Source organism: Delphinapterus leucas, chromosome X (assembly GCF_059928025.1).
Source record: "Delphinapterus leucas isolate spDelLeu-1000000601 "Yukka" chromosome X, BTC_Dleu_Yukka2, whole genome shotgun sequence".
Taxonomy (NCBI): domain Eukaryota; kingdom Metazoa; phylum Chordata; class Mammalia; order Artiodactyla; family Monodontidae; genus Delphinapterus; species Delphinapterus leucas.
In genome coordinates, this window is record NC_143150.1 from 77,245,429 (window position 1) to 77,317,517 (window position 72,089).

General features: G+C 37.0%; 1 protein-coding gene and 1 non-coding gene across 2 annotated transcripts; both read right to left on the bottom strand.

Moving 5' to 3' along the window:
• Positions 1-13,171: 13,171 nt before the first annotated feature.
• TRNAK-CUU (transfer RNA lysine (anticodon CUU)) lies at positions 13,172-13,244 on the bottom strand. The gene has a single exon. It is a non-coding gene; the product is annotated as a tRNA-Lys (tRNA).
• Positions 13,245-28,851: 15,607 nt separating this feature from the next.
• Positions 28,852-29,449, bottom strand: LOC111169704 (histone H3.3A-like). Its single transcript, XM_022564084.3, has one exon. The coding sequence runs from the start codon at positions 29,432-29,434 to the stop codon at positions 29,024-29,026; it is 411 nt and encodes a 136-aa protein (XP_022419792.1). The 5' UTR covers positions 29,435-29,449; the 3' UTR covers positions 28,852-29,023.
• Positions 29,450-72,089: the final 42,640 nt, after the last annotated feature.

The following is a 72,089-nucleotide window of genomic DNA, read 5'->3' on the forward strand; positions in this document are numbered from 1 at the left end:
CCTGATTCAATCTTGGCAGGTTATGCATTTCTCAGAATTTGTCCATTTCTCCCAGGTTGTCTATTTTATTGGCATAGAGTTGCTTGCAGTAATCTCTCATGATCTTTTCTATTTCTGCAGTGTCAGTTGTTACTTCTCCTTTTTCATTGCTAATTCTATTGATTTGAGTCTTCTCGCTTTCTTTCCTGACGAGTCTGCCTAATAGTTTATCAATTTTGTTTATATTCTCAAGGAACCAGCTTTTAGTTATATTGATCTTTGCTATCATTTCCTTCGTTTCTTTTTCATTTATTTCTGATCTGATTTTTATGATTTCTTTCCCTCTGCTAACTTTGGGGTTTTTTTGTTCTTCTTTCTCTAATTTCTTTAGGAGGAAGGTTAGGTTGTTCATTTGAGATGTATCCTGTTCCTTAAGGTAGGATTGTATTACTATAAACTTCCCTCTTGTAACTGCTTTTGCTGCATCCCATAGGTTTTGGGTTGTCTTGTCTCCATTGTCATTTGTTTCTATGTATTTTTTTATTTCCTTTTTCTTTTCTTCAGCGATCACTTCGTTATTAGGTAGTGTATTGTTTAGCCTCCATGTGATTGTTTTTTTTACACATCTTTTCCTGTAATTGATATGTAGTCTCATAGAATTGTGGTCGTAAAAGATACTTGATACAATTTCAATTTTCTTAAATTTACCAAGGCTTGATTTGTGACCCAAGATATGATCTATCCTGGAGAATGTTCCATGAGCCCTTGAGAAAAATGTTGTTTTTGGATGGAATGTCATATAAATATCAATTATGTCTATCTTGTTTAATTTATCATTTAAAGCTTGTGTTTCCTTATTTATTTTCATTTTGGATGATCTATTCATTGGTGAAAGTGGGGTGTTAAAGTCCCCTACTATGAATGTGTTACTGTCGATTTCCCCTTTTATTGCTGTTAGTATTTGCCTTATGTATTGAGGTGCTCCTATGTTGGGTGTGTAAATATTTACAATTGATTTATCTTCTTCTTGGATTGATCCCTTGATCATTATGTAGTGTCCTTCTTTGTCTCTTCTAATAGTCTTATTTTAAAGTCTATTTTGTCTGATATGAGAATTGCTACTCCAGCTTTCTTTTGGTTTCAATTTGCATGGAATATCTTTTTCCATCCCCTAACTTTCAGTCTGTATCTGTCTCTAGGTCTGAAGTGAGTCTCTTGTAGACAGCGTGTATATGGGTCTTGTTTTTATATCCATTCAGCCAATCTGTGTCTTTTGGTGGGAGCATTTGTTCCATTTACCTTTAAGGTAATTATCGATATGTATGTTCCTATTCCCATTTTCTTAGTTGTTTTGTGTTCGGGTTCGTTATTGTATGTCTTTTCCTTCTTTTGTGTTTCGTGCCTGGAGAAGTTCCTTAACATTTTTTGTAAAGCTGCATTGGTGGTGCTGAACTCTCTCAGCATTTGCTTGTCTGTAAAAGTATTAGTTTCTCCATCAAATCTGAATGAGATCCTTGCTGGGTAGAGTAATCTTGGTTCCAGGTTTTTCTCATTCATCACCTTAAATATGTCCTGCTAGTCCCTGTGCTCCTGTCTTGCTATTTTTTTGGCATAGGGTGTCCAGCACTGTAGCTTGCTGGTCATTGAGTGAAGCTGGGTGCTGGTGTTGAGATAGAGATCTCTGGGAGGTTTTCGCCATTTGATATTATGTGGAGCTGGGAGGTCTCTTGTGGACCAGTGTCCTGAAATTGGCTCTCCCACCTCAGAGACACAGCACTGACTCCTGGCTGCAGCACCAAGAGTGTTTCATCCACACGGCTCAGAATAAAATTGAGAAAAATTAGAAAGAATTAAAGAAAGAAAGAAAGAGAGAAAGAAAGAATGAATGAATGAAAGAAAGGAAGAAAGAAAGAAAGAAGGGAGGAAGGGAGGGAAGGAGGCTGGAAGGAAGAAAGGAGGAAAGGAAGGAAAGAAAGAAAGAAAGAAAGAAAGAAAGAAAGAAAGAAAGAAAGAAAGAAAGAAAGAAAAAAGATAAAATAAAGTTATTAAAATAAAAAATAATTATTAAGAAAAAAATTTTTTAAGAAAAAAACAACAACAAAAAATGGATGGATAGAACCCTAGGAGAAATGGTGGAAGGAAAGCTATAAAGACAAAATCTCACACAGAATCATACACATTCACACTAAAAAAAAGGAAAAGTGGAAAAAATCATAAATCTTGCTCTCAACGTCCACCTCCTCAATTTGGGATGATTTGTTGTCTATTCATGTATTCCACAGATGCAGCGTACATCAAGCTGATTGTGGAGCCTTCATCCGCTGTTTCTGAGACTTCTGGGAGGGATTTCCCTTTCTCTTCTTTGTTCTAACAGCTCCTGGGGCTCAGCTTTGTATTTGGCCCCGCCTCTGCATGTAGATCTCTGGAGGGCATCTGTTCTTTGCCCAGACAGGACAGGGTTAAAGGAACAGCTGCTTCGGGGACTCTGGCTCACTCAGGCTAGGGGGAGGGAGGGGTATGGTGTGCGCAGCAAGCCTGCAGTGGCAGAGGCCGGTGTTATGTTGCACCAGCCTGAGACGCGCTGTGGGTTCTCCCAGGGAAGTTGTCCCTGGATCCCGGGACCCTGGCAGTGGTGGGCTGCACAGCCTCCCCGGAAGGGAGGTGTAGATAGTGATCTGTCCTCACACACAGGTTTCTTGGTGGCAGCATCAGCAGCCTTAGCATCTGTTGCCCATCTCTGTGGTCTCTGATTTTAGCCGTGACTTGCGCCTGTCTCCGGAGCTACTTTAAGCAGCACTCTTAATCCCCTCTCCTCGTGCACCAGGAGGCAAAGAGGGAAGAAAACGTCTCTTGCCTCTTCAGCAGGTCCAGAATTTTCCCCGGAGTCCCTCCCGGCTAGCCGTGGTGCACTAACACCCTGCAGGCTGTGTTCACGCTGCCAACCCCAGTCCTCTCCCTTCACTCTGACCAAAGCCCGAGCCTCAGCTCCCAGCCCCGCCTGCCCCAGTGGGTGATCAGACAAGCCTCTCGGGCTGGTGAGTGCCTGTTGGCACTGATCCTCTTTGCGGGAATCTCTCCACTTTGCCCTCTGTACCCCTGTTGCTGTGCTCTCCTGTGCAGCTCCGAAGCTCACCCCCCTTCCGCCACCCACAGTCTCCCCCCGTGAACGGCCTTCCTCGTGTGTGGAAACCTTTCCTCCTTCACAGCTCTCTCCCACTGGTGCAGGTCCCGTCCCTATGCTTTTGTCTCTGTTTATTCTTTTTTTTTTGCCCTACCCAGGTACGTGGGGAATTTCTTGCCTTTTGGGAGGTCTGAGGTCTTCTGCCTGCGTTCAGTAGGTGTTCTGTAGGAGATGTTCCACGTGTAGATGTATTTCTGCTGTATCTGTGGGGAGGAAGGTGATCACTGCTTCTTACTCTTCTGCCATGTTCCCCAATCTCCCCTCGTATCCTTTCTTATTTATGAAAGCTAGTCAATTTTGGAAAAAGCATAAACTGAGCTGCATTTTGGGGATTCTGGTCCCACAATAATTTAATTTGTTTCATAAGCAGTCCCAAGGGCTCTTGAAAGGCAAAGTCAATGAAAGGCAACTCCTTCCCCAAGCACGCATGCGTGTGTACACGCACGCACACACACACACACACACACACAGTACTTCATTAATAGTGTTAGGTATTCTGAGGAAATTACTGATAGCAGTTTTTTTCTAAATCTTAATCCAAGTGGATGATTAAATTTAAGAAAAATAGTACTGACTTTATTTTGTTATAATTTCATTAAAACTATTAAATTTATAATTTAAGAAATAAAGTGATATATATATATGTATGTATATGTATTTTATCACCTTTTTAAAAAAACTTTAAAACATCCAAGTAATATATATTTGTAGAAATTTTAGAAGGTAAAAAGTAAGCACAAAATATTAAATCTCTTATACCACCAACCAGTGTTAACCACTGGTAAAATTTACAGTATGTTACTTTTTGTATGTGGGTATACTTTTTATAAAATTATGTATTTTATTTTATACTGTTTAGAAATTTGCTTTTTTCACTTAGATAAATATCATGGATCTTTCCATTTAATTAAATATTCTTCTACAGCTTCTTTTTGATGAATGTAAAACATTCATTTGCATTCATGTGCATTTATGTTGTTTCCAATTTTTGAACATTATGTTCAACTATTTAAGTAATAGATTGTAACTAAATCTTTACATATATCCATGATTATTTCCTGTACATTCTATAATTGAAATTTCTAAGTCAAAGACTGAATATTTTACGTCTTTAAATACATATCATTAGAGATTTTAAGACAATTTTAATTTCCATTAATGATATATGGTTGTCTGTTTATCTGAACTCTTGCCAACTTGTCAATACTAGATATTAACAGTTTTAAATAAATCTGTACCAATTTCACAGTCAAAGCATTTTATTTCATTGACATTTTAATTTCTATTTTGTACTGTTTTTTCAAACCTTAATTGTCTAATTTTAAAAATTACCTCTTCAAATCTTTGTCCAATTTTTTTCTAATGGAGTTCTTATCTTTCAATAATTTATGAGAGCTCAATATATGCTAATAAGAGTAGTTTCTAGTTGTATATTCTGAAAGTATATATTTTCCCCATTTTGTATTTGCCTTTTCATTTTATTTATTTTTTTTACCTTTTTAAATTATGGAAGTTTATGTTTATATTTTCATTTTTATTGGTCAAATCCATTATATTTTTCTTTATGCTTTCTCTCTTTAGAGTTATATGTTTTTTTGTTGGAGAATATTTTGGTAATAACTTTTGGCTTTATATTTTCTCAAGCCTTTTAAGTTTTTGATTCTCGATGCATTGTTGAATTGTTGCTTTGCTGAAACTTCATTTCTTGGTGAATGACTATTTTTTGGTTTTCCCTTATTTCTAGAAATGTTCAGAGCTTTTGCACTGTGAATGAGCAAACATTTTCTAAAGAACTACTTCTCAAATACTTCAAACATAACAATATATCGAGCTTCATACAACAGCTTAATGTGTATAAGTATGATTTTTTCATTTCTGCAAGCATTATTAGAATTGGGATATCACAGAAAAGTTAACTCTTTTATTTAAAACATATGAATACCACTCTGTGTTGGGTAAGGACGTTTAATACAGTCTATCAGTAAGACTTTACTAGTTTATTTTACTGATTGTGGTTTCAAACATAACAATTTCCTTTCTGGAAAGCCCTGCTTTAATCTTTGTGAGTTATAGACTCTTAGAAGTGAACATTGCATAAAAGTTTATCAAGTTCAAACCTATTACATTATAGCTAAGGAATGGAACTTAAAGAGATGAAGTGGATTTGCCTCATATCATACAGCTAGTCAACTCAGGTCTGGACACCATTACTTTGATTAAAAATAGATATTTTTACTCTCTCTAATCTTTAGAAATCAATGTCTGAAATAGCAGAGATGTGAGCCATACTGCTGCCTTAAAGCCTCTTTTTTCTACAGAAATATTTGTGTAACCATTATGAAAAAGTTGAGAAATACATAAAACTATTTATATATATATATATATATATATACACTCTTTTGTAAAATTTGTTTGTTGCATATTTTAACCTAGCGTTGTGTCATAAATGTTTCCTCACACTTAGCATAATATTTTTTTATGTTATGTAATACCATGATCATTATTAAGGCCACTCTTATTTTTACATGCTTTTAAAAATGTACTTCTGTTATTCTGTTTTTCCTTATTTTAGCTAAATGTTCATAATGAACATGTATTTTTATAGTAAAAAGGAAACATTATTTATACAAAATATCTTTGAAATAATACTTTCAGGGCCTCAAAGTGGTGGTGAGATTGTACAATGAACTGCTTTAAATCATTCAGGTTTAGAAGCACAGAAGATTTTAAAATTTATTAACAACATAAAATAGTTTAATTTTAAATATCTGAGATATACCAACCAAAGTCATATTTATTCCTATATGTTTAGTTAAAGGATTTATTCATGAACTCTTAAGTTTAGTTAGTTTTTCCCATTCTTCCTCTTTTAGTCTTCCACTTTATCCCTTTACTATTGAATCTATCTCTTGATCATGTCTAGAGACATGATCTGTTTACCTAATTGCTTTGAAGAATAGAAAGCTATCTGTCCACTTTCCCATACCATCCCAATTTTGGCTTTTTAGCACTTTAGGGTTTTTTTAGATTTAATTAAACATTCTACAATGTGATTGGCATATATCCAATTAATAGGAATTTCCAATAGAAAAAGTTCATTGAATTATTGCTTTTCAATAATATTTCATATTTCTAAACTGAGTTTTAAATTTAGTGTTTATTATTGTGGGTTATAAGCAGGAAAATAATATTCTTTACTAGTGTTAGAATGAGAAATTACAGTAAATTATTCTTGGCCCATTGTAGGAAAGCAGTCACGCAAGACAAAATAATTATAGTTTAGCCATAAAACCTGGGCAAGAAATTAAAGAACCCTAATAAATACACTGATGCTCTCATAAAAGTTTACCAAATGTTTGTCTCCCTATCAAAATGGAAAGAAAATTCTCTAATAAAGATGTCACAGAATATAACTACTCATGACATGTATCACTGCTTATTTTAAGTCTACTGCTAAAAGTACATGTATAAATTTTGGTGGCAATATGGTATAATTGATAAAATGTGTAGCTTATATGTTTCTCCATCAGCATACCTCTGTCCTTATTTGTTATGTCTGATTAGTAAGTAGGCAAATATATATAAACACAAAAAGAAACCTAGCACCAAGGGACATGGAGGACCCAGGACAGGAAGCAACCACCCTGGCATGAAGGGACAAATATTTTGAACCTAAATGCTTTCTATCAAAAGATAGAAAGGGAAAAATGATGGAGGAAATTTTCGCATATTGAGGTATGACAAGTCATTCTGGCTTATACATGATTTAACTTAAACCAGAATAGCAAATTTCATGGCCTATTAAACATATATTATACACCTGCTTTAACCTTAAAGAAAAGAATACATTAAAAAATCAAAATGGAGTAACTGTGGTTCAGGCACACAAAATAAACTAGGTAGCCATTGTGGGCATGATATTAGACATGTTCCTGTATTACTGAGAACTTGACTTTTCTGAACTGTATCAAAATTAAGGACACCACCAGCTGTTCTCAAAACAATATCTACTAACAACTGCCAACTACAATCTTATGGTCTCAAGGTCTCCTCTTATAACTATGAAACCTTTCTCTTAGTTTAGGAATAGTAGTCAGAAATGAGACAGCTCAAGCAGTAGCCTCCCAGAAGAAGGCACTAGATTCTTTAGCCAGAATAATTCTAGACAATAAAATGGCGTTAAATTATATTTTAGCTGAAAAAAAAATGGAGACATATGCAAAGTGGTCAATAGCTCCTGTTATGTATGTTAACATCCCTGGAAAAGTTGAAACCAAAATAAATAGAATAATTCAAAAGGTGATTTGATTAGAGAATGTACATAAAGAGGACCCACTCCAAAATTTATTTTTCTGGTTGCCATTTGGAATAGGAGGACTCTTTCAGGGAATACTACAAGGGTACATTTTAATCATTATCATCATTGTAATATGTCTACTAATTTTCAAATGTTTGTCCAGGTGCTATGATGAAGCAATCAAAGTGAGAGGTAATGTTTTCATAATTGACAATATTAATGGTAAACCTGGGACTCAGAATTCTTTAAAATGAAAGTCAATGACTTTCTCTTTTCTAATCCTCATGTACTGTTGGTGTGAATGTAAATTGGTGCAACCACTAATGAAAACAGTATCACGATTCCTCAGAAAGTTAAAAATAGAAGTACCATATGATCCAGAAATTTCACTCCTGGGTATTTATATGAAGAAAATGAAAACAATAATTATAAAAGATACATGTACCCCTGTGTTCATTACAGAATTATTTACAATAGCCAAGATATCTATGGAAGCAACCTAAGTATCCATCAACAGATGAATTGTAAAAAAAACCCCACAGCTACAAACACACATCCTGTACTATATTAATTTAAAAAAATATCCTATGAGAAACTGTATGTTTTTAAAGGTTATTAAATGTATTCAGAAGTTTCCCAATCAGAAAATGCTGGTATGACAAACAGTGCATACTATGATAATAATTATTTATAAAAACATTACATTTCCTAATGGTTGAATAATTTTCTGTTTTATAGTCAATTTATAAACAAATTATTCAGCTGATGTTATAGACAAGTTTCAGAAATCTCTACTTTAGAAATGCATTTGGTGAGCAGCATTTATTTCTCACAGTTTTGTTTCCTGATAATTCACAGTTGTTAAGGAAAACTGCATCTGCTTATGATCAGCTCTCAACTGACTTAGCTTTTTCTTTAGATATTCTTTTTCATTTTCGGTGTTCAACATGTCAATAGGGTTTTTAAAAGTAAGGCAATATATATTGTATTTATCAAATGTCCTAATGTAGGTTTTCTTCTTCTGGAATTCTATGGGAGCATTTTTATTCCCATGGCAGTTTCGTTTCCTAGACAGACAAGTCTGAATTTCCTTGTTTTGTTTTTTCTAAAGACCCTTCATATAATCCCACCCACCCTGAGAATAAGTCATTGTTCCCTACGACATGCTCCCAAGCACTTGTCCATGCCATTATTCTGGTATTCAGCCTTGTTGTATTAGTTATGAATTTATTTTCCCTCCATGCTAAATTGTTAGCTTCTTACAGACAGAAATTTCATCTTATTGGCCTGTATCTTCTTCATCAATCTTAGCCAACTACCTGAGATGGAGTGAGTGTTCCATAAATGTTGGTTAAGTAGATGAATAATAGGAAAAGTAAAAATTTTAAAGAGGAGTGGCCTTTGGGGTACATGAGCTTGTTTGATTCTGAATATATTCTAAGTAAGAAGTAAATACATCTTTCTTTTAAAAATATGAGTTCTCAACCTACAAATGGCCAACAGGTACATGAAAAGATGTTCAAGGTCACTCATCTGCAGCAAAATGCAAATCAAAACCACAATGAGATATTGTCTCACACCTGTTAGAATGGCCATTATCAAAAAGACAAGAGATGTCAAGTGTTGGTGAGGATGTGGAGAAAAGGGACCCCTTTGTACAATGTTGATGGAAATGTAAATTAGAGCAACCACTTTGGAAAACAGTATGGTTGTTCCTCAAAAAATTAAAAATATAACTACCACATGATCCAGCAATCCTAGGTCTGGGTATATACCCAAAGAAAATGAAAACAGTATCTCAAAGAGATATCTGAACTCCTATTTGTACATAGGAGTGCAGCATTATTCACAAGAGCCAAAATATGGAAGAAAAACCCGTGTCCCTCAATGATGAATGAATAAAAAAGATGTTACTTATATATATATATATATGTTATATGTTTTATATATATATATATATATATATATATATATATATATATATATATATCTCATGAGAAAGAAAGACATCCTGCACAACATGGACAGACTTTGAAGGCATTATGATAAGTGAAATAAGTCAGATATAGAAAGACAAATAGTTGCATATCACTTACATGAGAAATCTAAAAAAGCCAAACTCATAGAAACAGAGATTAGAATGGGGGCTACCAGGGGCTGGGGGATAAGGGAAAATGGAAGATGTTGATCAAAGAGTACAAACTTCCAGTTATAAGATGAATAGTTCTGGGGATCTAATGTATAGCATAGTGATTATAGTTAATAATACCGTATTATACACTTGAATGTTGCTAAGAGAGTAAATCTTAAAAGTTCTCATACAAAAAAATAGTAATTATGTGACGTGATGGGAGTCTTAGCTAACATTATGGTGGTAATCATTTTGCAATATGTGTTTCAAATCAACACGATGTACACATTAAACTTACACAGTGTTATATGTCAATTATATCTCAATAGAGTTGGAAAAAATAAAAATATGGGTTCTCAATGTGAAAAATAAGAACCCCAAGTTATTAATTTTTATGCTATCCATTCCAGTAGAGGGTGCTATAATTGGAAATGAAATGTTAAATTTCTCATCACATGATGGAGAACTTATTTCAGAAAGTAATTCCTGAAATATGTCTCTCTTTAAAATACATTCTGACAACGCCCCCCTATTAATTGGATATAGACTTGCAGCTCCCCATGTTTAACCCCTTTCCTCCTAAAATAGGAGGTCAGGTTCAGTTTACCTTAATTATATTTTTTGCTTTGGATATATATGCCAAGAAAACCTCAGGGATGGTTCTCATTTCAAAGCTAATGGTGATTTTCCTATACCAGAAAATTATCATTAAATTTATTATTTATCTTAGTAAACACCAGCAGGGTCCCTGGACTATGAATACATGCCTTGCATGGAGGACAGATACCATCTAGAAAATGCCCTTTGGGTATTAGTCAGGAAAATATACTTAGGTAGGCTATGCATATAATCATAAAAGGAAAAGTGTAAGGTCTACTCAAGAGGGTCCTGACTACCCTTTAGAAGGATAGGATGCAAAAGAAAGGAGACTATAATATGTCTTTTTTTCCATGGCAAAATGTTTTCTTTTTGGAAGGTGTGGAAAATTCAAGATTTTAAAAGCTTTGATGAGTGCCGAGAAGATAGTGGGGCCCATGGTTAAGGGTAAAAAGAGGGAAACCACTAAAAAGTGGGGAAAATATAGTGATCAGCACCTAAAAAATGATAAGGGAAAAGATTCTGTTTTCTTCCCATATCCAATTTAAGTCAGTAAAGGGATTTGAAGATGGTATAATATGGTCTATTTTCTAGCTTTTTTATAGGAAGAAGACTTTATTGTTCCAGGTTAACCAAGAAATAGAAGCTGATTAAGTCCCAGAAGACAGTTGCCACTACTCAGATGAATTGACATGTGAATGTTCAAAGTCTAATATTCCAAAGAAAGTATTATAAAAATGAGGTTGCTTTTCATTAAAATACAGCTGTAGTTTTTTCCTAGCAATGTAAGAAATTCTGAAAGCTAGGAAGATGACACAAAAGCCTAAATATCAGTCATTCTTCAGAATTGTGTTTCAGTATAGGATAAGAAGTTCCCTTATGCTACCTAACAAAACAGTGATGAGTGATATTTTAAGCCCAAGAAGAGGCTTACTATATACCAAGTATTGCTGCTAGACTACAATGATGTAAGGGATGAGCTTCACATCCCAATCAGGGCGTTTAAAAGCAGTGTTCATAAACAGAAATAAGACAGAATCTCTCTCGATGTCTTTGGAAACAACTACCTTCCCGAGGGAAGATACAAAAGGAAAACTAAGCTTCTTAACACATGAGGAAACAGAAATGCTTCAGAAATAGCATTTTTATATATACATATTGTAGCTGGCAACTATGGGTATACTTTTATCCTTTACTTGCTTAGTTTCTGTGAACTAAAAATCTGTTTGTGTTCGTGAATCCAGATTCCTACATGAGCTTAAAGAAATAGGATTGGTAAACCATATATATTTTCCACAAATAATTCAATACCCCACATTATACTCCTATTGCCATCTTTTTCTGACTCCCTATTGATCAGTATGCTAGACTGCATCTGGAAAGTAGCATTTCTGTTCTTTTCAAATAGTGTATGTTACTGATTGTTATTTTGGCACCTCTGAATTAGTTATACAGTAACAGTTGTGATTTTTCTTACATTAAAAATACATACATAGACATAATACATCCAATTCTTGATTATTCAGGAGGAGATGATCTAGTTGGCCATATCTCAAAGTCCCTTTGTTTCTCTTTCTTTCCCATACTGCTTGCCTCAAAGTCTTTTCCAGAGTTAGCAGGACACGAAAAGGAGATGAAACTCAAATCAGTTAATTTTACTCCCACTCAATAATCCTCAGAAAAGATATAGTGGATATAGAAGAAATCTGAAATTATTGGTTAAAGGCTTGAGGATTATATATAGATTTAAATTGTCCATGCTTTCCCACTTGTACCCTAGAGTAACTTATAAGTTCTATAAAAATACAGTAAAATAAGCTATTGAGATCTAAGTTCCCAAATTTGAAGATTAGGCTATTATTATCCACCAATTTAATACTTTGTAGCAGTCAAATATTTTGCTTTATTGCTTATTTATTCTGGTGATTTTCAACTCTCTTGTCAGAGGTTATTTTAATACATTTGGGGCTTTTGGTCTTGCTTTGCTTTTTTTTTTTTCTTGAGTTTTTATTTTCTAATAGATGGTCTCTGAAAGGTGATTGCATTGGAGAATGGGATGACTGACCAGGAGAAGAAAGTATGGAATTTCAACATTCATTCTTCAGCAAGGGGTAAGCCAACCTTCTGGAAAATATTAAGCACAAGGTATGGGAACTGTTACCACAAGTTTTTATAGGATTTTGAACTACAAGAAGTCTTTCCTTGATCTACACATTTTACAATTGTTATAAGTTTTAGGGGTCAAGTTTGTTTAGGGGGCACTTCGGATTGGCCATCTGGAAAACTCATTTGCTAGGTACTTATTCTAGTTATCTGGAAAGATGACTTTTTGATATCAATTTATCCAAAGACTTATGACCACCCTACCTGAGACATATTTTATTATCTTTGCTAATTTTACCTTGCAGATGAGGATATAACATTTTAGGAAGTGGATAGAAGAGATAGGATACATTATGAAGTAACGAATGTATTTTGATATTTTTCTTAATGAGCAAAATATCTTCTGAACCTGACTGTTCACACCCAGAGCTGTTGATTAGTCAAGAAAGAACATAAAAGAGTAACACAGTTTTTCACTTATGAGACATCTATTTACTTTGATATTTTGCATGAACCTTATATACAGATGAAGTCTGTGTTCTGGAACTTCAAGACAAAAGGCAAAATCAAGAAGATTTGGAATATTATTTAGACCAAAGCATGTTTTAGTTCTCAAAGCATGATTTGTGAACCCCCTAGGAGTCTCCAAAACATTTTCAGGGGAACTGTGAGATCAGAACTATTTTCATAATAACACCAAGCATTATTATTATTTTAAATATTTATTTATTTATTTGGCTGTGCTGGGTCTTAGTTGTGGCATGCAGGATCTTTGTTGCCGCGTGCGGGATCTTTTAGTTGCATCATGCATGTTCCTTTAGTTGTGGCATGCAGGCTCTTAGTAGCAGCATATGGGCTCTTAGTTGTGGCATGCAGGATCTAGTTCCCTGACCAGGGATCAAACCTGGGTGCCCTGGATTAAGAGTGCAGAGTCTTAACCACTGGACCACCAGGGAAGTCCCCCAAGACATTATTAATAGCCGTTTTTACTCTCATTCTCTCATAAGCACAGTGGAATTTTCCCAAAGATACATGATGTCTGATGATGTCATCATTCTAATTTAATATATAATAGGTATATAATTGTAATTTGTAAAACAATTTATAAATATTTAATATGTTAGTTTTAAACTGTTATATAGTAAATACTGATAGATATAACCCACATAGACAAAAGCTCTTTGGGATCTATAATTTTTTAAAAGTGTAAAATTGTACTAAGTCTAAAGAGTTTGAGAAGCACTGACATAGACCAAACTTGATTCACAAAGCATTATTTTTCATAATACAAAAACACCATGGTCTTTATTTTAGCTGTGATGACCATGGAATGGCCTTCTCCATTATGTGAGATAGGAGAACGAAGAAGAAAGCTAAACTAAGATGAACCAGTATCCAATGCCATTGAAAAAAGAGCCATGCACAGATACATCTGAGTCTACTTTAAATCTTGTTTGGCTCATTCAGAGTAATATTCAGAGTAGTATTTAGACATATGAACTGACCAATATTTACTTTGAATTTTCAGCTTCCACATAGATAATAATGGCTCTTATATCCTGTTAGTATAAGTGATGATCTTAGTAGTTTAAAGGGGATATCATATTTTTCTTCTAATTTTTAGGGAAGAAAACAAAATCTTCAGCTGCTTTTTCTACTATGGTGTCACCTTTTTAGTTTTGCATCCATTGGCTCAGCAAACATTAAGGAAAATGGTACATACCACCAATAAAAGAAATGACCAGATCTGGTTTAAAAGATGACAGACAATTTCGTCATTATCACAGAATCAAAATAGGCATCTGGCTTATTCCAAATGTGATTGATCCCTCTTCTGGATCCTGATACAATTTATTTTCTCTGCTGCTCATTTGTGATTTATAACATACTGCTTTTCAGAGCTAGTTATTTTTTTAAATATATAAATATTTAAACTTCTCTCCTGATCTGTTAACCACATGAGGGATTTTTGACAGATAGTTCATTCTTTAAGCACTTTTAGAGAAGATGAAAACAAGTTGGAAGTCCCAATTTCCATTTCTCAAATTTCAATTTGAGTGACATAAAATCTGTAGTTCCTTGCTTGCTAGAACCAAAGTTTATTCACTTTAGTGACACTACATAAAGCATCAATTTAGAGTCACTGATAATGTGGTGTGTTGCTTTTTCTCTTATCTGTGTTACATTTTTAATTAAAGGTTTTACTGTGAGATTCTGAGAGAATAACTCATTTTTTTAGATCTATTAAATATAGTGGTAATGGACCTTAAAGTCATGCCCAAACGATGCATATCCAAATAATTAAAGCCAGTTTAGTCACCAACTATGAAAATAATTACAACATTGCTTTTATTTACATTTTTTGGTCTTTGTCTTTTTAAATTTTTTTATTGAAATATAATTGATTTGCAATATTATATTAGTTTTGGGTGCACAGCACAGCAATTCAGTATTTTTACAGATTATACTCTATTAAAAGTAAGTAAAAGATAATGGCTATAATTCCCTGTGCTATATGATATATCCTTGTTAATTACATATTTTATACAGCTCTTAATCCCATATCCCTAACTTGACCATCCCCCTTTCCATCTCCCATCTGCTAACAACTAGTTTGTTTTCTATAAATGTGAATCTGTTTCTTGCTTTCTATATACATTTTTTTGTATTATTTTTAAAATTCCATATGTAAGTGATATTATACAGTATTTCTCTATCTGACTTATGACACTGAACATAATATTCTCTACATCCATCCATGTTGATGCAAATGACAGAATTTCATTGTTTTTTATGGCTGAGTGATATTCCATTGTGTATATACACCATATTTCCTTTATCCATTAATTTGCTGATGGAAATTGTGTTGCTTCCATATGTTTCCAATTGTAAATCAACTTTGGGGTGCATGTATGTTTTTGAATTAGTGTTTTCATTTCTTTTGAATCCATACACAGGAGTGAAATTTCTGGATCATATGATAGACAGGAGTGAAACTTCTGGATCATATGATAGTTCTATTTTTAGTTTTTTGAGAAATTTCCATACTGTTCTCCATAGTGGCTGCACCAACTTACATTCTCACCAATGGTGTACAAGTGTTCCCTTTTCTCCACATGCTTACCAATATTTGTTATTTGTAGACTTTGAAACTAGCCATTCTGACAGATGTGAGGGGATATCTCATTGTTGTTCTGATCTACATTTCTTTAATGCTTAGTGATGTTGAGCATCTTTTAATGAGCCTGTTAGCCATCTTTACATCTTCTTTGGGAAAAATGTCTATTCAGGTGTTCTGCTCATTTTTAATTGGATTGTTTGTTGTTTTGCTATGGAGATATATCAGTAGTTTATATAATTTGGACATTGACCCCTTATCGGTCATAGCATTTACAAATATTTCTCCCCTGCCATTCAGTAAGTTGTCTTTTCATTATCTTGATGGTTTCATTTGCTGTGCAAAATCTTTTAAATTTAATTAGATCCACTTTGTTTATTTTCCTTTTATTTATTTATCTTTTTTGCCTTAGAAGACAGAACCAAAAAATATTCTATGATTTATGTCAAAGAGTGTCCTGCCTATGAGCTCTTCTAGGAACTTTTTTTGGTTTCAGGTCATACATTTCAGTCGTTAATCCATTGTGAGTTTATTTTTGTATATGATGTGAGGAATTTCTAATTGCATTCTTTTACAGGCGCTGTCCAGTTTTCCCAGCACCATTTATTGAAGCAACTGTCTTTTCTTCATTGTGTATTCTTGCCTCCTTTGCCATAGATTAACTGACCACAGGCATGTGGGTTTATTTCTTGGTTCTCTATTCAGTTCCATCAATATATGTGGGGTTTTATTTTGTTTAACTTTTTTTGCCAGTACAGTGCTGTTTTATCTTTTTTAATTTCTTTATTGGAGTATAATTGTTTACAAAGTTGTTAGTTTCTGTTGTACAACAAAGTGAATAAGCTATAACTATACATATATAACCATACCCACTCTTTCTTGAGCTTCCTTCCCATCCCCCCTATCCCACCCATCTACGTCGTCACAAAGCATCGAGCTGATCACCCTGTGCTATGCAGCAGGTTCCCACTAACCATCCATTGTACATTTGGTAGTGTATATATGTCAATGCTACTCTCTCACTTTGTCCCAGCTTCCCCTTCACCCACTGTATCCTCAAGTCCGTTCTCTACAACTGAGCCTTTATTCCTGCCCTGCCACTAAGTTCATCAGTACCATTTTCTTAGATTCCATATATGTGCATTAGCATAAGGTATTTGTTTTTCTCTTTCTGACTTACTTCACTCTGTATAACAGACACTAGGTCCATCACCCTCACTACAAATAACTCAATTTCATTCCTTTTTATGGCTGAGTAATATTCCATTGTATATATGTGCCACACCTTCTTCATCCATTCAACTATCGATGGACTTTTAGGTTGCTTCCATGTCCTGGAAATTGTAAATAGTGCTACAATGAACATTGTGGTACATGTATTTTTTGAATTATGGTTTTCTCAGTGTATATGCCCAGTAGTGGAATGGCTGGGTCATATGGTAGCCCTATTTTTAGTTTTCTAAGGAACCTCCATAACGTTCTCCATAGTGGCTGTATCCATTTATATTCCAACCAACAGTGCAAGAGGGTTCCCTTTTCTCCACACCCTCTCCAGTATTTATTGTTTGTAGATTTTTTGATGATGGCCATCCTGACTGGTATGAGGTGATACCTCATTGTGGTTTTGATTTGCATTTCTCTAAAGATTAATGATGTTAATCATCTTTTCATGTGTTTGTTGGCAATCTGTATATCTTCTTTGCCTATTTTTTTTGTCTATTTAGGTCTTCCACCCAGTTTTGGATTGGGTTTTTTGTGGGGGTTTTTTGATATTGAGCTGCGTGAGCTGCTTGTATATTTTGGAGATTTATCCTTTGTCAGTTGCTTCATTTGCAAATATTTTCTCCCATTCTGAGGGTTATATTTTTGTCTTGTTTATGGTTTCCTTTGCTGTGCAAAAACTTTTAAGTTTCATTAGGTCGCATTTGCTTATTCTTGGGACCATTACTCTACGAGGTGGCTCAAAAAAGATTTTGCTGTGATTTATGTCAGAGTGTTCCACTTATGTTTTCCTCTAAGAGTTTTATGATGTCTGGCTTTACATTTAGGTCTTTAATCTATTTTTAGTTTATTTTTATGTATGGTGTTAGGGAGTGTTCTAATTTCATTCTTTTACAGGTAGCTACCCGGTTTTCCCAGCTCCACTTATTGAAGAGGCTCTCTTTTCTCCATTGTATGTTCTTGCCTCCTTTGCCAAATATAAGCTGACCATATATGCCTGGGTTTATCTCTGGGCTTTCTATCCTGTTCCACTGATATACATTTCTGTTTTTGTGCCAGTACCTTACTCTCTTGATTACTGTGGGTTTGTAGTATAGTCTGAAGTCAGGGAGCCTGATTCTTCCAGCTCCATTTCTCTTTCTCAAGACAGTTTTGTTTATTCAGGGTCTTTTTTGTTTCCATACAAATTGTGAAGTGTTTTGTTCTAGTTCTGTGAAAAATGCCATTGGTAGTTTGATAGGGATTGCACTGAATCTGTAGATTTCTTTGAGTAGTATAGTCATTTTCACAATGTTTATTATTCCACTTCAAGAACATGGTATATCTTTCCATCTGTTTGTACCGTCTTTGATTTCTTTTATGAGTGACTTAAAATTTTCTTCATATAGGACTTTTGCCTCCTGAGGTAAGTTTATTCCTAGGTATTTTATTCTTTCTCTTGCAGTGGTAAATGCGAGTATTTCCTTGATTTCTCTTTCTGATTTTTTGTTGTTAGTGTATAGGAAGGCAGGAGATTTCTGTGCATTAATTATGTATCATGCTACTTTACCAAATTCATTTATTAGCTCTAGTAGTTTTCTGGTGACATCTTTAGGGTTTTCTACATATAATTCTACATGTAATCTACAAACAGTGAGAGATTTATTTCTCCTTTTCCAATTTGGATTCCTTTTTTCTTTTTCTTCTCTGATTACTGTGACTAAAACTTCCAAAACTATGTTGAATAATAGTGGTGAGAGTGTCACTCTTTTCTTGTTCCTGATCTTAGAGGAAATGCTTTCATATTTTCACCATTGAGAATGATGTTGGCTGTGGGTTTGTCATATATGGCTTTTATTATGTTGATGTAGGTTCCCTCTATGCCCACTTTCTGAAGAGTTTTTTTATCATAGATGGGTGTTGAATTTTGTTGAAAGCCTTTTCTGTATCTATTGAGATTATCATAAGGTTTATACTTCAGTTTGTTAATATGGTGTATCACATTGGTTGATTTTCATATGTTGATGAATACTTGCATTACTTGGATTAACCTCAGTTGATCATGGTGTATGATCCTTTTAATGTACTGTTGGATTCTGTTTGCTAATATTTAGTTGACGATTTTGTATCTATATTCATCACTGATATTGGCCTCTAATTTTATTTTCTTGTGACATTTTTGTCCTATTTTGCTATCAAGGTGATAGTGGGCTCATAGAATGAGTTTGGGAGTGTTCCTGCCTCTGCTATATTTTGGAAGAGTTTGAGGGGGATAGGTGTTGTCAATTCTCTAAATGCTTGATAGAATTCACCTGCGAAGCCATCTGGCCCTGGGCTTTTCTTTTTTGGAAGATTTTTAATCATAGTTTCAATTTCAGTGCTTGTGATTGTTCTGCTCTTATTTTCTATTTCTTCCTGGTTCAGTCTCGGAACGTTGTGTATTTCCTAGAATTTGTCCATTTCTTCCAGGTTGTCCATTTTATTGGCATATAGTTGCTTGTAGTAATCTCTCATGATCTGTTGTATTTCTGCAGTGTCAGTTTTTACCTCTTCTTTTTCATTTCTAATTCTGTTGATTTGTGTCTTTGCCCTTTTTTTCCTGATGAGTCTGGCTAATGCTCAATCAATCTTGTTTATCTTCTCAAAGAGCAACCTTTTAGTTTTATTGATCTATGGTATTGTTTCCTTCATTTCTTTTTCATTATTTCTGATCTGATCTTTATGATTTCTTTCCTTCTTCTAACATTGAGGGGTATTTTTTCTTCCTGTTTGCTTTCAGTGCAAGGTTAGGTTGTTTATTTGAGATGTTTCTTGTTTCTTGAGGTAGTATTGTATTGCCATAAACTTTCTTCTTAGAACGCTTTTGCTGCTTCCCATAGGTTTTGGGTCCTCGTGTTTTCATTGTCATTGTTTTCTAGGTATTTTTTTTGATTTCCTGTTTGATTTCTTCATGATCTCTTGCTTGTTTAGTAGTGTATTGTTTAGCCTCCATATGTTTGTAATTTTTACAGCTTTTTTCCCCTGTAATTGATATCTAGTCTCTTAGTATTGTGGTTGTAAAAGATGCTTGATATGATTTCAATTTTCTTAAATTTACTGAGGCTTGATGTGTGACACAAAATATGATCTATCCTGGAGAATATTCCATGAACACTTGAGATGAAAGTGTACTCTGGTGTTTTTGGATGGAATGTCTTATAAATACCAATTAAGTCCATCTGGTCTAATGTGTCATTTAAAGCTTGTATTTTCTTATTTATTTTCTGTTTGGATAATCTGTCCATTCGTATAAGTGGGGTGTTAAACTTCCCTACTATTACTGTGTTACTGTTGATTTCCCCTTTTATGGCTGTTAACATTTGCCTTATGTATTGAGGTGCTCCTATGTTGGGTGCATAGATATTTACAACTGTTATATCTTCTTCTTGGATTGATCCCCTGTTCACTTTGTAGTGTCCTTCCTTGTCTCTCGTTACAGTCTTCATTTTAAATTATTTTTATATCTGTTATGAGTATTGTTACTCTAGCTTTCCTTTGAGTTCCATTTGTATGGAATATCATTTTCCATCCCCTCACCTTCATATGTATGTGCCCCTAAGTCTGAAATGGTTCTCTTGTGGACAGGATATATACGGGTCTTGTTTTTGTATCCAATCAGCCAGCCTGTAGCTTTTGGTTGGGGCAATTAATCCATTTTCCTTTAAGGTAATTATTGATATTTATATTCCTATTACCATTTTCTTAGTTGTTTTGAGTTTGTTTTTATAAGTCTTTTCCTTCTCTTGTATTTCCTGCCTAGAGAAATTCCTTTAGCATTTGTTGTAAAGCCGGTTTGGTGGTGCTGAATTCTCTTACTTTTGCTTCTTTGTAAAGCTTTTTTTTTTTTTTTTTGACTGTCTTTGGAATTCTTCGCTTCATTAAGGTTCTCACAAAATACAAAGCTCAAATGTAACCATCTACGTCCACCACAAAACAGAATCAAGGAAGTGGTTAGCACACAAACAATGATCTTTTTCATTTTAAAACATATAAATAACAACGTTCAAGGTTTGACAGTTTTCTCCTGTGTGTTTCTCTTTAAGGCTTTATGATGCAGGCCCTTAAGTACGCATACCTGTCATCAGGATACACTGCCCACAAGCAGGGAAGGCCACCGTGGGTACATTCCTGAGGGTGACACGCACTTATCCATGTTGCCTCAAGCCTGTGGAAAACTAAAAATCAGACACCCTCTGATCAGTTCGCACAGTTTCATTAATTTTCTTTCTACCACGAAGTGACAATAGAAAGGGGTAAGTTCCCAGCAGCATTCAAGCTCTCAGAAGATCAATCATGAAGGGCGAGAAGGAAAAGACAGGCCTTTTCCTGGATGGAATTTTTTCCTTTTATCCAGAAAACCCCCCATAACCCATGGAGTTTAAAGGCTGGCTTGTACTGAAACGTTTTTCAGATTAAATAGAGTTGAGTAAAGCTTTTGATTTCTCTGTCGTACATGAATGAGATCCTTGCTGGGTAGAGTAATCTTTGTTGTGAGTTTTTCCCTTTCATCACTTTAAATATATCCTGCCACTCCCTTCAGGCCTGCAGAGTTGGTTCTGAAAAATCAGCTGTTACCTTTATGGGGATTCCCTTGCATGTTATTTGTTGCTTTTCCTTTGCTGTTTTTAATAATTTTTCTTTGTGTGTATTTTTTGTCAGTTTGGTTAATATGTGTGTCGGCATGTTTCTCCTTGGGTTTATCTTGTGTGGGACTCTTTGTGCTTCTTGGACTTGATTATTTCCTTTCCCATGTTCAGGAAGTTTTCTACTATAATCCTTTCAAATATTTTGTCAGACCCCTTTTATTTTTCTTCTTCTTCTGGGACCCCAATAATTCGAATGTTGTTGTGCTTAATGTTGTCCCAGAGGTCTCTGAGACTGTCCTCCATTCTTTTTTTTTTTTTTTGCTGTACAAGGGCCTCTCACTGTGTGGCCTCTCCCGTTGCGGAGCACAGGCTCCAGACGCGCAGGCTCAGCTGCCATGGCTCACAGGCCCAGCTGCTCCATAGCATGTGGGATCTTCCTGGACCGGGGCACAAACCTGTGTCCCCTGCATCGGCAGGTGGACTCTCAACCACTGCACCATCAGGGAAGCCCTGTCTTCCATTCGTTTCCTTTATTTTTCTTTATTCTGCTCTGCAGCAGTTATTTCCATCTTTCTTTCTTCCAGCTCACATATCCATTCTTCTGACTCTGTTATTCTTCCTTTGATTCCTTCTAGAATAATTTTAATTTCAGTTATTTGTTGTTCATTACTGTTTGTTTGTTCTTTAGTTCTTCTAGATCCTTGTTAAACTTTTCTTGTATTTTCTCCATTCTGTTTCCAAGATTTTGGATCATGTTTCTTTTCATTACTCTGAATTCTTTTTCAGGTATTTTGCCTATTCACTCTTCATTTATTTGTTCTTGTGGGTATTTATCTTGCCCCTTTGCCTGTAAGATATTTCTGTGTCTTCTAATTTTGTCTAATTTACAGTATTTGAGGTCTCCTTTCCCTAGGCTGCAGGTCGTATTTCCTCTTGCTTCTATTCGATGACCCCAGTAGTGGGGTTTGTCCACTGTCTTGTGTAGGCTTCCTTATGGGAGGGACTGGTGCCTGCGTTCTGGTGCCTGGATCTGAGTCTTTTCCCTCTAATGAGCAGGGCCATGTCAGGTGATGTGTTTTGGGCTGTCTGTGAGCTTAGTATGACTTTATGTCATCTGTGTGCTGATGGGTGAATTTGTGTTCCTGTCTTGTTTGTTTTTTGGTGTGAGGCATCTAGTGCTGGAAGCAGTAGGGTGGAGCTGGGTCTTGGATTCAGATAGAGGCCTCATTGAGAGTTCTCAGCGATTAATCTTCCCTGGCGCCAGGAATTCTCTAGTGGTACAGCATCCTGGATTCAGTGCTCTCACTCCAGAGCCTCAGGCGTGACTTCTGGTCAAGGGACAGAGATCCCCAAATCACTCATCTGACATTAAAGTGGTTTAAAATAAAAGACTAACAAAACCCCAGAAAAATGGTAAAAGTAAAATCAAACAAGCAGAAAGAGAAACAAGGAAACTTGCACACACAAAAGAGACAAAAACAGAACCATGTAAATCAGATAGCAAAGGAACCACCAGACAAACAAAAGAACCCAAGAAGGAAATCAAACAATTAAGAAAAAAGCTGACAAAATCCCCAAACATAAAACAACACCAAAGCAAAGTGTCAACTGAAGAATGAAGCAAAGAAACAAAACAAACAGAGAAAAATTATATAAAAAGGAAAAAGAGAATGGGGAAAGAAGACAGAACAACAGAAATCAATGTAGAAACAGAAATATAAAAAAATAGAATAGAAAATATATTAAAGCAAAAAAAAAAAAAAGACAAACAAAACCCCAGCAAATGGTAAAAACAAAATCAAACAAACAAAAACAGAAATAAGGAAACACACACGCACCTAAAAGAAACAAAAACAGTGCCAAATACAACAAAATCAAGAGAAAAACAGACAAATAGAATAACTCAAAAATGAAATCAAACAGTTAGGATTAAAACTAACAAAACACATAACCTAAAAAAAAAATCAAACAGTGTGCCAACTGAAGAATAATGTGAGGAAGCAAAACAAACTGATAAAAATGATTTAAAAATTATAAGAATAAAATAAAATACAAAGGGAAAAATCACAGGACAACAGAAAAACATAGTAGAAATGGAAATATTTTAAAAAAGGCAAATATATTAAAGAAAAAGAGGAAGAAAGGAATAAGGGAAAAGAACACAGAACAACAGAAAAGCAAAGTAAAAATAGAAATGTATAAAAAATAAAAGTATGTTTTAAAACATGGAAATCCCAAAAGACTAAAAAAATTTATTAAAAAACTAAAACAACAACAAACAAACAAAAATGGAAAGAAAAAGAAACCAAAAAAACCCCCAAAAAGTCTAGAACCAACAACAGAATGAATCGAAACATAATAAAATTAATAATAATAATTATGTTTCCCTGGGGTCTCTGCTGTAAGTTTCCTTGCACACACCATGAGCCACAGTCCAACTCTGCCTCCCCAAGGGGATCTCCTTTGCCTCTGTGCTGGTCTCTAGGCCTGCTGTGGGCCCTGTGGAGACCACTCAGAATCTGATCTGGCCCAATTCCTGTGTGTGCTGCCCCCAAAATCCACAGCTGTCAGAGCTAGACCATTTTCATTTGTGGGAACACTCATTGTCTATTCAGATATTCCATAGATGCATGGTCTACCTAGCTGAACATGGGGATTTAATATGCAGTTTGTGCAGCTGATGTAAAGATTTTTGATCTTCCTTAGTCACCCTGTCCCTGGGGTTCAGCTTTGGTTTTATCCTCACGTCTGGTGTGGTCCACCCACAGAAGTCTGGTCCTGAGGCTTCCTTGGAGATCTTCGGCCTGCTCCTGTGAGTACTGGGCACAGAGGTGGTATGACTGCTTGGATCATGGGAGCACCAGTGCTGCTACATGCACAGGGAAGCAGGCAGCCATGGGCACAAGATATATGGCCCTAGTGAGGGCCTTTTCTAGCGCTCAGCATAAGGCACATGAGGGCCAGCCATGGTTTTTGGGTTTATCTTTTGGGTTTACCCAGCCATGCTGGGTTTTTCTGGCACCCAGCAGCAGGCATGTAACGGTCAGCCCTGAGAGGACATTTTTTTAAATTGCCCTTTAGCTGGCACATGAGGGCCTGCTCTGCGGGGGCTTTTATTATTTCTTGGCAGCTGGCATGCAAGATGCAGCCCACAGAAGGCTTCTTTTATTGTCATTGGCAGGCACCAGTGTGTGGATGAGAGAGGTTACAATAGTGGCTCCTCACCCTGCATGTTACTCAGCAGTAGTGCCCTGCTTCCATGGCAGTCCAGTCTTCCTCCATAGGCATTTCCTGCTGTAGATTTCCTCCCTCCTGTCCCCTCAATCCGTCTCCCCACAGCCAACAGCACTTCTCGCTCTGGGTCTGTTCTCCAATCCCCATGCACCAGTTCCCAACCTCTTTGCACAACTGTGAACATATGTCCCAGTCTGAGGCACGTAGGGCCACAGTACGGACCATCTGTGTATTTCTCAATCTGTCCCATCTGCTATAGATAGGCCACTTCACCCTCTTCTGACAGCCTCAAATGCTACCCTTCTGTCCCAATCGATTTTCCCATCAGAGAGGGGGTTTCCACGTTGGAGAGAGGGTTTCCCTGAATTCGGAAATCTCTCCTCTGCTTCAGGTCCCCCACCCCAGTGTGCAGGTCCCATCCAACTTCCTCTCCTCCTCCTTCTCCCTTCATATTTTCCATCCTACCCAGTTATACAGGGATCTTTATAGTCCTTTCTGGTGTCCAATGTCTTCTGCTAGTGTTCAGCCAGTGTTCTGTGAGAATTGTTGCATCTATAGATATATTCCTGAGGCATCCGTGGAGAGAGATGAACTCCACTTCCACCTACTTTTCTGCTATCTTGAATCTCTCTCTCTACAGTGCTGTTTTAATTACTAGAGTTTGTATTATAATCTGAAGTCTATAAGAGTGATACTTCCAGCTTTGTTCTTCTTTTTCAAGATTACTTTGGCAATTTGAGGTCTTTTGTTGTTCCATATAAATTTTAGGATTATTTGTTCTAGTTCTGTGAAAAATGTCACAGGTATTTTTATAGGGATTGCATTAACTCTCTATTTATTTGGGTAGTATGGCCATTTCAACAATATTAATTCTTCCAATCCAAGAGCAGGGCATAACTTTCCTTTTCTTTGTATCATCTTCAATTTCCTTCATCAATGTTTTATAGTTTTCTGTGTATAGGTCTTTCACTTCCTTGGTTATGTTTATTCTAGGTATTTTATAATTTTTGATGTGATTTTAAACAGAATTTTTTTTTGCTTTCTAGTTCTGTTATTTCATTATTAGTGTATAGAAAAGGAACAGATTTTTGTATATTAATCTTGTATGCTGTAACATTGTTGAATTTATTCTAACAGGTTTTTTGGTGAAGATTTTAGGGTTTTCTATATACAAATCATGTCATCTGCAAGTAGTGACAGTATAAATTCTTCTCACCAGAAGACTGCCAGTAGATCCACGACCCACAGCCCTGCAACCACACTCCCAGGAAACTGGCTCTGCCAACCAGTGGGAAAGCCACAGGAAAACCCAGGGCTCTGCAGTCAGCCATGTTTTAACCTGGGCCTACCTACACATGGCAGAAGCCTCCACACAAGGCAAGACCTGGCAACCAACAAGACTGGAGGCCAGCCACACCTACCATAACACCCACAGTAGTCAGCCCACCAAAAGAGAAGGACCCATGCAGCCCACAATAGAGGACATCCCTAGAGCATATAGCTGTGGTGACCAGAGGGGAGTGTGCTGCTGTGACACATAGGACATCACCTACAAAAGACCACATTCAAAAGTCAAGAAATGTAACCAACTTACCAAATACATAGAAATAAAAACAGCAAATTAGAAAAAATAAGGCAACAGAAGAATATGTCCCAAACAAAGGAACAAGATAAAACACCAGAATAAGAATTAAATAAAGTGAAAATAAGCAATCTACTTGAAAAAGAGTTCAAGGTAATGATAGTAAAGACATTCAAAGAACAGAAGGAAAGATTGGATGAACTAAGTGAGAAGTTAAACGTTTCCCAAGATGACAGAATAAGAGGACCAGAGTTTACCTCTCCCCACAAGTACATCAAGAACACATCTACAAATAGAAGAATTCTCACTGAGCACTTGCTGAACACTAACAGAGGACCTGAGACACCTAAAAGGATAAGAAAAGGTCCCCGAATAACTGGGTAGGACAAAAGAGAGAAAATAAAAATAAAGAAAACAGGAAATGGGATGGGACCTGGGCCCCTGGTGGGGAGATGAAGGAGAGGAAATGTTCTCACAATCAGAGAAGACTCCTCACTGGTGAGATCAGCTGAGATAAAAGGGGAGATTTGGGGGCTGTCAGAGGAAAGAGCAGCAATTGGTCTATGGCAGGGAGGAAAGAGTGAGACTTACACAGATAGTCAATGTCACAGCCCTGTGCACCCCAGCCTGAGACGGGTGTCTGCCAGTGCTGACAGGGTCTGGGTGCTGGAATGTGGTGTTTGGAGAGCAGACCCAGGGAGAGAACTGCTGTTGGCTGCACAGAGACAGCCTGAGGGGACAGGAGTGAGGAAATCCATAACCAGGAATGCTCCTGGAGGAAGCCCGGGCTACCATAGAAGTGAAGCGCCATTGCAGAGTGATGCATGAAGGGCAGGGTCACCATCAAAACTCTCTCCCCACATGCCAGCCCCCACCTCCACAGGCACTAGGAGAGGCTCCTGCCAGAGAAAATGCATGCGCCCCAATCGTTGCCAACGTCTCCCCCTCCCACCTGAATGAGTATGCACACTCCAGTCAGCCACCACCCCCAATTCCTCCTTCTGAAACAGGCCTGTGAACCTGGGGTCGCTGTATCGGATCCCTCTTGCCTGGGCAGGGAGCAGACGGCTGTGCGTGACCCATACAGAGAGGTGGGGCTGAAACCAAAGCTGAACTCCAGGAGATGTGTGACTAAGGAAGCAGAGCTGAAATCTCTCCTTGAAGCAGTGCAAACCATGGATTAAGACCCTGTGACTGGAATGGTTAATTCAGCACATGCAGAACATCTGAATGGACACCAAATGCTCCAAGACAGGTCTAACTTCAGCAGCTATAGACTTTGTGGGGACATAAACGTGGGGGTTGGGACAGGCCAGAGAGTAAGCTGTCCCCATAGCACCCAAAGCAGGTCCAGATCCATAATTACTGCAATCCTTGGACCTGACTTCAGTGGATCTACATTGGGGCTTGGGGAAAACAACATCTGAGAGACAATAGGGTCAGCCACTGGCATATCCACAGGTAAGGTGGGACAGAGAGCAGTGCCTACAACAGTGTAAGCTGAGAGCTTGCACAACAGGTAAAAGGTGACACCACAGAGCACACACACAGGTGAACTCCTCCAGAGGAGGAAGACTCAGTGGCTTCCGTCCAAGTGGGAGTGGTCCAATCCCACCTATATCACACTGCAGAACAAAAACAAAGCTAAGAAACAGATCTGGGTGCCTCTAACCCAAGAATTAGGGAGCAGACCTCACTTCTGACAGGGCAGTGAACATCACAGAGCAAAGGGGAAGCCCTGCTCAATATTCAGTGCAGGCTTTGGTCATCACAACATCAGTCACACCTCCTATAAAGGGGATAGCAGCCAGTATACATTGAGGAAAGAGGTGGCAGATATCTATATTAAAAACAACCCTCAGGAGGAGCTTCAAGATGGTGAAAGAGTAAAACGTGGAGATCACCTTCCTCCCCACAAATATATCAGAAATACATCTACATGTGGAATAACTCCTACAGAACACCTACTGAACGCTGGCAGAAGACAGACATCTGAAAAGGTGAGAAACTCCCCAAGAACCTGGGTATGGCAAAAGAAAAAAGAGAAAACAGAGGCAAAAGAATAGGGACGGGACCTGCACCAGTGGGAGGGAGCTGTGAAGGAGGAAAGGAAGACTTTCCACTCACGGAGACTGCGGGTGGTGGAGGGGGCAAGCTTCGGAGCCACAGAGGAGAGTGCAGCAACAGGGGTAGGGAGGGCAAAGCAGAGACATTCCCGCAAAGAGGATCGGTGCCGACCAGCACTCACCAGCCCTAGAGGCTTGTTTGCTCACCTGCCAGGGCGGGTGGGTGATGGGAGCTGAGGCTCTGGATTCGGTTGTATTTCAGGGAGAGGACTGGGTTTGGTTGTGTGAACACAGCCTGAAGGGGGTAGGTGCACCACAGGTAGCTGGGAGGGAGTCTGGGAAAATGTCTGGAGCTGTCGAAGAGGCGAGAGATTTTTCTTTTTTCTTATTTTTTATAGTTTAATGTATTTTAATAGCAAACTTACAGGAACAGCACAGAAGACAGACAACATCAAAAACATGTACTTGCATATAGGACAACTCAGTTACAAAAGTATAGTGAATGGATGGAATCTACTGTATGATAAAAATGCTACAAACACCATTTAGTTTCAATCAATAAGAATTTTACTTGTTTAAAAAAAAATCCAAATGATGGCATTGTCCAGAAAAATTTAACAGGTTTATTTATAATTGTTATAAAGTTGAACTGCTGAAACTTGTTCACTGAAACATTTTGACTTGCATTAATGCTTTATGTCCCTGCATTTATATTAAAAATTCACACACAAATGAAAATGGTAAAACTGCCAATACCTGATTTCTGTCCCCCATTTTTCCACCTGCAATCATATACTTAGGTACCTTTTGACCCCACCGGGTGGGGGGGAATCTAACGTTCAGAACTACCAATAACAGGAAGAGAATTTTTTTTTTTAAAGAATGAAATGTTTCCCATCATAGTGGATTCTTAAGCACGTTCTCCACGTATGCAGCGTGCTAGCTGGATGTCTTTTGGCATAATCGTTACACGTTTGGCATGGATAGCACACAGGTTGGTGTCTTCAAAAAGGCCAACCAGATAGGCCTCAGTTGCCTCCTGCAAAGCACCAATAGCTGCACTCTGGAAGCACAGATATGTTTTGAAGTCCTGAGCAATTTCCCGCACCAGACTCTGGAAGGGAAGTTTGCGAATCAGAAGTTCAGTGGACTTCTGATAACGTCTAATTTCACGGAGTGCCACGGTACCAGGCCTGTAACGATGAGGTTTCTTCACCCCTCCAGTAGAGGGCGCACTCTTGCGAGCGGCTTTTGTAGCCAGTTTCTTCCTCGGTGCTTTACTACCGGTCGATTTGTGGGCAGTCTCCTTTGTACGAGCCATGGTATAAAGACCTCCTTACTTACCTCCCTTCTCCTTCGGCTGAAGCTCAGCGAGCTAGAGGCGGCGCTGGCATCAGAGAGTGACAGTGGTGTGGTGGCGGCAGTGAACACAATTAAGAGACTTTTTCTTGCCTGTTTGTTTCACAATGCGGGAGGAGAGGGGATTAAGATCGCCGATTAAACAAGCTCCAGAGATGGGCACAAGCCACAGCTATCAGCATGGACCACAGAGATGGGCACGAGATGCCAAGGCAGCTGCTGCAGCCACCAAGAAGTCTGTGAGCAAGCACAGGTCATTATCCACACCTCCCTCCCGGGAGCCTGTGCAGCCGGCCACTGCCAGGGTCACATGATTCAGGGAAAGTTTCCCCGGGAGAACACAGGGCATGCCTCACACTGGTGCAACGTCACGCCAGCCTCTGCCACCGCAGGCTCGCCCCTGATTCCATACCACTCCCTCACCCCGGCCTCAGTGAGCCAGAGCCACCGAAGTAGCTTCTCCCTTTACCCCGTCCTGCCTGAGTTAAGAACAGATGCTGTCAGGCGACCTACACTGTGAGGCGGGGCCAGGTACAAAGATGAACACTGGGACCTGTGCGAATAAAGAAGAGAAAGGAAAATTTCTCCCAGGAGACTCAGGAGCAGCGGATTAAATCTCCACATACAACTTGATGTACGCTGCATCTTTGGAATACCTGAATAGACAATGAATCATCCCAAATTGGGGAGGTGGATTTGGGAGCAACAATATACTATTTTTCCCTTTTTCTCTTTCTGTGAGTGTGTATGTGTATGCTTCTGTGTGTGATTTTGTCTGTATGGCTTTGTTTTTACCATTTGTCTTAGGGTTCTGTCTGTCTGTTTGTTTGTTTTTTTTAGTATAGCTTTTAGCACTTGTTATTATTGGTGGATTTGTTTTTTGGTTTGGTTCCTCTCTTCTTTCTTTCTATATTATTTTTTATTACTTAATTTTTTTTTACTAATTAACTTTATAACTTTATTTTATTTTCCCTTCTTCTTTCTTTTTTTCCTCCCTTTTATTCTGAGCTGTGTGGATGACAGGCTTTTGGTGCTCCAGCCAGGCATCAGGACTGTGCCTCTGAGGTGGGAGAGCCAAGTACAAGAGACTGGTCCATAAGAGACCTCCCAGCTCCACATAATATCAAATGGTGAAAATCTCCAAAAGATCTCCATCTAAACACCAAGCCCCATCCCCACTCAACGACCAGCAAGCTACAGTGATGTACACCCTGTGCCAAACAACAACAAGACAGGAATAAACCCCATCCATAAGAAGAGAGGCTGACTAAAACCATGATAAGGCCACAGAAACCCCAAAACACACTACCAGAAGTGGACCTGCCCTCCAGAAAGACAAGATCCAGCCTTATCCACCAGAACACAGGCGCTAGTCCCCTCCACTACGAAGCATAGGCAACCTACTGAACGAAACTTAGCCACTGGGGACAGACACCAAAAACAGCAGGATCTATGAACCTGCAGCCTGCAAAAAGGAGAGCCACAAACACAGTAATTTAAGAAAAATGAGAAGACAGAGAAACACTCAGCAGATGAAGGAGCAAGGCAAAATTTTTAATTTCTTTCATCAGTGTCTTATAATTTTCTGCATACAGGTGTTTTGTATCCATAGGAAGGTTTATTCCTAGATACTTAATTCTTTTTGTTGCAATGGTAAATGGGAGTGTTTTCTTGATTTCATTTTCAGATTTTTCATCATTAGGGCATAAGAATGCCAGAGATTTCTGTGCATTAATTTTGTATCCTGCTACTTTACCAAATTCATTGTTTAGCTGTAGTAGTTTTCTAGTCGCATCTTTAGGATTCTCTATGTATAGTATCATGTCATCTGCAAAGAGTGACAGCTTTCTTTCTTCTTTTCTGATTTGGATTCCTTTTATTTCCTTTTCTTCTCTGATTGCTGTGGCTAAAACTTCCAAAACTATGTTGATTAAGAGTGGTGAGAGTGGGCAACCTAGTCTTGTTCCTGATCTTAGTGGAAATGCTTTTACTTTTTCACCATTGAGGACGATGTAAGCTGTGTGTTTGTCATATATGGCCTTTATTATGTTGAGGAAAGTTCTCTCTATGCCTACTTTTTGCAGGGTTTTTATCATAAATGGGAGTTGAATTTTCTCGAAAGCTTTCTCTGCATCTATTGAGAAGATGATATGGTTTTTCTCCTTCAATTTGTTAATATGGGAGGGAAGTTTATAGCAATACAATCCTACCTTAAGCAACAGGAAACATCTTGAATAAACAACCTAACCTTGAACCAAAAGGAATTAGAGAAAGAAGAACAAAAAAATCCCAAAGTTAGCAGAAGGAAAGAAATCATAAAAATCAGATCAGAAATAAATGAAAAAGAAATGAAGGAAACAGTAGCAAAGATCAATAAAACTAAAAGCTGGTTCTTTGAGAAGATAAACAAAATTGATAAAACATTAGCCAGACTCATTAAGAAAAAGAGGGAGAAGACTTAAATCAATAGAATTAGAAATGAAAAAGGAGATGTAACAACTGACACTGCAGAAATACAGTAGATCATGAGAGATTAATACAAGCAACTCTCTGCCAATAAAGTGGACAACCTGTAAGAAATGGACAAATTCTTAGAAATGCACAACCTGACAAGACTGAATCAGGAAGAAGTAGAAAATATGAACAGACCAATCACAAGCACTGAAATGGAAACTGTGATTAAAAATCTTCCAACAAACAAAAGCCCAGGACCAGATTTCTTCACAGGCGAATTCTATCAAACAATTAGAGAAGAGCTAACACCTATCCTGCTCAAACTCTTCCAAAACATAGCAGAGGGAGGAATACTCCCAAACTCATTCTATGAGGCCACCATCACCCTGATAGCAAAACCAGACAAAGATGTCACAAAGAAAGAAAACTACAGGCCAATATCACTGATGAATATAGATTCAAAAATCCTCATCAAAATAGTAGCAAACAGAATCCAACATCACATTAAAAGGATCATACACCATGATCAGGTGGGGGTTTTCCCAGTAATACAAGGACTCTTCAATATATGCAAATGAATTAATGTGTTACACCATATTAACAAATTGATGGAGAAAAACCATATGATCATCTCAATAGGCAGAGATAGCTTTTGACCAATTTCAACACCCATTTATGATAAAAACCCTGCAGAAAGTAGGCATAGAGTGAACTTTCCCCAACATAATAAAGGCCATATATGACAAATCCACAGCCAACATCATCCTGAGTGGTGAAAAACTGAAACCTGTTCCACTAAGATCAGGAAGAGGACAAGGTTGTCCACTCTCACCATTATTATTCAACATAGTTTTGGAAGTTTTAACCACAGCAATCAGAGAAGAAAAAGGAATAAAAGAAATCCGAGTTGGAAAAGAAGAAGAAAAGCTGTCACTATCTGCAGATGACTTGATACTATACATAGAGAGCCCTAAAGATGTTACCAGAAAACTACTAGAGCTAAGCAATGAATTTGCTAAAGTAGCAGGATATGAAATTAATGCACAGAAATCTCTTGCATTCCTATACACTAATGATGAAAAATCTGAAAATGAAATTAAGAAAACAGTCACATTTACCATTGCAGCAAAAAGAATACAATTCCTGGGAATAAACTTACCTAAGGAGACAAAAGACCTGTATGCAGAAAATTATAAGACACTGATGAAATAAATTAAAGATGTTACAAATAGATGGAGAGATATACCATGTTCTTGGATTGGAAGAATCAACATTGAGAAAATGACTCTACTACCCAAAGCAATCTACAGATTCAATGCAATCCCTATCAAACTACCACTGACATTTTTCACAGAACTAAAACAAAAAATTTACAATTTGTATGGAAACACAAAAGAGCCTGAATAGCCAAAGCAATCTTGAGAAAAAAAAAACGGAGATGGAGGAATCAGTCCCCCTGAGTTCAAACTATACTACATAGCTATGGTAAGCAAGACAGTATGGTATTGGCACATAAAAAGAAATATAGATTAATGGGACAGGATAAAAAGCCCAGAGATAAACCCACGAACATATGGTCACCTTTTCTTTGATAAAGGAGGCAAGAATATACAGTGGAGAAAAGACAGCCTCTTCAATAAGTGGTGCTGGTAAAACTGGACAGGTACATGTAAAAGTATGAAATTAGAACACTCCCTAAAACCATACAGAAAAATGAACTCAAAATGGATTAAAGACCTAAATGTAAGGCCAGACACTGTCAAACTCTTGGAGGAAAACTTAAGCAGAACACTCTATGACATAAATCGGAGAAAGATCCTTTTTGACCCACCTCCTAGAGAAATCAAAATAAAAACAAAAATAAACAAATGGGGCCTAATGAAACTTAGAAGCTTTTGCAGGAAACCATAAACAAGACCAAAAGGCAACCCTCAGAATGGGAGAAAATATTTGCAAATGAAGCAACTGACAAGGGATTATTCTTCAAAATTTACAAGCTGCTCGTATAGCTTAATATCAAAAAACCAAACAATCCAATCCAAAAATGGGCAGAAGAGCTAAATAGACATTTCTCCAAAGAAGATATACAGATTGCAAACAAACACATGAAAGAATGCTCAACATCATTAATCATTAGAGAAATGCAAATCAAAACTACATTGAGATATCATCTGACACCGGTCAGAATGGCCATCATCAAAAAATCTACAAACAATAAATGCTGGAGAGGTTGTGGAGAAAAGTGAATCCTCTTGCACTGTTGGTGGGAATGTAAATTGACACAGCCACTATAGAGAACAATATGGAGGTTCCTTAAAAATCTAAAAATAGAACTACCATACGACCCAGCAATCCCACTACTGGGTATATACCATGAGAAAACCATAATTCACAAAGAGTCATGTACCAAAATGTTAATTGCAGCTCTATTTACAATAGCCAGGACATGGGAGCTACCTAAGTGTGCATCAACAGATGAATGGATAAAGAAGATATGGCACATATATACAATGGAATATTACTCAGCCATAAAAAATGAAACTGAGCTATTTTTAGTGAGGTGAATGGACATAGAGTCTGTCATACAAAGTGAAGTAAGTCAGAAAAAGAATAACAAATACTGTATGCTAACACATATGTATGGAATCTAAAAAAAAAAAGTCATCAAGAACCTAGGGGCAAGATGGGAATAAAGACACAAACCTACTAGAGTATGGACTTGAGGATACAGGAAGGGGGAAGGGTAACCTGCGACAAAGTGAGAGAGTGACATGGACTTATATACACTACCAAATGTAAAATAGATAGCTAGTGGGAGGCAGCCACATAGCACAGGGAGTTCAGCTTGGCGCTTTATGACCACCTAGAGGGGTTGGATAGGGAGGGTCGCGGGGAGGGAGACACGAGAGGGAAGAAATATGGTAACATATGTATATGCATAACTGATTTACTTTGTTATAAAGCAGAAACTAACACAGCATTGGAAAGCCATTTTACTCCAATAAAGATGTTTTTTTTTAAAAAAAAGATTTTTATGGGGGCTTCCCAGATGTCAAATTTCACACAGCCATCTACATCACTTTTCTTTTTTTTGCGGTACACAGGCCTCTCACTCTTGTGGCCTCTCCCGTTGTGGAGCACAGGCTCCAGACGCACAGGCTCAGCGGCCATGGCTCATGGGCCTAGCCACTCTGTGGCATGTGAGATCTTGCTGGACTGGGGCACGAACCCATGTCCCCTGCCTCGGCAGGCGGACTCTCAACCACTGTGCCACCAGGGAAGTCCTACATCACTTTTTATAAAGGTGTTTGAATGCAATGTCAAGGCTTCCCACTAATTGTTTTTATGGGCTTGGTGTGGTATCTGCATCCCTTACTGAGGAAGTCCCATTTTAAAAGAGTGTGGGAGTAACGAGTTGTCAAACATACCCAGAAAGAGCAGTAAAAACAATATCCTGGTTAGCTGTACTGTTGTTGCCAAGGAACATAAGCAGAACACAAAACATGCCAAACGGTGGCTCATTTTAAACTGCTACCCCCTGTTTCAGAGAATACTCACTTCATTACATTTTTGAAAGAAAATTAAATCACAGATAGATCCGAAATCGATTTTAATGTTCATTTGAAAGTTTGGCACTGGTAAATTACTGTCTCTTCAAGTGGTTAAAAAATACAAAAAACTAAATATTTTTATGTGTTCTTTCAACAGGAGATAACTCATCATGGTTATCTGTGAACATTTAGTCTTGGAATAATGTGTTCGAAGTTCTTTGCTTCATTATCTTTTTTCCTTTGAAAAGGCTAAGGAAGTATGTTTCTACCCCCTATTTACCATTACATTTCATGTATCTATACTAAAAAATTTACCTTCTAAACTTTAAAGAAGAATTGTAGTGGCAGAATTGAAACTCCTATTCCCTCATCAGGGCCTGATGTTGTATTTTTCTCAGTCTCAAGCATTTGCTAGGCCTTCTGAAACTGTCTTCCTTCTAGACACTGAACAGAATAGTTTTGAGATACAGCATGAACTTAGTGTTTTTAGCTTGGTTAATGTTGACATGTGAACAGAATTATATGAGCCATACTTCAGTAAATCCTAGAGTAGAAATACTGTATTCTGTAAGAAGGTAGTACAACCTGTCTCCATGCAGGTTGATAGCATTAAAACTAAACGACATATTGAAATTTTTGCAAATTTTGAAATATCTTTTTGGAAGTTGGTGAAGGAGAAAAGCGAGCAGAGCTCTTCTTTGTAATTGAAACATGGTCATTAAAAAGATTCTTATATTTTAAATAATCTTGAGTTTGCAATTCTTTATGAAAAAATCATTCTCCTTTTCTTAGCATTTTTCTTATGTGTATAAAATGTGGATATTTCTTGGGTGTGGTGCATGTGTATAATACTTATGCCATTCTTTTATACTAGTAATAATACAATATCAATGTATAATGTATAGAGAAAAACACAAATAAATCATTAGACAATATTAACTACCAAAAAAAAAAACAACACTTGCACACAAAATAAATAAATAAACTCACCTAAGCAGGCTACACAGGGACGTTCCTATATTAAAATAGTCCTCCAAGAGAGTCTGAGGGTCTGGCATCACATGGAAGAACCCCCAGAGCATTTAACCTTGAAAGCCAGAAGGTCTTGAGTACAGGAGCTCCACAGTGTTGGGAGACACAGAGACTTAACCCTTGGAGGACACACATAAGGTCTCACATGCACTGAGACCCAGCACAAAGCAGCAACTTCATAGGAACCTGGGCTAAACTTACCTAGGGGTCTTGTGGGGTCTCCTGGGAAGGGAAATGTCAACTATAACTCACTGGGAGGGCAGGGACACTGGAAATATCGATCAGCGTGAGCTCTACTAGAGGTCTAAATTTCAGCACCAAGACACAGCCCCACCCAACAATCTGAAGATACCAGTGCTGGAAATCCTCAGACCAAACAACCACCAAGATATAAACACAGCCCCACATTTCACAAGACAGGCTACCTAAAGTCGTACTGAGCTCACAAGCACCTGAAAACACACCTTAGGACATGGCCCTGCCCATCAGAGAAAGACCCAGCTCCAACCACCAGAGGGCTGGCACCAGTCCCACCCACCACAAAGCCTGCACAAGCACCAGAACCAAACAAACTCACCAGGGGTTAGACACCAGAAGCCAGAAGAACAACAATCCTGCAGCCTCTGGAAAGGAGACCGCAAAAACAGAAAGTTAGACAATATGAGGCAACAAAGAAATATGTTGCAGACAAACAAACAAGATAAATATTTTGTCCATTTCAGACAAAATAGAAGGTAAAATAAAGACTATTACAAGAGACAAAGAAGGTCACTACATAATGACCAAGTGAAAAATCCAAGAAGAAGTTATAACAATTGTAAATATTTATGCACCCAATATAGGAGCACTTCATAAGGCAAATGCTAACAGCCATAAAATGGTAAATCAACAGAAAGACAGTAATAGTAGGGAACAGTAACACAACACTTTCACCAATGGAGAGATCATCCAAAATGAAAATAAATAAGGGAACACAATCTTTAAATGATACATTAAAAAACATGGATTTAATTGATAATTATAGGACATTCAAAAACAGCAGATTACACTTCATGGAACATTCTCCAGCATAGATTATATCTGGGGTCAAAAATCAAACCTTGGCAAATTTAAGAAAACTGAAATCGTATCAAGTATCTACTCCAACCACAACGTTATGAGATTATATATCAATTACAGGAAAAAAAATCAGTAAAAACTACAAACACATGGAGGCTAAACAATACACTACTAAATTACCAAGAGATCACTGAAGAAGTCAAAGAGGAAATCAAAAAATACCTAGAGACAAATGACAATGAAAACACGACGGTGCAAAACCTATGGGATGCAGCAAAATCAGTTCTAAGAGGGAATTTATAACAATACAATCCTACCTGAAGACAAACGAAAGATTTCAAATAAACAACCTAACCTTACACTTAAAAAAATTAGAGAAAGAAGAACAAAAGCACCCAGAAGTAGCAGAAGCAAAGAAATCATAAAGATCAGATCAGAGAAAAAGTAAAAGAAATGAAGGAAATATTAGCAAAGATCAATAAAACTAAAAAGCAGGTTCTTTGGGAAGATAAACACAATTTATAAACCATTGGCCATACTCATCAAGAAAAAAGGGAGAAGACTCAAATAAATAGTATTAGAAATGAAAAAGTAGAAGTAACAATTGACACTGCAGAAATACAAAGGATCATGAGAGATTACTACAAGCAAAAATATGCAAATAAAATGGACAATGTGGAAGAAATGGACAAATTCTTAGAAAAGCACAACTTTCCAAGACTGAACGAGGAAGAAATAAAAAATATGAAGAGACCAATCACAAGCACTGAATTCGAAACTGTAATTAAAAATCTTCTATACAAAAAAGCCAAGGAACACATGGCTTCAAGGCAAATTCTATCAACGATTTAAAGAGCTAACACCTATCCTTCTCAAAATCTTCCAAAACATAGCAGAGAGAGGAACATTCCAAAACTCATTTTATGAGACCATCATCACCCTCATACCAAAACCAGACAAAGATATAACAAACGAAGAAAACTACAGCCTTATCACTGATGAACTTAGATGCAAAAATCCTCAACAAAATACTAGCAAACAGAATCCAACAGCACCTTAAAAGGATCATGCATGATTATCGAGTGTGGTTTATCCCAGGAGTGCAAGGATTCTTCAATATATGCAAATCAATCAACGTGATAAACCATATTAACAAATTGAAGGAGAAAAAATATGATAATCTCAATAGATGCAGAGTAAGCTTTTGACAAAATTCAACACCAATTCAACAACCATTTATGATAAAAACCCTCCAGAAAGTAAGCATAGAGGGAACTGGCCTCAACATAATAATAAATAATAAATTAAATAAATAATAAAAGCTATATATGACAAACCCACAGCCAACGTCATTCTCAAAGGTGAGAAATTGAAACCATTTCCTCTAGGATCAGGAACAAGACAAGGTTGTCCACTCTCACCACTATTATTCAACATAGATTTGGAAGTTTTAGCCACATCAATCAGAGAAGTGAAATAAATTAATGGAATCCAAATCAGAAAAGAAGAAGTACAGCTATAACTTTCTGCAGATGACAGGACAATATACATACAGAATACTAAAGATGCTATCAGAAAAGTACTAGAGCTAATCAATGAATTTGGTAAAGTAGCAGGATACAAAATTAATGCACAGAAATCTCTTGCATTCCTATACAATAATTATGAAAAATCTGAAAGAGAAATTAAGGAAACCCTCCCATTCACTATGACAACAAAAAGAATAAAATACTTAGGAATAAACCTACCTGAGGAGACAAAAGACCTGTATGCAGAAAACTATAAGACACTGATGAAAGAAATTAAAGATGATACAAACAGATGGAGAGATATATCATGTTCTTGGATTGGAAGAATCAGTGTTGTAAAATGACTGCTTACCCAAAACAATCTATAGATTTAATGTAATCCCTATCAAATTAACAATGGCATTTTTTACAAAGCTAGAACAAAAAATTTCAAAATTTGCATGGAAGCACAAAAGACCCCAAAAGCCAAAGCAATCTTGACAAAGTAAAATGGAACAGGAGGAATCAGTCTCCCAGATTTCAGACTATACTAAAAAGCTACAGTAATCAAGACAGTATGGTACTGGTACAAAAACAGAAATATACATCAATGGAACAGGATAGAAAGCCCAGAGATAAACCCACACACATATGGTTAACTTTTTTTCAATAAAGGAGGCAAGAATATACAATGGAGGAAAGACTGCCTCTTCAAGAAGTGCTGGGAAAACTGGATAACTACATGTTTCACTTCATGTTCTAATGAAATTAGAACACTCTTTAATACCATAAACAAAAATAAATGGGAAGAGGAAGCAAGACGATGGGGTAGAAGGACGTGCTCTCACTCCCTCTTGCAAGAACACCAGACACAACTAGCTGCTGGACAATCATCGACAAGAAGACACTGGAACTCACCAAAAAAGATACCCCATTCAAAGATAAAGGAGAAGCCACAATGAGACGGTAGAAGTGGCACAATCACAGTAAAACCAAATCTCATAACTGGTGGGTGGGTGACTCACACACTGTTGAACACTTATACCACAGAAGTCCACCCACTGGAGTGAAGGTTCTGAGCCCCACGTCAGGCTTCCCAACCTGGCGATCTGGCAATGGGAGGAGGAATTCCTAGAGAATCAGACATTGAAACCTAGTGGGAATGGATTGCAGAACTTCGACAGGAATGGGGGAAAGAGAGACTCCACTCTTGGAGGACACACACAAAGTAGTGTGCACACTGGGAACCAGGGAAAGGAGCAGTGACCCCACGGGAGACTGAACCAGCCCTACCTGCTAGTATTGGAGGGTCTCCTGCAGAAGAGGGCCGTGGCTCTGTTTCGCCCTGGGGACAAGGACACTGGTAGCAGAAGTTCTGGGAAGTACACCTTGGCGTGAGCCCTCCCAGACTCTGTCATTAGCCACACCAAAGAGCCCAGGTAGGCTCAAGTTTTTGGTTGCCTCCAGCCAAACAACCAACAGGGAGGAAACCCAACTGCACCCATCAACAGTCAAGTGGATTAAAGTTTTACTGAGCTCTGCCCACCAGAGCAACAGTCACTTCTACCCACCACAAGTCCATCCTATCAAGCCTCTTAGATAGCCTCATCAAACAGAGGACAGACAGCAGAAGCAAGAAGAACTACAATCCTGCAGCCTGTGGAACAAAAACCACATTCACAGAAAGACAGACAAGATGAAAAGGCAGAGGGCTATATACCAGATGAATAAACAAGATAAAACTCCAGAAAAACAACTAAATGAAGTGAAGATAGGCAACCTTCCAGTAAAAGAATTCAGAATAATGATAGTGAAGATGATCCAGGACCTCTGAAAAAGAATGGAGGCAAAGATCGATAAGATGCAAGAAATGTTTCACAAGGACCTAGAAGAATTAAAGAAAAAACAAACAGAGATGGACAATACAATAACTGAAATGAGAACTATACTTGAAGAAATCAATAGCAGAATAACTGAGGCAGAAAAACGGTTAAGTGACTTGGAAGACAGAATGGTGGAATTCACTGTTGTGGAACAGACTGAAGAAAAAAGAATGCAAAGAAACGAAGGCAGCCTAAGAGACCTCTGGGACAACATTTAGTGCAACAACATTTGCATTATAGGGGTCCCAGAAGGAGAAGAGAGAGAGGAAGGACCAGAGAAAATATTTGAAGAGATTAAAGTCGAAAAATTCCCTAACATATGAAAGGAAATAGCCACCCAAGTCCAGGAAGCGTAGCGAGTCCCATACAGGATAAACCCAAGGAGAAACATGCAGAGACACATAATAATGAAATTGGCAAAAATTAAAGACAAAGAAAAATTATTGAAAGCAGCAAGGGAAAAACAACAAATAACATACAAGGGAACTTCCATAATGTTAACAGCTGATTTCTCAGGAGAAAATCTACAAGCCAGAGGGAGTGACATGTTATACTTAAAGTGATGAAAGGGAAGAACCTACAACCAAGATTACTCTACCTGGCAAGGATCTCATTCAGATTTGATTTAGAAATCAAAAGCTTTACAAACAAGTAAAAGCTAAGAAAATTCAGCACCACCAAACCAGCTCCACAACAAATGTTAAAGGATATTCCCTAAGTGGTAAACACAAGAGAAAAAAAGGACCTAGAAAAAAAAACAATTAAGGAAAAGGTCATAGGAACATACATATCGATAAATGTGAATGGATTAAACGTGAATGGATTAAATGCTCCAACCAAAAGACACAGGCTTGCTTAATGGATACAAAAACAAGACCAGTATATATGCTGTCTACAAGTGACCCACTTCAGACCTAGAGACACATACAGACTGAGAGTGAGGGTATGGAAAAGATATTCCATGCAAATGGAAATCAAAAGAAAGCTGGAGTAGCAATACTCATATCAGATAAAATAGACTTTAAAACAAAGACTTTAAAAGAGACAAAGAAGGACACTACATAATGATAAAGGGATTAATCCAAGAAGTTATAACAATTATAAATATAGATGTACACAAAGTAGGAGCACCACAATACATAAGGCAACTGCTAACAGCTCTAAAAGAAGAAATCAACAGTAACACAATAATAGACGGGGACTTTAACACCTCACTTACACCAATGAACAGATCATCCAAAAAGAAAATAAAGAAGGAAAAAGAAGCTTTAAATGACACAATATACAAGATAGATTTACTTGATTTTTATAAGACATACCAACCAAAAACAGCAGATTACACTTACTTCTCAAGTGTGCATGGAACATTCTCCAGGATAGATCACATCTTGTGTCACAAATCAAACCTCAGTAAATTTAAGAAAATTGAAATAATATCAAGCATCTTTTCTGAACACAACACTATGAGATTAGAAATGAATTACAGGGAAAAAATGTAAAAAACACAAACATATGGAGGCTAAACAATACGGTACTAAACAACCAAGAGATAACTGAAGAAATCAAAGAAGAAATCAAAAAGTATCTAGAGACAAATGACAGTGAAGACAGGATGATCCAAAACCTATGGGATGCAGCAAAAGCAGTTCTAAGAGAGAAGTTTATAGCTATACAAGCCTACCTCAGTAAACAAGAAAAATCTCAAATAAAATATCTAACCTTACACCTAAAGGAACTAGAGAAAGAAGAACAAACAAAACCTAAAGTTAGCAGAAGGAAAGAAATAATAAAGATCATAGCAGAAAAAAATGAAATAGAAACAAACAAGACAATTGCAAAGATCAATAAAACCAAAAGCTGGCTCTTTGAGATGATAAACAAAAAAATTTGAAATGAAAAAGGAGAAGTTACAACAGACACCACAGAAATACAAAGCAGCCTAAGAGACTACTACAAGCAACTCTATGCCAATAAAATGGACAACCTGGAAGAAATGGACAAATTCTTAGAAAGGTATAACCTTCCAAGACTGAACCAGGAAGAAACAGAAAATATGAACAGACCAATCACAAGTAATAAAATTGAAACTGTGATTAAAAATCTTCCAACAGACAAAAGTCCAGGACCAGATGGTTTCACAGGTGAATTCTATCAAACATTTAGAGAAGAGCTAACACCTATCCTTCTAAAACTCTTCTAAAATATAGCAGATGGAGGAACACTCCCAAACTCATTCTACGAGGCCACCATCACCTTGATACCAAAACCAGACAAAGATACTACAAAAAAAGAAAATTACAGACCAATAACACTGATGGATATAGATGCAAAAATCCTTAACAAAATACTAGCAAACAGAATCCAACAAGACATTAAAGGATTATACACAACAATCAAGTGGGATTTATCCGAGAGATGCAAGGATTCTTCAATATACACAAATCAATCAATGTGATACACCATATTAACAAATTGAAGAATAAAAACCATATGATCATCTCAATAGTTGCAGAAAAAGTTTTGACAAAATTCAACACCCATTTATGATAAAATCTCTCCAGAAAGTGGGCATAGAGGGAACCTACCTCAAAATAATAAAGGCCATATACGACAAACCCACAGCAAATATCATTCTCAATGGTGAAAAACTGAAAACATTTCCTCTAAGATCAGGAACTAGACAAGGATAACTACTCTCACCACTATTATTCAACATAGTTGTGGAAGTCCTAGCCACGGCAATCAGAGAAGAAATAGAAATAAAAGGAATACAAATTAAAAAAGAAGAAGTAAAACTGTCACTGTTTGCAGATGGCATGATGCTATACATAAAGAATCCTAAAAATGCCACCAGAAAACTACTAGAGCTAATCAATGAATTTGGTAAAGTTGCAGGATACCAAATTAATGCACAGAAATCTCTTGCATTCCTATACAATAATGATGAAAAATCTGAAAGAGAAATTATGGAAACACTCCCATTTACCATTGCAACAAAAAGAAGAAAATACATAGGAATAAACCTACCTAGGGAGACAAAAGAACTGTATGCAGAAAATTATAAGACACTGATGTAAGAAATTAAAGATGATACCAACATATGGAGAGATATACCATGGTCTTGTATTGGAAGAATCAATACTGTGAAAATGATTATACTACCCAAAGCAATCTACAGATTCATTGCAATCCCTATCAAATTACCAATGACATTTTTTACGGAACTAGAACAAATCATCTTTAAATATGTATGCAGACACCAAAGACGCTGAATAGCCAAAACAGTCTTGAGGGAAAAAAGCTGAGCTGGAGGAATCAGACTCCCTAACTTCAGACTATACTACAAATCTATAGTAATCAAGACAATATGGTACTGGCACAAAAACAGAAACATAGATCAATGGAACAGCATAGAAAGCACAGAGGTAAATCCACACACCTGTGGTCAACTAATCTATGACAAAGGAGGCAAAGATATACAATGGAGAAAAGACAGTCTCTTCAATAAGTGGTGCTGGGAAAACTGGACAGCTACATGTAAAAGAATGAAATTAGAACACTCCCTAACACCATACACAAAAATAAACTCAAAACGGACTAAAGACCTAAATATAAGACAGAACACTATAAAACTCTTAGAGGAAAACATAGGAAAAACACTCTTTGACATAAATCACAGCAAGATCTCTTTTGATCCACCTCCTAGAGTAATGGAAATAAAAACAAAAATAAACAAATGGGACCTAGTTAAACTTCAAAGCTTTTGCACAGCAAAGGAAACCATAAACAAGATGAAAAGACAAACCACAGAATGGGAGAAAATATTTGCAAACGAATCAACGGACAAAGGATTAATCTCCAAAATATATAAACAGCTCATGCAGCTCAATATTAAAAAAACAAACAACCCAATCCAAAAATGGGCAGAAGACTTAAAAATACAGTTCTCCAAAGAAGACATACAGATGGCCAAGAAGCATATGAAAAGCTGCTCAACATCACTAATTATTAGAAAAATGCAAATCAAAACTACAATGAGATATCATCTCATACCAGTTAGAATGGGCATCATCAGAAAATCTACAAACAACAAATACTGGAGAGGGTGTGGAGACAAGGGAACCCTCTTGCACTGTTGGTGGGAATGCAAATTGATATAGTCACTATGGAGAACAGTATGGAGCTTCCTTAAAAATCTAAAAATAGAATTACCATATGATTCATCAATCCCACTCCTGGGCATATACCCAGGGAAAACCATAATTCAGAAAGATACATGCACCCCAATGTTCATTGCAGCACTATTTACAATAGCCAGGTCATGGAAGCAACCTAAATGCCCAAAGAGAGATGAATGGTTAAAGAAGTTGTGGTACATCTATGCAATGGAATATTACTCAGCCATTAAAAGGATGAAATTGAGTCATTTGTTGAGACTTGGATGGATCTAGAGACTGTCACACAGAGTGAAGTAAGTCAGAAAGGGAAAAACAAATATCGTATATTAACACATGTATGTGGAACCTAGAAAAATGGTAAGATGAACTGGCTTTCAGGGCAGAAGTTGAGACACAGATGTAGAGAACAAATCTATGGACACCAAGGGGGGAAAACTGCGGTGGGGTGGGGATGGTGGTGTGCTGAATTGGGTGATTGGGATTGACATGTATACACTGATGTGTATAAAATTGATGACTAATAAGAACCTGCAGTATTAAAAAACAAACAAAAAAAACGAATACTAAACTTTCTTTGGGTTATTTGTATGGAAATATGTTAATATAAATCTTTCAGACCTTACATGAAATTTATAAAAATCTTATATGTTCTGGTATAATGTTATAAGTCATAATTCTAGTTATTACTTTAAAATGTATATCTCAGAAATAACTAAATTTCCTTGTCAATTACATTATTATGAACTTTCACCAAATCTTTAACCATGGTCTTTTTAAGTCTTTTGTCATTTACAGAGAGTTCTGTGTGTACTCTGATGCTTTTACAAAAATGTTCCTATAAAAGGGTTTCTTCTTCAAGGAATTCATGCAAAAGACTCTGACAAGTACAGCTTTCTGGTAACTAACTATATGGCTGAACTGAATGAATAAGCATTTTCAGAACTCTAATGGAAAACTGATGAATTCATAAAAGTGCTAACAAAAGATCAAGATAAAAAAAATTAATTACATGGGACTGAGTGAACTGATGAGGATGATTATAATTTTTGTGACTTTCTGTTTGAATAAAAAAAAATCCCACAAGTACTCAGAGGCAAAAAATGTACAAATCAATATTCACTGCAAAGTATAAGAACTGTTACAGTGGAGGATTACTGGACTGCATGTCAATATTATGACATAGCATGAGTGTGTTTCGTATTTGATAATTGCAATCATTTTTCTTTTGTTGTGGTCATCCATTTACAATGCTTAGTGTCAGTTTATTTATCTCTTGTAAAAATAAAATACGGTGTGTGTGTGTGTGTGAAAAAAAAGTAAAGCAATTATTCAAATAGGCAGTCACAACTGAGCATGAATAAAGTTTTTTGAATAATAAAATCAATCCTTAAAAGATTGAAGAAAAAAATTTTATATTATGACAATATCTCATATTTATGTTTTCTCTCAAAGAGCAATAAAAGATACGTTACTTGTTTAAAAAAATTTTTAAATAAATAAATAACCTGAAAATGGATTAGAGACCTAAATGTAAGGCCAGACACTATAAAACTCTTAGAGGAAAACATAGGCAGAACACTCTATGATGTAAATCACAGCAAGATCTTTTTTGACCCACTTCCTAGAGAAATGGAAATAAAAGCAAAAATAAACAAATGGGACCTAATGAAACTTAAAAGATTTTGCACAGCAAAGGAAACCATAAACAAGACAAAAAGGCAACCGTCAGAATGGAAGAAAATATTTACAAATGAAAGAACTGACAAAGGATTAATCTCCAAAATTTACAAGCAGCTCATGCAGCTCAATATCAAAAAAAACCAAATATTCCAATCCAAAAATGGGCAGAGGACGTAAATTGACATTTCTCCAAAGAAGTTATACAGATTGCTAAGAAACACATGAAAGGATCCTCACTATCACCAATCATTAGAGAAATGATTGTACATTTCTCTGCAAAATCAAAAGTACAACGAGATATCACCTCACACCAGTCAGAATGGCCACCATCAAAAATCTACAAAGTGTAAATGCTGGAGAGAGTGTGGACAAAAGGGAATCCTCTTGCACTGTTGGTGGAGAACAGTATGGAGTATCCTTAAAAATCTAAAAATAGAACTACCATATGACCCAGCAATCCCACACTTGGCATGTACCCTGAGAAAACCATAATTCAAAGACTCATGTACCACAATGTTGATTGCAGCTCTATTTACAATAGCCAGGACATGGAAGCAACCTAAGTGTCCATTGGGAGATGAATGGGTAAAGAAGATGTGGCACATATATACAATGGAATGTTACTCAGCCATAAAAAGAAACGAAATTGAGTTATTTGTAGTGAGGTGGATGGACCTAGAGTCTGTCATACAGAGTGAAGTAAGTCAAAAAGAGAAAAACAAATACTGTATGCTAACACATATATGTGGCATTAAATAAATATGGCTCTGAATAACCTATGGGCAGGACAGGAATGAAGATGCAGATGTAGAGAATGGACTTGGGGATACCAAAAGTGGGAAGTGTAAGCTGAGACAAAGTGAGAGAGTTGCATGGACATATATACACAACCAAATGTAAAATAGGTAGCTAGTGGAAAGCAGCAGCGTAACACAGGGAGATCAGCTCAGTTCTTTGTGACCACCAGAGGTGTGGGTTAGGGAGGGTGGGAGGGACATGCAAGAGGGAGGAGATATGGGAGTATATATATATATATATATATATAAAGTTCACTTTGTTATAAAGCAGAAACTAACACACCATTTTAAAGCAATTACACTCCAATAAAGTTGTTTAAAAAATACTTCATGGGAACCACAAACACAAATACACCCATAGATAAAGACACAGAGAAAAGAAAAAGCAACTCAACACCACAGTACAGATGGTCATCAAACCACAATAGAAGAGAACAAAAGAGGAAGTGAAGAAAAATGACCCACAAATACAAACACCAAACAATTAAGGAAATGGTAATAGGAACATTCATATTGATACTTACCTTAAATTTAAAAGGATTAAGTGCTCCAACCAAAACATACTGACTGGCTGAAGGGATACAAAAACAAGACCATTAAATATGCTGTCTACAAGAGACCCACTTCAGACCTAGGGACACATACAGACTGAAAGTGAGTGGATGGAAAAAGAGATTCCATGCAAATGGAAATCAAAAGAAAGCTGGAGTACCAATATTCATATCTGACACAATAGACATTAAAATAAAGACTGTTACAAGAGACAAGGAAGGACACTACAAAACGATCAGGGGATCAATCCATGATTGATATATGCAGCCAACATAGGAATACCACCATATATAAGGAAAATGCTAACAAGCCATAAAAGGGGAAATTGGCAGTAACACAATAATAGTGGGGGACAAAAACAGCCCACTTACACCAATGGACACAGCATCCAGACAGAAAATAATAAGGAAACACAAGCCTTAAATGACACATTAGACCAGATAGATTTAATTGATATTTATAGGAGATTCTCTGCAAAAGCAGTAGAACAAACATTCTTCTCAACTGTACATGGAACATTCTCCATGGTAGATCACATCTTGAGTAACAAATCAAGTCTTGGTAAATTTAAGAAAATTGAAATCATATCAAGCATCTTTTCTGAGCACAATGCTATGCGATTAGAAATCAATTACAGGGAAAATAAATGGTAAAAAACACAAACACATGGAGGCTAAAGAATATGTTACTGAACAACCAATGGATCACTGAAGAAATCAAAGAGGGAATTTCAAAATTCCTAGAGACAAATGAAAACCAAAACACGACAATCCAAGACTTATGGGAAACAGCAAAAACAGTTTTAAGAAGGAAGTTTATAGCAATACAATCTTACCTCAGGAAACAAGAAAAATCTCAAATAAACATCCTAACTGTACACCTAAAGCAACTAGAGAAAAAGAACAAACAAAATCCAAAGTTAGTAGAAGGAAAGAAATCATAAATATCAGAACACAAGTAAACGAAATAGAGATGAAGAAACCAATAGAAAAGATCACTGAAACTAGAAGCTATTTCTTTGAGAAGATAAACAAAATTGATAAGCCTATACCCAGACTCAACAAGATAAAAAGGGAGAGGGCTCAAATCAATAAAATTAGAAATGAAAAATGAGAAATTACAACTGACACCATAGAAATAGAAGGGATCATAAGAGACTATTACAAGCAACTATACACAAATAATATGCACAACCTACAAGGAATGGACAAATTCTTAGAAAGATACAACCTTCCAAGTCTGAATGTGGAAGAAATTGAATGTATGAATAGAGCAATCACAAGCAATGAAATTGAAACTGTGATTTTAAATCTTCCAACAAACAAATGTCCAGGACAAGATGGCTTCACAGGTGAATTCTATCAAACATTTAGAGAAGGGTAAACACCTACACTTCTGAAACTCTTCCAAAAATTTGCAGGGGAAGGAATGCTCCCAAGCTCATTCTAGGAGGGAACTCTCACTGTGATAACAAAACCAGACAAGAATATCATAAAAAAGTAAATTACAGGCCAATAGCACTGATGAACATAGATACAAAAATCCTCAACAAAATACTAGCAAACCAAATCCAACATATTAAAACGATCATACACTATGATAAAGTAAGATTTATCCCAGAGGTGCATGGATTCTTCAGTATATAAAAATCAATCAATGTGATACACCACATTAACAAACTGAATAGTAAAAAACATATGATCATCACCACAGATGTAGTAAAACTTTTGACAAAATTCAACACCCATTTATGATAGAAAGCACTTCAGAAAGTGGGCATAGAGGGAACATTCCTAAACATAATAAAGGCCATATATGACAAACACACAGAAAATGGCATTCTGAATGGTGAAAAACTGAAAGTTATTTCCTCTAAGATCAGGAACAAGACAAGGATATCCACACTCCAGTTTTACTCAACAAAGTTTTGGAAGCCTAGCCATGGCAATCAGAGAAGAAAAAGAAATAACAGGAATCCAAATAGGAAAAGAAGAATTAAAAATATCTCTGTTTGCAGACGACATGATACTATACACAGAAAATCCTAAAGATGTTACCAGGAAACTACTAGACTCCTAAGTTAATTTGGTAAAGTTGCAGGATACAAAATTTATACACCAAAATCTCTTACACACCTATACACTAACAATGAAAGATCAGAAAGGGTAATTGAGGAAACAATCCCAATTATTATTGCATCAAAAAGAATAAAATACTTAGGTATAAACCTACCTAAGGAGGCAAAATACCTATACGCAGAAAAGGATGAGGTAATGATGAAAGACATAAAGATGACAAAAACAGATGGAGAGATATAGCATGCTGTTGGATTGGAAGAATCAATATTGTCAAAAAGACTATATTACACAAAGAAATCTGCAGATTCAATGCAATCCCTATCAAATGGCCTATCAATGGCACTTTTCACAGAATTAGAACAAAATATTTTACAATTTGTATGGAAACACAGAATACCTAAAAAGCCAAAGAAATCTTGAGAAAGAAAAATGGAGCTGAAGGAATTAAGCTTCCTGACTTCAGACTATACTACAAAGCTATAGTCATTGAAACAGTGTGGTACTGGCACAAAATCAGAAATATAGATCAGTTGGAACAAGATACAAAGTCCAGAGATAAACCAATGCACTTATGGTCACCTAATCTATGACAAAGGAGGTAAGAATATACAATGGAGAAAAGATAGTCTCTTCAATAAGTGCTGCTCGGAAAACTGGACAGCTACATGCAAAAGAATGAAATTAGAACACTTCCTAACACCATACACAAAAGTAAACTCAAAATGGAATAAAGACCTGAATGTAAGGCCAGACACTATAAAACTCTTAGAGGAGAACATAGGAAGAACACTCTTTGACATAAATCACAGCAAGATCTTTTTTGATCCACCTACTAGAGTAATGACAAAAAAACAAAATAAACAAATGAGACACAATAAAAATTAAAAGCTTTTGCACAGCAAAGGAAACTATAAACAAGACGAAAAGACAACCCTCAGAATGGGAGAAAATATTTGCCAATGAAGCACGTGGCAAAGGATTAATCTCCAAAATTTATAAGCAGCTCATGCAACTAAATAGCAAAAGACAAACAACCCAATCCAAAAATGGGAAGAAGATCTAAATAGACATTTCTCCAAAGGAGATATACAGATTGCCAACAAACACATGAAAGGGTGCCCAACATTACTAATCATTAGAGAAAAGCAAATCAAACCTACAATGATGTATCAGCTCACACCAGTCAGAATGGCCATCATCAAAAAATTTTCAAACAAAAAATGTTGGAGAGGGTGTGAAGAAAAGGGAACCCTCCTAAAGTGTTGGTGGGAATATAAATTGGTACAGCCAGTATGGATAACAGTATGGAGGTTCCTTAAAAACAGAGCTACCATATAAACCAGAAATCCCACTCCCAGGCATATATCTGGGGAAAACCATAATTCCGAGAAATACGTGTACCCCAATGTTCATTGCAGCACTATTTACAACAGTCAGGACAAGGAACCAACCTATATGTTCATTGACAGAGGAATGGATAAAGAAAATGTGGCACATATATACAATGGAATACTACTCAGCCATATAAAAGAGTGAAATAATGCCATTTGCAGCAACAGGGATGGATTGAGAGATTGTCATACTGAGTGGAGTAAGTCACACAGAGAACAACAAGTATCAAATGATATTGCCTGTATATGAAATCTAAAAAAGTGGTACAAATGAACCTATTTACAAAAGCAGACATAGAGCCAAAATTGTACAAAACAAACTTATGGTTACCAAGGGGGAAAGGGGCTGGAGGGATAAATTGGGAGATTCGGATTGACACATACACAGTACTATATATAAACTAGATAATAATAAGACACTACTGTATAGCCCAGGGAACTCTATTCAATGCTCTGTAATGACCTATATGGAAATAGTATCTACAAAAGAGTTGATATGTGTATATATATGACTGATTCACTTTGCTGTACAACAGAAACTAACACAACACTGTAAAACAACTATTATCTAGTAACAGTTTATTTAAAAATGAAACATAAAATAAAATTAGTCACTGAACAAGAAATCTTGAAATGTCATTGCTACTTATACCAAATTTGATAGCAATACTAAAAATGTTCATGACATGATCAATGATGAGGGATAAATTTGAAAGAAACCTTTCCAAACTGTCAAAAATGAAAAACACATTTTATCAACCATGCTAAAGATTGTGTAAGTAATTATATTATAAAATCTTTATCATATGAAGAACCAATCAGACTATGCAGTGAAAAAATGTAGGAAAAAAGTATTATATGGCATGTAAGGCAGTTAATTACCAAACATTATTGTTATTTTTCTAGATTTTTTGATGTTTGTTATAATTCTCAACTTCTAAAAATATATATTTTATTTGATTTATTTACTTCTTCTAAATAATATGCACTTTCATGTCTTATAAAAATGTTTGTGGGACTGAGATAAAACATTAGAGACAGTTATAGCTTGAAATAAGATTATCATGAAACAAGAAAAGTTAAAAACAAAATTCCTTATTACAATTCGCATTCATACTTCTTAGATGACAATAACAGTGATATATATATTGTTTTTGAAATCAGTTCTTTTTAAATAAAAGTTGAACTATGATCATTTTTTTCTGTTTGGTTGTCAGTATACTAAATTTATTATATTGTCACATTAATCTGAATCTTTTATAGAATTCTTACATAGAATTTCTTTAAAAATTATATCATAGATGGGACTCCCCTGGTGGCACAGTGATTAAGAATCAGACTGACAATGCAGGGGACATGGGTTCAATCCCTGGTCTGGGAAAATCCCACATGCCATGAACCAACTAAGCCCATGTGCCAAAACTACTGAGCCCCTGTGCCACAACTACTGATACCCACACGTCTATAGCCTGTGCTCCACAACAAGAAAAGCCACCACAATGAGAAGCCTGCGCACTACAATGAAGAGTAGTCCCTGCTCGCTGCAACTACAGAAAGCCCACATGCAGCAATGAAGACCCAATGCAGCCAAAAATTTAAAAAGTAGGAGGCTTCCGGGAAGATGGCAGAAGTGTAAGATGCAGAGATCACCTTCCTCCCCACAGATACACCAGAAATACATCTACACGTGGAACAACTCCTACAGAACACCTACTGAACACTGGCAGAAGACCTCAGACCTCCCAAAAGGCAAGAAACCCCCCACGTACATGAGTAGGGCAAAAGACAAAAGAATAAACAGAGACAAAAGGATAGGGACTGGACCTGCACCAGTGGGAGGGAGCTGTGAAGGAGGAAAGGTTTCCACACACTAGGAAGCCCCTTCGCGGTGGAGAGTGCGGGTGGCGGAGGGCAAAAGCTTTGGAGCCGAGGAGGAGAGCACAGCAACAGGGGTGCGGAGGGCAAAGCGGAGAGATTCCCGCACAGAGGATCAGGGCAGACCGGCACTCACCAGCCTGAGAGGCTTGTCTGCTCACCCGCTGGGGCGGGCAAGGCTGGGAGTTGAGCCTCGGGCTTCGGTCAGAGCGCCGGGAGAGGACTGGGGTTGGCTGCGTGAACACAGCCTGCAGGGGATTAGTGCACCACGGCAAGCCGAGAGGGACTCCGGGGAAAAGTATGGACCTGCCAAAGAGGCAAGAGACTTTTTCTTCCCTCTTTGTTTCCTGGTGCGTGAGGAGAGGGGATTAAGAGAGCTGCTTAAAAGAGCTTCAGAGACCAGTGCAAGCCACGGCTAAAAGCGCGGACCACAGAGACTGGCATGAGACGCTAAGACTGCTGCTCCGTCACCAAGAAGCCTGTGTGTGAGCACAGGTCACTATCCACACCCCTCTTCCGGGGATCCTGTGCAGCCTGCCACTGCCAGGGTCCCGGAATCCAGGAACAACCACCCCTGGAGAACGCATGGCATGCCTCAGGCTGATGTAGTGTCACACTGGCCTCTGCTGCCACAGGCTTGCCCCGTATTCTGTGCCCCTCCCTCCCCGTGGCCTGAGTGAGCCAGAGCCCCCGAATCAGCGGCACCTTTAACTCCGTCCTCTCTGAGCGAAGAACAGACGCCCTCCGGCGACCTACATGCAGAGGCGGGGCCAAATCCAAAGCTGAGCCCCTGAGAGCTGTGAGAACAAAGAAGAGAAAGGGAAATCTCCCCCAGCAGCCTCAGAAGCAGCGTATTAAAACTCCACAATCAACTTGATGTACCCTGCATTTATGGAATACATGAATAGACAACGAATCATCCCAAATTACGGAGGTGGAATTTGAGAGCAAGAATTATAATTTTTTCCCCTTTTCCTCTATTTGTGAGTGTGTATGTGTATGCTTCTGTGTGAGATTTTGTCTTTATACCTTTCCTTCCACCATTTCTCCTAGGGTTCTATCCATCCGTTTTTTTTTTTAAATTATTATTTTTTATTTAAATAACTTTAATTTTTTTTACTTTATCTTCTTTCTTTCTTACTTTCTTTCTTTCCTTCCTTGCCTCCTTTAGACAACTAATCATCCCAAATTGAGGAGGTGGACTTTGAGAGCAGGATTTATGATTTTTTTCCCCTTTTCCTCTATTTGTGAGTGTGTATGTGTATGTTTCTGTGTGAGATATTGTCTGTATAGCTTTGCTTCCACCCTTTGTCCTAGGGTTCTATCTGTCCATTTTTTTGTTTTCTGATGTTTAAAAATTTTTTTCTTAATAATTATTTTTTCATTTTAATAACTTTTTAATATTTAATCTTACTTTATTTTACTTTACTTTATCTTCTTTCTTTCTTTTTTCCTTCCTTCCCTCCTTCCTTCTTTCCTTCCTCCCTCCCTCCCTCCCTCCTACCTTTCTTTCCTTCTTTCTTTCTTTCTTTCTTTCTTTCTTTCTTTCTTTCTTTCTTTCTTTCTTACTTTCTACTTCTATTAATTCTTTCTTTCTACTTTTTCTCTCTTTTATTCTGAGCCATGTGGATGAAAGGCTCTTGGTGCTGCAGCCAGAAGTCAGTGCTCTGCCTCTGAGGTGGGAGAGCCAACATCAGGACACTGACCCACAGGAGGCCTCACAGCACCACGTAATATCAAACAGTGAAAATCTCCCAGAGATATCCAACTCAACACCAGCACCCAGCTTCATGCAACAACCAGCAAGCTACAGTGCTGGATACCCTATGCCAAAGAACTAGCAAGACAGGATCACAACCCCACCCATTAGCAGAGAGGCTGCCTAAAATCATAATAAGTCCACAGACACCCCAAAACACACCACCAGACGTGGACCTGCCCACCAGAAAGACAAGATTCAGGCTCATTCACCAGAACAAAGGCACTTGTCCCCTCCACCAGGAAACCTACAAAACCCACTGAACCAACCTTAGCCACTGGAGAGAGACACCAAAAACAATGGGAGCTACGAACCTGCAGCCTGTGAAAAGTAGAGCCCAAACACAGCAAGATAAGCAAAATGAAAAGACAGAAAAACATACAGCAGATAAAGCAGCAAGGTAAAATCCCACCAGACTTAACAAATGAAGAGTAAATAGGCAGTCTACCTGAAAAAGAATTCAGAATAATGATAGTAAAGATGATCCAAAATCTTGGAAATAGAATAGACAAAATGCAAGAAACATTTAACAAGAACCTAGAAAAACTAAAGATGAAACAAACAACGATGAACAACACAATAAATAAAATGAAAAATACTCTAGATGGGATCAATAGCAGAATAACTGAGGCAGAAGAATGGATAAGTGACCTGGAAAATAAAATAGTGGAAATAACGACTGCAGAGAAGAAGAAAGAAAAAAGAATGAAAAGAACTGAGGACAGTCTCAGAGACCTCTGGGACAACATTAAACTCACCAATATTCGAATTATAAGGGTTCCAGAAGAAGAAGAGGAAAAGAAAGGAACTGAGAAAATATTTAAAGAGATTAGAGTTGAAAAATTCCCTAATATGTGAAAGGAAATAGTTAATCAAGTCCAGGAAGCACACAAAGTCCCATACGGGATGAATCCAAGGAGAAATATGCCAAGACACATATAAATCAAACTGTCAAAAATTAAATACAGAGAAAACATATTAAAAGCAGCAAGGGGAAAACAATAAATATCACACAAGGGAATCCCCATAAGGTTAACAGCTGATCTAGCAGAAACTCTGCAAGCCAGAAGGGACTGGCAGGACGTATTTTAAGTGATGAAGGAGAAAAACCTGCAACCAATATTGCATGACCCAGCAAGGATCTCATTCAGATTTGATGGAGAAATTAAAACCTTTACAGACAAGCAGAAGCTGAGAGAGTCCAGCACCACCAAACCAGCTCTACAACAACTGCTAAAGGAACTTCTCTATGAAAGAAACACAAGAGAAGGAAAAGACCTAAAATAACGAACCCAAAAGGATTAACAAAATGGGAATAGGAACATACATATTGATAATTACCTTAAATGTAAATGGACTAAATGCTTCCAGCAAAAGACACAGGTTGGCTGCATGGATACAAAAACAAGACCCATATAATTGCTATCTACAAGAGACCCACTTCAGACCTAGAGACACATACAGACTGAAAGTAAGGGGATGGAAATAGATATTTCATGCAAATGGAAACCAACAGAAAGCTGGGGTAGCAATTCTCATATCAGACAAAATAGAATTTAAAATAAAGACTATTAGAAGACACAAAGAAGGACACTACATACTGATCAAGGGATCTATCCTAGAAGAAGATATAACAATTGTAAATATTTATGCACCCAACATAGGAGCACCTCAATACATAAGGCAAATACTAACAGCAATAAAAGGGGAAATCGACAGTAAAACATTCATAGTAGGGGACTTTAACACCTCACTTTCACCAATGGACAGATCAACCAAAGTGAAAATAAATAAGGAAACACAAGCTTTAATGACACATTAAACAAGATGGACTTAATTGATATTTATAGGACATTCCATCCAAAAAGAACAGAATACACATTTTTCTCAAGTGCTCTTGGAACATTCTCCAGGATAGATCATATCTTGGTTCACAAATCAAGCCTTAGTAAATTTAAGAAAATTGAAAATGTATCAAGTATCTTTTTTGACCCCAAGGCTATGAGACTACATATCAATTACAAGAAAAGATCTGTAAAAAATATAAACACATGGAGGCTAAACAATACACTCCTTAATAACTAAATGATCACTGAAGAAATCAAAAGGAAATTAAAAAATATCTAGAAACAAATGACATTGGAGACATGACGACATAAAATCTATGGGATGCAGAAAAAGCAGTTCTAAGAGGGAAGGTTATAGCAATACAATCCTACCTTTAAAACAGGAAACATCTCGAATAAACAACCTAACCTTGCACCTAAAGCAATTAGAGAAAGAAGAACAAAAAAAGCACAAATTTAGCAGAAGGAAAGAAATCATAAAAATCAGTTCAGAAGATATGCAGACTGCCAACAAACACATGAAAGAATGCTCAACATCATTAATCATTAGAGAATTGCAAATCAAAACTACAATGAGATATCATCTCACACCAGTCAGAATGGCCATCATCACAAAGTCTAGAAACAATAAATGCTAGAGAGGGTGTGGAGAAAAGGGAACCCTCTTGCACTGTTGGTGGGAATGTAAATTGATACAACCACTGTGGAGAACAGTATGGAGGTTCCTTAAAAAACTACAAATAGAACTACCATATCACCCAGCAATCCCACTACTGGGCATATACCCTGAGAAAACCATAATTCTAAAAGAGTCATGTACCAAAATGTTCATTGCAGCTCTATTTACAATAGCCCGGAGATGGAAACATCCTAACTGTCCATCGTCGGATGAATGGATAAAGAAGATGTGGCACATATATACAATGGAATATTACTCAGCCATAAATAGAAACGACATTGAGCTATTTGTAATGAGGTGAATAGACCTAGAGTCTGTCATACAGAGTGAAGTAAGTCAGAAAGAGAAAGACAAATACTGTATGCTAACACATATATATGGAATATAAGAAAAAAAATGTCATGAAGAACCTAGGGGTAAGACAGGAATAAAGACACAGACCTACTAGAGAATGGACTTGAGGATATGGGGAGGGGGAAGGGTAAGCTGTGACAAAGTGAGAGAGAGGCATGGACATATATACACTACCAAACGTAAGGTAGATAGCTAGTGGGAAGCAGCCTCATAGCACAAGGAGATCATCTTGGTGCTTTGTGACTGCCTAGAGGGGTTGGCTAGGGAGGGTGGGAGGGAGGGAGATGCAAGAGGAAAGAGATATGGGAACATATGTTTATGTATAACTGATTCACTTTGTTATAAAGCAGAAACTAACACACCATTGTAAAGCAATTATACTCCAATAAAGATGTAAAAAAAATTAAAAAGTAAAAAATAAATTTATTTTTAAAAAGTCCTACTATTCAAATATCAATTAAAAATTATATCATAGGAAAAAAATCTGAAACAATAAAAACTACTCTAAATGATTTATTCATTCAACACAAGAAGCTGCTTCCCAAACAAAGGAACAGAGTAAGTCCAATATATACATAAAATAATAACGATTTGAGTAGATAGAGATGAAATAGAGAAACAACACCATTTAAATATAAAGTAACAAAATCAAAATTTGGTGTTTTGTTAAAATTTATTTTAAAAGTCACCCCTTTAACAAGACTGCACAGGAAAAAAAGAGAGAAAATGCAAATAAAGAAAACATAGAGAAAGGCGAATAACTATTGAAAACAACAGAGACTGAGAAAACAGAACTTACTTATGAACAGTGTGCTAATAAATGTATCCAAAATAAAATGGATACACTTTCTAGAAAAATATAACTTACCACACTTGGTGAAGAAAAATAGAAAATTTAGACCAATTATATTAAAGAGATTGAAATGGTATTCAAATACCTCCCCCCACCTCCACCCCTGCAACCACCGGCAATATCTAGTTCCAGACAACTAGAGGTAAGTTCAACTAATGTTTAAGGAACAGTTAATTCATATTTTATAAAATTGTTCCAGAAAATAGAAAAAGAGTTAAAGCTTCCCAGCTTTCTTACAAGGCCCAAGAGATCTTGATTCTAAAATCAGATAAGCATGGCTCTCTCACTCCCATGGCCAGGCACTAAGAAGGGCACTGGTGAAGGCAGGCTCTCTCGCACTGTTCAGCTCCCCCTTGTGCTGCATAACCACCCAGGGCCAGCTGTCTTGCATACATGGCTGCCAGCTACCCCACATGCTCCATTTCCACTGGGGTTCCTGCAAACCTCTCTGCTGCTGCCTCCATGCCCCCTCCTTACCGGGGTGGACTCTTGTGCTCTGGGGCAGCCTGGAGAGCAGAACCTTGTGCGTGGCCCACATGCAGAGGTGGGGAAGAAAGCACAGCTGATCCCCAGGGGATCTAAAGAAGAAAAGCTGAAATCTATCCTCATAGATGTAAAAAATCATGAATTGACACCCCTGTGACCTGCTTTGTAAACTCAGCACCTACAGAACATATGAATGGACAAGAAGTGCTCCCACAGCCAAGACAGGTCTAGCTTTAGCAGCTGTAGACTTTGTGGGGACACACAAGTGGGGGTTGGGCCAGGCCAGAGTAGAAGCTGCTCCTATGACACCCACCATGGGTCCAGATCCATGATTACTGAAATTCTGGGGCATGACCTTAGAGGATCTATGCTGGTAGCCTGGTGAAAACAATGCCTGAGAGAAACTAGGGCCAATGCCATCATACCAACGGTTAAGGTGGGGCTGAGAGCAGTGCCAACAACAGAGTAATCTGTGAGCTTGCACAACAGGTGAAAGGTGACACAAAAGAACACACTGACAGGTGAAGAGCCTCAGAGGAGGAATACTCAGTGGCTTCTCTCCCAGTGGGTGTGCTCCAATCCCACATCCCTTGCACCACAGATCAGGAACATAGCAAAGAAACTAATCTAGGAAGCTCTACTCCATCAACTAGAGAGCAGACTCCACCCCTGACAGGGCAGTGACAACCACACAGCAAAACAGAGTCACTACTCAATATCTAGGTATTTTCTGGTCACCACAACACCAGTCAAACCACCTATCAGGGTGATAATAGCCAGCATACACTGAGGAAAGAGGTGGCAGATATCCATATTTCAACAGCCCTTGCACAAAAAACAAACAAAAAAATAGACCCATGCAGGCTACACAGGGACGTTCCCACATTAAAATGGCCCTCCAAGACAGTCTGAGGGTCTGGCCTTGGGAGGAAGAACCCCCAGAGCATTTAGTCCAGAAGGCCAGTGGGTTTTGACTGTAAGAGCCCACAGGGCTAGGAGAAACAGACTCCAATCTTGGAGAGTGCACACAAGGTCTCACACACCCTGGGGCACAGCACAAAGAAGTACTTCCAAAGAACTTGGGCTAGACCTATCTAGAGGTCATAGAGGGTCTCCTGGGTAGGCAGGAGGTGGCTGTAGCACAGTGTGGGGGCAAGGATGCTGGTAGCAGAGGCCCCAGGGAATTTTGTTATTGTTGTGGTTGTTTATTTTTTAATTTATTTTTTATTTCAATTTTTGTTTTTTAGGTTTCTTTTTGCATTTGTTCATTGGTTTTTGTTGTTGTTTTGTTTTCTTTGTCTTTTATTGCTTGTTTCATTTTTATTATTTGCTTTCTTTTTTGGTGTTTTTTGTTTGTTTTCTTTTGGCTGCACTGTGCAGCTTGTGGGATCTTCGTTCCTGACCGGGTGTAGAACCACACCCCCATGGTGCGAGTGCTGAATCCTGGCCCCTGGAATCCCAGGGAATTCCCAACCCTCAAGAATATTAATTGCTGTGAGCTCTCCCAGAGGTCATGACCTTGGCACCAAGACCTGGCCCCATCCAACAGATTGCAGGATCCAGTGTTAGAATGCCTCTGTCCAAATGACCAGCAAGACAGAAACACAGTCCCACCCTTCAGCAGACAGGCTGCCTAAAGTAGTACTAAGTTCACAGACACACCAAAAAACACTACTTGAGAAACTCCTGCCCAACAGAGGGACAAGAACCAGCTCCAACCACCAGAGGACATGCCCCAGTCCCTCCTACCAGGAAGCCTACACAAGATCCTGACCAAACTCACCTACCAGGGGGCAGACACCAGAAGATATAGGAACTATGATCCTTCAGCCTGCAAAAAGGATATCACAAAAACAGTAAGTTAGACAAAATGAGACGACAGAGAAATATTTTGCAGATGAAGGAGCAAGATAAAAACCTGTAAGAACAACAAAATGAAGGGGAGATAGGCAAACTACCTGAAAAAATAATTCAGAGTAATGATAGTAAAGATGATCCAAGATCTTGGAAAGAGACGGAGACATGGATGAAGAAGGTAAAAGAAATGTTTAACAAGGACCTAGAAGAACTACAAAACAAACAAACAATGATGAACAATACGATAACTGAAATGAAAAATACACTAGAAGGATCAATAGAGGAATAACTGAGACAGAAGAACGGATAAGTGAGCTAGAAGATACAATGGTCAAAATCACTGACACAAAACAAAAAAAAATGGAAACAAATGAGGACACTATCAGAGACCTCTGGGACAAGATTAAATGCACTAACATTCAAATGATAGGGGTCCCAGAAGAAGAGAAAGAGAAAGGGAGTGAGAAAATATTTGAGTTTATTATAGTCAAAAAATTCCCTAACATGGGAAAGGAAATATTCATTCAAGTCCAGGAAGTGCAGAGTCCCATACAGGATAAACCCAAGGAGGAACACACTGAGACACATATTAATCAAACTAACAAAAATTAAATACAAAGAAAAAATATTAAAAGCAGCAAAAGAAAAAGTAGCATACAAGGGAATCCCCATTAGGTTATCACCTGATCTTTCAGCAGAAAATATGCAGGCTATAAAGGAGTGACAATATATTTAAAGTGATGAAAGAAAAAAACCTACAGAAAAGCATACTTTACCCAGCAAGGATCTCGTTCAGATTTGATGGAGAAATAAAAATCTTTAGAGAGAAGTAAAAGCTAAGAGAATTCAGCACCACCAAACCAGCTTTACAAAAAATACTAAAGGAGCTACTCTAGGCAGGGAAAAAAAAAGAGGTCACAATTAAAACCAAGAAAATCACAAATGGGAAAGCTCATTGGTAAAGGCAAATATACAGTAAAAGGAGGAAATCATACACACACAAATATGATATCAAAACTGGAAACCATGAGAAGAGTACAAATACAGAAAATGGGAACTGCATCTGAAATTAAGAGAGAAGCAACATAAAACAACTATATATATATATGTGTGTGTGTGTGTGTGTGTGTGTGTGTGTGTGTGTGTGTGTAGAGAGAGAGAGAGAGACTGCTACATCAAAACCTCAAGGGAACAGGAAACCTAAAAACTACAAAAGATAAACACAAAAATAAGTAAAAGCAACCCAAACACAACACCAAAAATGGTCATCAAACCACAAGAGAACAAAAGAGAAAGTGAAGAAAAAAGACCCACAATAACAAATCCAAAACAGTTAAGAAAATGGTAATGGGAATGTACATATTGATAATTATCTTAAATGTAAATGGATTAAATGTTCCAACCAAAAGACACAGACTGGCTGAATGGATACAAAAATAAGACCTGTATACATGCTATCTACAAGAGACCCACTTCAGACCTAGGGATACATACATACTGAAACTGAGGGGATGGAAAAAATATTCCATGCCAATGGAAACCAAAATAACGCTGGAGTAGCAATACACGTATCAGACACAATAGATTTTTTTTATAAAAGACTGTTACAAGAGACAAGGGAAAACACTACATAATCACCAGCAGATCAATCCAAGAAGAAGATATACCAGTTGTAAATATATATGCACACAACATAGGAGCATCTCAATATGTAAGGCAAATACTAACAGCCATAAAAAGGGAAATCAACAGTAACACAAGAATAGTGGGAGAAATAACAGCCCACTTACACCAATGGACAGATAATCCAGACAGAAAATTAATAAGGAAGCACAAGCCTTAAGTGACACATTAGACTAGATACACTTAACTAATATTTACAGGACATTCCATCTGAAAGCAGCAGAATACACTTTCTTCTCAACTACACACTGAACATTCTCCAGAATAGTTCAAATCTTTGGTCATAAATCAAGCTTCAGTAAATTTAAGAAAATTGCAGTCATACCAAGCATCTTTTCCAACCACAATGCTATGAGATTAGAAATCAATTACAGGAAAAGAAAACTGTAAAAAACACAAACACATGGAGGCTAAACAATATGTTACCGAATAAACAATGGATCACTGAATAAATCAAAGAGGAAATCAAAAAATACCTAGAGACAAATGACAATGAAAACTCAACAATCCAAAATCCATGGGACACAGTGAAAGCAGTTTTAAGATGGAAGTGTATAGCATTACAATCTTAACTCAGGAAATAAGAAAAGTCTCAAATAAAAACAACTAACTGTACACCTAAAGCAATTAGAGAAAGAAGAACCAACAACACCCAAAGCTATTAGAAGGAGAGATATCTTAAAGATCAGAATAGAAATAACTGAAATAGAGATGAAGAAGATGATAGCAAAGATCAATGAAACTAAAACATGGTTCTTTGAGAAGATAAAAAAATTGACAAACTTTTAGCCAAACTCATCAAGAAAAAAGGGAGAGGATTCAAATCAATAAAATTAGAAACGAAAAAGGAGAAGTTACAACAGACACCACAGAAATACAAAGGATCATAAAAGATTATTACAAGCAACTATATGCCAATAAAATGGACAACCTGGAATAAATGGACAAAATCTTAGAGAGGTACAACCTTCAAAGACTGAACCAGGAAGAAATAGAAAATATGAACAGACCAATAAGAAGTACTGATCGAATCTGTGATTTAAAAACTCCCAACAAACAAAAGTCCAGGACCAGATAGATGCACAGCTTCTGTCAAACATTTTTGAGAAGAGTTAACAGCTATCTGCTGATACTCTTCCAAAAAAGTGCAGAAACAGGAAGACTCCCAAGATCAATCTATGAGGCTACCATCACTCTGAAAGCAAAACCAAAAATATTACAAAAAAAGAAATTTACAGGCTTATATCACTGATGAACATAGACACAAAATCTTCAACAAAATACTACCAAGCTGAAACCAACAACACACTAAGAGTACCATACACCATGATCAAGTGGGACTTATCCTAAGGATGCAAGTTTTCTTCAACATATGTAAGTCAATCAATGTGATACACCACATTAACAAACTGAAGTATAAAAACCATATGATCATTGCAATAGATGCAGAAGAAGCTTTTGACAAAATTCATCACTCATTTAAGATAAAAACACGCCAGGGGACTTGCCTGGTGAAACAGTGGTTAAGAATCTGCCTGCCAATGCCCAGGACATGGGTTAGAACACTGGTCCAGGAAGATCCCACGTGCCACATCTACTGAGCCTGTGCTCTAGAGCCCATGAGACACAACTACTGAGCCCACATGCTGTAACTACTGAAGCCCACATGCCTAGAGCCCGTGCTCCACAATAAGAGAAGTCACCACAATGAGAAGTCCACACATCACAATGAAGAGTAACCCCTGCTCGACACAACTAGAGAAAGCCCGTGGACAGCAACAAAGACACAAAACAGCCAAATAAATAAATAAACAAATAAATTTATTAAAAACATCTGTCCAGAAAATGCACATAGATGGAACATACCTCAACATAACAAAGGTCATATATGACAAACCCACAGCAAGCATCATTTCTTTTTTTTTTTATGAATCCATGAATATAGGAAAATTTTATTATACAATGACAGTTATTTCACAGAGCAGTGGAACAATATGGATAATTCAATAAATAATGCTGGAATAATTTTTATACAGATTTTAAAATGCATGAAATTGAATCCCTTCTTTGCACTGTATACATGAGTTAATTCCAAGAAAGCTGAAGACTCAAATATGAAAGAGTAAACTGAAAAATTTTAGGAGAAAATACAAAGAGAAGGAATAATTTTATAAACAAGGCTCAAAAGGCATAAACCATAAAGGAAAGATATTTATATCTTATTATAGTGACCTTAAAAACTTCTATTAATCAAATAATACTGCCAAAGAAAGTGAAAGGAACAAACCACAAATTGGAAGAAGTTATATGCACCACATAACACTGATGAAAAAGGATTAGTATTCAGAAACTATAAAGACTAAAAAATATTTCTGTAAAAATTGAGCAAAAGGGACTTCCCTGAACCCTACTTAAGGCACTGTGGTGACCTAAGTGGGAAGGAAATCCAAAAAAGAGGGGTTATATGTATATGTATAGCTGATTCATTTTGCTGTACAGTAGAAACTAACACAACATTGTAAAGCAACTATACTCCAATAAAACTTATTTTTTTTAAAAAGTGGTTAAGTTGGTAAAAGAAAAAGGAGGGGGGGACTTTCCTGGTGGTCAAATGGTTAAGACTCCATGTTTCCAATGCAGGGGATGTGGGATTGATCCCTGGCTAGAGAACAAAGATGCCACATGCTGAATGGTGTGGCCAAAAAAAAAAAAAAAGAGCAAAAGTATAATTGATCAATAATATATGAAGAGGTTGTTATTATTCGTGGTAATCTAGGAAATTAAAATTAAAACCATAATGAGATGTCACTTAAAAACAATGTATAATAACATCAAACTATATAAAATCTCCATGTTGAAAACTATAAAACATGTTGATAAACTAAAACAAAATCTGAGTTCTTGGAGTGATATACTATATTCATGGACAGGAAGGTTCATTATTAAGATGGCAATTATCCCCAAATTTATCTATAGATCAAATTCAATCCCAGTCAAAATCCCACCAGGCAGTGATGCAAATAGAAAGCAAATAGTCAGATGGCATATTCAAACCTCAATATATTAATGACGGGTTCAACTAAATGCCCCAATCAAAAGTTAAGAATTAACACAATGGATTTTTTAAATATATGTTGCTTACATGGTACAAATTTAGAAAGATTAAAGTAAAAGGATGGGAAAGTTATAGTGTGCAAACATTATGACAAAAAGCATTACTTAGAGATAAATATTCAATAAACCAGGAAGGTAAAACAATTCTAAATTTGTATGCACAAAGAGCACCAACACATGTAAATTTAAAATTAGCATAACTATAAGGAGAAACAGAAAAATCTATTCCCCAAGCAAAAGATTTTAATATACATTTCATGTTATATGATAACTAATAGGTAGAGATAAATAAGAATAGAGAATATTTGAATAATATTATTTAAAAATATGACAACATATATAAAGCACTACATCCAAAATTCATTATTTTAAATGTACATAAGACATTTTAAAAAATAATCTTATGCTGGGCCATAAAGCAAATCTCAATAAATTTCATAATCTTCAAATATTGAGTAAAATTAAGTTAGAGATCAATGGGAAAAATAACTAGAAAGAAGAAAACAAATCTCACCAGGCCATTTTATAGAATTTGACAAGCTGTTTCTAAAATTTATGTGGAAATGTAAAAGACCTTGAATAGCAAAGCAAATTTGGTAAAAAAGAATAAACTTGGAGACTTATGCTACCTGATTTCAAGGCTTATTATTTGGCTATAGAAATCAAGAGAGTGTGGTATTGGTAGGGGGATAGTCACATAGATCAATAGATCAGAGTAGAAAACTCAGGATTAGACCCACACATTAGTACCCTAACAAATTAAGAATGAGAAGACAACCCTAATTTTTTTAAAAAAGGGAGAAACATGAACATATATTTAAAAACAAAGGTAAATGAATGTTCAATAAATTCATGAAAATATACTCAGCATCATTAATAATCAGGGAAATATAAATGAAATCATGAAGAATACCACTCTATAAGCAGGGGAATGGCTACAATTAAAAACTTTGACAATACCAAGTGTTAATGTGGAGTAACTGGAAGCCTCCTACTTTGCTGTTAGGTAAAATGGTACAACCGCTATAGAAAAGCATTTCAGTAGTTTCTTTTCTTTTTTTTATAATGTTTGAATTTTACTTTATTTGCTTTTTTATACAGAAGGTTCTTATTACTCATCAGTTTTATGCACATCAGTGTATACATGTCAATACCAATCGCCCAATTCATCACACCACCACCACCACCCCCTGCTGCTTTCCCCCCTTGGTATCCATACATTTCTCCTCTACATCAGTGTCTCTATTTCTGCCCTGCAAACCAGTTCATCTGTACCATTTTTCTAGGTTCCACATATATGCATTATATTACGATATTTGTTTTTCTCTTTCTGACTTACTTCACTCTCTATGACAGTCTCTAGATCCATCCACGTTTCAAAAAATGACCCAATTTCATTCCTTTTTATGGCTGAGTAATATTCCATTGTATATATGTACCACACCTTCTTTATCCATTCGTCTCTCATTGGGCATTTAGGTTGCTTCCATGACGTGGCTATTGTAAATAGTGCTGAAATGAACATTGGGGTGCATGTGTCTTTTTGAATTATGCTTTTCTCTGGGTATATGCCCAGTAGTGGGTTTGCTGGGTCAGATGGTAATTCTATTTTTAGTTCCTTACAGAAACTCAATATTGTACTCCATAGTGGCTGTATCAATTTATATTCCCACAAACAGTGCAAGAGGGTTCCCTTTTCTCCACACCCTCTCCAGCATTTGTTGTTTGTAGAATTTCTGATGATGCCCATTCTAATTGGTGTGAGGTGATACCTCACTGTAGTTTTCATTTGCATTTCTCTAATAATTAGTGACGTTCAGTAGCTTTTCATGTGCTTCTTGGCCATCTGCATGTCTTCTTTGGAGAACAGTCTATTGAGGTTTTCTGCCCATTTTTGGATTCGGATGTTTGTTTTTTAAATATTGAGCTGCATGAGTTGTTTATATATTTTGGAGATTAATCGTTTGTCCATTGATACATTTGTAAATATTTTCTCCCATTATGAGGGTTGTCTCCTCATCTTGTTTATGGTTTCCTATGCTTTGCAAAAGCTTTTAAATTTCATTAGGTCTGATTTTTTAATTTTTGTTTTTATGTCCATTACACTAGGAGGTGGATCAAAAAATATCTTACTGTGATTTATGTCAAAGAGAGTTCTTCCTAGGTTTTCCTCTAAGAGTTTTATAGTGTCCAGTCTTACAGTTAGGTCTCTAGTCCATTTTGAGTTTATTTTTGTGTATGGTGTTAGGGAGTGTTCTAATTTCATTCTTTTACATGTAGCTGTCCAGTTTTCCCAGCACAACTTATTGAAGAGACTGTCTTTTCTCCATTGTATATCCTTGCCTGCTTTGTCATAGATTAGCTGACCATAAGTGTGTGGGTTTATCTCTGGGCTTTCTATCTTGTTCCATTGATCTATATTTCTGTTTTTGTGACAGTACCATATTGTCTTGATGACTGTAGCTTTGTAGTATAGTCTGAAGTCAGGGAGTCTGCTTCCTCTGGCTCTGATTTTTTCCCTCAAGACTTCTTTGGCTATTCAGGGTCTTCTGTGTCCCATACAAATTTTAAGATTATTTTTCTAGTTCTGTAAAAAATGTCACTGATAATTTGATAGGGATTGCAATTAATCTGTAGATTGCTTTAGGTAGTATACTCATTTTCACAATATTAACTCTTCCAATCCAAGAACATGGTATATCTCTCCATGTGTTGGTATCATCTTTAATTTCTTTCATCAGTGTCTTACAGTTTTCTGCATACAGGTCTTTTGTCTCTGTGGTAGGTTTATTCCTAGGTATTTTCTTCTTTTTGTTGCAATGGTAAATGGAAGTGTTTCCTTAATTTCATTTTCAGATTTTTCATCATTAGTATATAGGAATGAAGAGATTTCTGTGCATTAATTTTGTATGCTGCAACATTACCACATTCATTGATTAGCTCTACTAGTTTTCGGGTGGCATTTTTAGGAGTCTCTATGTATAGTATCATGTCATCTGCAAACAGTGACAGTTTTACTTCTTCTTTTCCAATTTGTATTTCCTTTTATTTCTTTTTCTTCTCTGATTGCCATGGCTAGGACTTCCAAAACTATGTTGAATAATAGCAGCGAGAGTGCACATCCTTATCTTGTTCCTGATCTTAGAGAAAATGCTTTCAGTTTTTTACCATTGAGAAGGAGGTTGGCTGTGGCTTTTTCGTATATGGCCTTTATTATGTTGAGGTAGGTTCCCTCTATGACCACTTTCTGGAGAGTTTATATCATAACTGGGTGTTGAATATTGTCAAAAGCTTTTTCTGCATCTATTGTGATGATCATATGGTTTTTATTCTTCAATTTGTTAATATGGTGTATCACATTGATTGATTTGCATATGTTGAAGAATCCTTGCATCACTCGGATAAATCCCACTTGATCATGGGGTATGATCCTTTTAATGTGTTGTTGGATTTTGGTAGCTAGTATTTTGTTGAGGATTTTTGCATCTATATTCATCAGTGATATTGGTCTGTAATTTTCTTTTTTTGTAATATCTTTTTTCAGGTTTTGGTATCAGGGTGATGGTGGCCTCATAGTATGAGTTTAGGAGTGTTCCTTCCTCCACAATTCTTTGGAAGATGTTGAGAAGAATGTGTGTTCACTCTTCCCTAAATGCTTGCTACAATTCAGCTGTGAAGCCATCTGTTCCTGGACTTTTGTTTGTTAGAAAATTTTTAATCATAGTTTCAATTTCATTACTTGTGATTCATCTGTTTATACTTTCTATTTCTTCCTGGATCAGTCTTAGAAGGTTATACCTTTCTAAGAATTGGTCCATTCCTCCCAGTTTGTCCATTTTATTGGCGTAGAGTTGCTTGTAGTATCTTTTTGACTGCTTTGTATTTCTGCTGTGTCTGTTGTAACTTCTCCATTTTCATTTTTTTTTACATCTTTATTGGAGTATAATTGCTTTACAATGGTGTTTTACTTTCTGATTTATAACAAAGTGAATCAGTTATACATATACATATGTTCCCATATCTCTTCCCTCTTGTAACCCCTCCCTCCCACCCTCCCTATCCCACTCCTCTACGTGATCACAAAGCACCGAGCTATTCTCCCTGTGCTATGCAGCTGCTTCTCACTAGCTATCTATTTTAAGTTTGGTAGTGTATATATGTCCATGCCACTCTCTTGCTTTGTCACAGCTTACCATTCCCCCTACCCATATACTCAAGTCCATTCTCTAGTAGGTCTGTGACTTTATTCCTCTCTTACCCCTAGGCTTTTCATGATGTTTCTTTTTCCTCTTAAATTCCATATATATGTGTTAGCATACGGTATTAGTCTTTCTCTTTCTGACTTACTTCACTCTGTATGATGGACTCTAGGTCTATCCACCTCATTACAAATAGCTCAATTTTGTTTCTTTTTATGGCTGAGTAATATTCCATTGTATATAAGTGCCACATCTTCTTCATCCATTCATCCAATGAGGGACACTTAGGTTATTTCCATCTCCGTGCTATTGTAAATAGAGCTGAATGAACATTTTGGTATATGACTTTTATGAATTATGGTTTTCTCAGGGCATATGCCCAGTAGTGGGATTGCTGGGTCATATGGTTGCACTATTTGTAGTTTTTTAAGGAACCTCCACACTTTTCTCCACAGTGGCTGTACCAATTCACATTCCCACCAGCAGTGCAAGAGTGTTTCATTTTCTCCAAATCCTCTCCAGCATTTATTGTTTGTAGATGTTTTGATGATGGCCATTCTGACTGGTGTGACATGATATCTCATTGTAGTTTTGATTTGCATTTCTCTAATGATTAAGGATGTTGACAATTCTTTCATGTGTTTGTTGGCAGTCTGTATATCTTCTTTGGAGAAATATCTATTTAGCTCTTCTGCTCATTTTTGGATTGGGTTGTTTGTTTTTTTGTTATTGAGCTGCAGGAGCTGCTTGTAAACTTTGGAGATTAATCCCTTGTCAGTTGCTTCATTTGCAAATATTTTCTCCCATTCTGAGGGTTGCCTTTTGGTCTTGTTTATGGTTTCCTTTCCTGTGAAAAAGCTTTGAAGTTTCATTAGGTCCCATTTGTTTATTTTTGTTTTTATTTCCATTTCTCTAGGAGGTGGGTCAAAAAGATCTTGCTGTGATTTATGTCATAGAGTGTTCTTCCTATGTTTTACTCTAAGAGTTTGATAGTTTCTGGTCTTACATTTAGGTCTTTAATCCATTTTGAGCTTATTTTTGTGTATGGTGTTAGGGAGCGATCCAGTCTCATACTTTTCCATGTACCAGTCCAGTTTTCCCAGCACCACTTATTGAAGAGGCTGTCCTTTCTCCACTGTATATTCCTGCCTACTTTATCAAAGATAAGGTGACCATATGTGCGTGGGTTTACCTCTTAGATTTCTATCCTGTTCCATTGATCTATATTTCTGTTTTTGTGCCAATACCATACTGTCTTGATTACTGTAGCTTTGTAGTATAGTCTGAAGTCAGGGAGCCTGATTCCTCCAGCTCCATTTTTCGTTCTCAAGATTGCTTTGGCTACTTGGGGTCATTTGTGTTTGCATACAAATTGTGAATTTTTTTGTTCTAGTTCTGTGAAAAATGCCAGTGGTAGTTTGAAAGCGATTGCATTGAATCTGTAGATTGCTTTCGGTAGTAGAGTCATTTTCACAGTGTTGATACTTCCAATCCAAGAACATGGTATATGTCTCCATCTATTTGTATCATATTTAATTTTTTACCTCAGTGTCATAATTTTCTGCATATAGGTCTTTTGTCTCCTTAGGTAGGTTTATTCCTAGATATTTTATTCTTTTTGTTGCAATGATAAATGGGAGTGTTTTCTTGATTTCACTTTCACATTTTTCATCATTAGTGTATAGGAAAGCCAGAGATTTCTGTGCAATAATTTTGTAACCTGCTACTTTCCCAAATTCATTGATTAG

Coding starts and splice junctions, on each gene's coding strand:
- LOC111169704 (XM_022564084.3), bottom strand. CDS start 29,434: ATGGCTCGTACAAAGGAGACTGCCCACAAATCGACCGGTAGTAAAGCA.